General features: G+C 48.1%; 1 pseudogene; it reads right to left on the bottom strand.

The window, feature by feature from the left end:
• Window positions 1-17,311: 17,311 nt before the first annotated feature.
• Window positions 17,312-47,655, bottom strand: LOC147107362 (uncharacterized; annotated as a pseudogene).
• Window positions 47,656-72,089: the final 24,434 nt, after the last annotated feature.

Here is a 72,089-nt window from a genome sequence, read left to right on the forward strand (position 1 = left end):
ACCCTGTCATCCTGGTCCTCAGATTCGGAGGAAGAGCAGCACAACCAGGCACACCAGCAGCAGCAACAGGAGCGCCAACCTCCTCTTCACCCACCTGATGCTGCACAGGGCAGAAGGCGCCAGCGCAGGGAAGGACGTCGCCACAGGAGATACCCCCACCACAGGGTTTACAGGCCGAGGATGAGCTTCCTCAACTTGACTGAGCAGCAGTGCCAAAAGAGGCTGAGACTTTCACGAGAGGTAGTCGCTGACATCTGCACAATGCTGCACCAACACCTGGAGCCCAGAGGAGCGGGTGGACACCCCTTACCAGTGGCTGTCAAAGTCACCACCGCTCTCAATTATTTTGCTTCAGGGTCCTTCCAGGGATCAGCAGCAGACATCAGCGTCATCTCCCAGTCGGCCGCACACACTTGCATCACACAAGTTACTGATGCCCTCTTTGCAAAGGCGCACAATTACATCCACTTGTCCACGGATGAAGCAAGTGTAACCGCGCGTGCGGTTGGCTTTGCAAAGATGGCAGGCTTGCCAAGGGTGCAGGGCGTAGACTGCACACATGTGGCCATTAGGGCACCCCATCACAACCCAGCTGTATTTGACAACTGCAAGGGCTTCCACTCCCTTAACATCCAGCTGGTGTGTAACCACAGGAAGAACATTATGCATGCTTGCGCAAAGTTCCCTGGCAGTTGCCATGACTCATTCATCCTGCGGCAGTCTATTGTGCCTCAGCTCTTCAATCCGCCAGCCCAACTTTCCAGATGGCTACTTGGAGACAAGGGCTATCCCCTGAAAAAAGTGGCTAATGTCGCCGTTGAGGAGGCCATCAAACGAATCTGAGGAGCGCTACAATGCCAGCCACTTTTCCACCAGAGCCATCATCAAGCAAACCATCGGCTTGCTCAAAATGTGATTCAGATGCCTCGACAGATCAGGTGGAGCCCTACAGTGTGCACCAGCCAGGGTCTCCAGAATCATCGTGGTCTGCTGTGCACTGCACAACATCGCACAGCAACATGGCTTCCAGCTGCCTGAGGAACAAGTGGCTCAGTGCATAGCCTCCACAGATGAGGAGGAGGAGGATGAGGAGGAGGAAGACCTTGTAGAGGCGGATGCACCTGCTCCAGCAGCACGCGAGCACATTACTGCCCGTGATGCAAAGGATGCAGTAATCCTTGCCAGATTCGAAAGTAGATGAATCAAACACATGTGTCTGGCACCCTCTTATCACACCATACACAATGTACAAGAACCTGTGGGTTCCTATCACTCTGACAACCATCTTTACAAATGCAAGTCGCCCTGAGCCCTCAATGTGCAACTTTCATTTCCCAGAACACATAGGCCAGAACTTCAATTGTTTGCCATCACTTTTGTTTAATACACACACAAAAGGATGACAATGGCAAATATTAAACAGAACAAAAGACAACAGAACAGAACACCCAAGTGATTACCCTTGTTACTATTTGTGCTTTATTTTCCTCTTATGCTTGCTTCTACGTGGTGCTTCCCCTGCGGCTTCAGCAGATGTGGAGGCATCTTGCTCACTTTCATGCTGCTTCTGCTTCGACACCTTTGGCGGGCGTCTTCTGGGTTTGCGAGTCTGGGAGGGCTAGGCAACAGTCTGTTCCTCCTGCATCTGTGCAGGGGCTGAGACGCCCATCTCAGTTGGGTGAGGACTCTGGTGGAGCTCTGACCGAGGGCTCCGCAGTGGAATGGGAGTGTGAGCACTTGGAGAGGAGCCCCCACTTCCTTGTTGCCTGCCACCAACATCCCTTTCATGGGTCAGCCCCACTTCAGTGCTAGACAGCACCTTGCTGCACATCAGTGGGGCCATGAGGATCCGTATCTGCACTGGCCGTCCTCCTCAAAAGGACTTCCATGAAGCTCTGGTTTCTTTGCTCAATAGCTGCCCATTGTTCCTCCAGAGATGTCAATCTATTCTGAACATTCACCATGTTTTCCTGACTCTGACGACTTATTTCCTCCATGACATTAGCCAACCTTTCCTCTGACATAGCCATCCTTTCCACGGAGGTTGCCATCCTATCTGTGGTGGTGCGTTCATGCGCCATTGCCTCCACAAAGGCGCTGCTCATGTTGGACATGGACTCCTCCATTCTCTGCACACTCGCAGTTACCATGGATGCAAACCCTGTCAAAGACTCCTGCACTTGTTCCTGGAGTTCCAGCACCGCTCTCTTTCTGGATGGCCCCAGAGGCACAGGGTCGACAGGCAGCTGAGCAGAGCTGGGAGTGCCCTGCGGCCTCCAAAGAGGACTCTCCACTGCTGTCCCTGTCTCCACCATCTGCTGATGCTCACTTGTGTGCTGTGATACACCAGGTGGCAACACTACTCTGTTTCCCGAAGGTCCCACCGAGGTGTGCGTCTCTGCGCTGGTGCTGGGTGTGCTAAAGTCTGCTGATACTGCGCCTCAGAGGTTGCAGCATCCTCTGAGGAGTCTTCCTGCTCTTCCTCCCGGGCAGTGGGGAGGGGGGCTCTCGATGGTCCTGTGGGGGAGTAAAGGCATGAGTTAGACATGTGATATTAACGTCGCATGCACATGGAATTGTGCAGATGAACCAGGTAGCCGAGACGTACGGGAGGAAGCTGCAAGCAAGATAAAAGGGGAAATCTAGGTGAGCATTGCCAAGCCTAAACACCCACAAGATCACTTAGCTGTGTGAGGGGGTGCCTGTATGTTCCTACCAAACCAGAGGGGGTTTAGCGTTGGAAGGGTCCTGTGATAGTTTAGTTCACGGGAGGGTGTTTTTAGGCCGTGGTAAGTCAGCACAGCAGGGGCTTGTTGGACAAGTCAGGGTTGTACTGTTTTAAACTGTACTGTTGTGTTCACACCACTTGTACTGTATGCGAGTGGAGTAGTTTTTGTTAACCTTAATAAACACTGTACGGGTGAGCCCGAAAACACTGCCCATGTTCCAATCTGTCCTCAGTAATCCCTATCATCCAGAACTTGCAGTCAGGGGGTTTGCGTGCTCGCTACGGGCAGGACGAAACCACTTACAATAATTGGTGATTGCGGCAGGGGCCATAGGAAATTGGCCACCACAAAAACCGGTTACATTCCCTGTGCGTTATTAGATGTTGGCATTGCATAACAGTGATAGCGAGTGTGTGGGCTGCACAGTCAAATAGTGAAGTGATTCTGTATGTAGAGAGCGAGGGATGGTTAAGGGTGCAAGGGATATAAGGGTCAAGTGGGATGTGCAGGAGTAGGTTGACAATGCAGAGTGCTAGTGAGGAGAGGAGATGGGGAGCAGATTGAAGGTAAGTGTGATGTTATACTCACTTTTCCTGAGTGTACCAGGTCATTAAACCTTTTCCTGCACTGGACCCAGGAGCGAGCACACAAAGATCTGGTGCTCACCTCCTCAGCAATTTGCAGCCAGGCTGCTTTGCTTTGCTGAGGAGGCTTCCTCCGTCCAGATGATGGGAAGAGTACCTGCTTGCGCCCTCTCACTCCATCCACAAGATTATGGAGAGAGTCATCATCAAAGCGGGGAGGGGCCTTGGCTCTTGCAGAAATCATGGGTGCTATTGGCAAAACGAGAACCAGCAGAAAAGAATGAAAATGAAGCAATGCTGACTGGGCCCCTTAAATACAGCTGGCTGACAGATGTCAGCAGAGGCGAGCAGCAGATCCGAAACCACTAATTGGGCCGGGTAGCGCGCACGCAGAGATTCAATAGGCCACTTAACTCAAAATTGCAATTTCTGACTGGCTGAAAGCAGAGGCGGGACCGGAACCTGCCGACCACCTGACCCGCACCCAACCCGCCTCCAATGATAAAATCGCGGCCAGAGTTGCAAAACTTACGCCAATCCCACAACCTGGATGCAAGACTTTTAATTATATTGACGTACAATTAAAGGTTTTTAAATCTTAAGTATTTACATCTGAAGTCACAGAAATCTGGTTTGCAAATTTACATTGAATCTAATATTTTTGGTTTCAGTTGCTCTTTGCTGTGCAATTCACATTTGCAAATGGTTTTTCATAGTGTAGGTTGGTACAGGGCAGCAAAGAGCCAGAGAGTGGGTGGAAGGAGAAACATAACCGTTCAACATCTGCAGTATTTTGCTTTTGTTCAAACAAAAAAATTCACTTCTCTCTGGGCAAGCCTATTTTTAGTGTATAAATCAGTCATCAAACTCTCTCAAGACACATTTAACTCCGATAAGTAAATATCCATTTATGTTAGCTGCCTCCAGGCATAGCAGGCCTTTCCTGCAATGATCTTATCTGAGTGTCTGTTTACACAAGTTTTAAAACTTGTGGCATCCAACACATGATTTAGGTGCAACTCTGCAAAGATTTCTGAAAGAAATCAAGGTGACAATGAGCTTGTGACTTTATTCCAATCAAGAGCCAGGAAAATGCTTCCAGAGATGCAGATGCTAGTTCCCATCATATTTCAAATCCCTTTTATCTAATAAAGTATGTGTTGATATGGAGACATCGGGCAGGATTTTCATTTGGCCATGGAGGCGGGATTGGAGGCGTGTGGGGTTTAAAATCTCAAAATCGGGGGGCACAAACCCATCCCGCCCCCAACCCGTCTCCATGCCAGTTTCAAAGGAGGCGGATACCCGCCCTGTGCTGGGACCCGCCTCCCCGAGGCGGGAAGGGGATTAGTGCCAATTAACTGCCAGTTAACAGGCAGTTTTTAGCCTAATCCATATTTTTATTGCTGAAGTGTGGGATTCCCGACGGCTCCAAACCACGCCAAGTTAGTGAGGCGGGCCGTCGGGCTGAAGGGCTTGGAGGGTTCAAGATGTCCGGTGTTCAGGTGAGTGATGGGTGCATGAGTGAAGAGGTAAGTGTGTTTGGTGTGTGTAAAGTGTTTAAAGAAGTTTTACTTACCTTTACTTACCTTTACAGCCTTCCTTCCTTCAGGTCTCTGGAGTCCCTCATCTCACCGGCACAGAAAGCAGAATGACCGCGAGCTGTCAAAAGTTGCAGCATTCAGCTTTCTGTTCTGGAGAGATCTCTAAATCAGCCTGAGAGGAAGGAATTAACTTGGAGTACAGATTGTCAGTGTTTGACAGCTTCAAACAGCTGTCAAACGCTGATATTTCATCTGTCAAAAGCTGGGCGGGCTCAGCAAGGTCAATCAAGTGAAAATCGCATGGATTGGCCACATCTCGATGGAGGCGGGACTACAACCCCGAAAGTTGTAGTCCCGCCTCCTACACGCCTCCTCAATGAAAATCCAGCCCATCTACTCTGAGAAACTCTCTGGCGATCTACTGGTCTGCCCAGGGTGTTATCAGTAACAGTTTCGATGCTCAGGAATTGTGACTATTTGTCTTTCAAAAGACTTATATACAGATGCTTCCATGGCATTCCTGTCACAATCATTCAGCCTCCATTCTTGAGTCATAGGGAAGTAAACATCACAAGCTCTTTGAATGTAGCAGAGTTGTAACAGGCAGTGGCCCAGCTTGTTGGTGCTCTAACAGGCCACTCATTGGGAAATAGAATGCAGAATTGATGATGTGATTCTCCACACTGCAACATCTCAATGTACATTTTTCCACCAGTGAGGTTTAACTTCCCCTGGCAGGTTCACCTGTTAATGACAGCTTCTGTTGTGCACTATTTTAATGCAATTATGACTTGTTTACTTCAAAGGAATTATCGAACGGCGTTAAAACGACACACAAAAGAATTTTACAGTAACAGGTTAAATAGTGTGCTAATTAACCCCCAGAATAAAAGGAAAGTAAGAAAGAACTTGCATTTAAATAGCGATTTCATAACCTTAGGACATCCCAAAGCTCTTAACAGACAATGAAGTGCTTTTGAAGTGTAGTCACTGTTATAATGTAGCAAATACGGCAGCCAATTTACGCACAACAAGGTCCCTCAAACACCAATGTGATAATGATCAGAACATCTGTTTTTAAGTGTTGGTTGAGGGATAAATATTGGCCAGGACACTGGGGGGAAATCCCCTACTCTTCTTTGAAATAATGCCATGGGAATTTTACGTCCACCTGGTTTAACGTCTCATCCAAAAGACAGCACCTCCGACAGTGCGGCACTCCCTCGGTACTGCAATGAAGTGGCAGTCTAGATCAGGGGTTCTCAACCGGGGGTCCGCCAGTGGCTCCCTGTCTCCAGCGTGCAGACAAGTTAAAGTTGATTTAATGCCGATCCCCAAAGGTTACAGTATCCAGGGCACAGAGTAATGTTAAAAGACTACTGAGCACTTGGTTGGAGTATAAAACAAGGCTTTAATCAACTGTTTCACAACCATGAGATTTCTAGTTACATCACTAGTTCCTGGTTACAAAAACGTCCTGAACAAGCTGGGCCCACACCCGAGTATTTATACTTTCCTTGGACGGCGCCACCAGCTGGCCGCACAGTGTTATTTCATGAGTCATTTCTACATGAATGGTAAGATTCATGACATCCTTCCCGCCTGAAAGATTTGGAAGTCCGACGACTTCCTTCTAGCGGATTAGGCGGACCACAAATAGCCGCAGACTTTTAGATCTTTGCTTGTGGCTGGAAGGCACGTCTCCTCGGACCGTGTCTTGGTCTCTGGGTCGCTTGGTCCGTACTGGTAGATCGATAGGGCCCGTGTCACCTTGATCGACCTGAGGGAGACGGTGGAAGATCGTGACTCCGGGTGCGGGACCCCACAGGCGCAGAGCTGGCTTCATCCTGTTTGATAGCTGGGGATTGACCAGCGTCCTGGCTTCGGGTGGCCATCCCGTAGGGAGCGCTCGGCTCCTCGAGTTGATCCGGTGGGGTAGCCGGCAGATCCCTTGATGTCCCAGGTAGGGCGTCATCCTCAAAGGAGCGCAGAGTTTACTATGGGTCCCTCTATCAGTTGGGTCCGTGGGACCGTTTGAACAGGGAGCCAGATCTCGCACGGTGGACTCCCAGCCATCAGGGTACCGCACGTGCACTTATGTGGGATTAACGTCTGTTTGCTTCACCTCATCGACGTGGGGATCGTTTTTGGAAGATCGGACGAATCTTCGGAGCAGCACGGGGCCGGGAGCTGCCAAACATGACGGTAGGGACGTCCCATGAGTGGAGCGACGCTGGAACCTGAAGAATCGCTCGTGAAGCGTGACATTGGTCGATATAGAAAGAAGAGACCTGATGGAATGCAACACGTCAGGGAGCACAGTTTCCCACTGCTGGTCCGGTAGTTTGCGTGACCTCAGTGCAAGACGAACAGCGTTCCAAATGATAGCGTTGTATCTCTCAACCTGTCCATTACCGATGGGATGATACGGTGTCATTTTACTTGTGGCGATTCCCCATTGGGAAAGATAACTTTTGAGTTCGCTTAACATGAAGGAGGGACCCCGATCAGAGTGGATGAAATTGGCCGTACCGCAAAGGGAAAAGACTTGATTGAGGCATTTGATCACTGTGGAAGTAAGCATATTGGGACAGGGGAAAGCAAAGGGAAAGCGTGAATATTCGTCCACCATAGTCAGTAAGTAGATGTTCCGCATTGAGGAAGGCAATGGCCCTTTAAAGTCAATGCTGAGTCACTGCATAGGCTGCATAGCGTGTATGAACGAGCCATCCGATGGGTGGAAGAATTGCGGTTTTAATTCCACACAGATTCTACAGGTGGAGCAAGTTCTTTTCACATCTTCCGTAGAAAATGGGAGATTTTTAGATCGCACAAAGTGCAACATACGGGTAATGCCAGGATGGCATAAGTCAGTATGAAGATCCGCAAGAGTCGAAGTTGACATAGAAGAGCAGAATGCCTGTGTGAGGGTATCCGGGGCCACATTCTCTTTGCCGGGTCGATAATGTATGGTGTAGCCAAAGGCGGCCAATTCCATCCTCCAGAGTTGTATTTTGTTATTCTTGATCTTAATGCATTTCCAGTTATCCAGCATAAAGGCCACAGAGCGCTGATCGGTTATAAGCGTGAAATAGTGACGAGCGAGAAAATGACTCCATTTACCTACTGCTTCGATGATAGCCATAGCCTCCTTCTCGACAGGGGGATAATGGAGCTCGCTACCCTGCAAAGTTCTGGACAGAAATGCAACGGGTCCACCACCTTGATTCAAGGTAGTCGAGATCGCCACATCCGATGCATCGCACTCGACCACAAAAGGGAGATTTTCATCGATGGAACGAAGTGTGTTTTTCCAGTTGTCGCTTGAGGAGGTTGAAAGCTGAAATAGCCGTTGCCTCCAACGGAAATGACTTCGCGTGAAGCAGGGGCTGGATCTTGTCGGAGAAGTGGGGTATCCACTTCGCATAATAGGCGAATTAACTCCTCCTGGTACTGCTCAGCTGTAACAGCTTTAAGATTACAATCCTTGCTGAGCCTGCGAAGTTTCTGAAGGAATTTGTCAAGTGATTCCCCGGGTTGTTGTCAAGTTGTGGCCAGTAGATACCGAGCAAAATTTTTGTTTGGGGCCTTAACATATAGTTGCTGTAGTATTTGGATAGCGGCGTCATAGTCTACACAGTCTTCGATATAGTCAAACACATAATTGGCAAGCATTCATAACTTATTAGGAACATTCTCACCACACTCCTCAAGGAAGTTGCTGAAGGTGCGATACCAGCGTTTCCATACTTTAGCAGCTGTAAGTGAATTCGGGTCCAGGTCGAGACAGGTGGGTCTGAGTAGTTTCTCCATGATGGATCGATTACTTCGTCCGAGTTCCCTTCTACAGTTTGAGTCGTAGCTGGCTGTTCCCAAATCACTCCGAGCGTGGAGCAGGTCAGTTGATTAAATTGATGTAAAAAGACTACTAAGCACTTGGTTTGAGTATAAAACAAGGCTTTAATCAACTGTTTCACAACCATGAGATTCTAGTTACATCACTAGTTCCTGGTTACAGAAACGTCCTGAGCAAGCTGGGCCCACGCCCGAGTATTTATACTCCTTGGAAGGCGCCACCAGCTGGCCACACAGTGTTATTTCATGAGTCATTTCTCCATGAATGATAAGATTCATGACACAGAGTTTTACCTTTCACCCCAGAGTCCTCGATGAACACCAGCACAGTATCACTTTAATCCCCGGCCCCACACAAGAGGTTTGCACGGAAATCACCGCTTGGCCCCAGAGGCTCGCGGTCATCGGTCTGCGTGTTGTCAAGGAGATGGCGTCCAATCTCAGCGGGCACACTCCACTCCGCTCATTGGTAACGGACAAGACAAGTGAGAGCTTGTACGGCCGTCACGCCATCAATCTCATCAGCGCTCTATCAGCTCCAGTGACACTTTACCAACCTTAGTGACTGTCCACTAACTTCAGTATAACTCTACCAACCTCAGTGATAGTTACAGTGTTGTGTTACAGGGGTTCCGTGGAATTCTTGGAGGGGGGCCTCAGAAGCAAAAAGATTGAGAGCCCCTGGTCCAGATTATGTGCTCAAGTCTCTAGAATGGAACTGAAACCCCTAACCTTCTGAGCACTTTGCCAGAGAGAGGATGGTAGGGAGAATGTGAGAGCAAGTCCAATGGGCCATTCTCATAGTCCAAAAGTGCCAGTCCAAAATATAGCTACAATGCTATTGCTAAAAAATAAAAATTGCTCCACTCTCTCCATATGAACCATTTCAATGATTGATGCCATTTTTAATCAAGTAGAACGTGAGCATACTAAAGCATGAGATTGGAACAGGTCTCTGTAATGAAGCAGTGACATAAATCTGACAGTAAAATTATGTGTTCAGAATTGTAACCATCAGAAGAACCAAAGATGAATAAGGATTGTATTGTTTATGAGATATTTAGAAGTGTTGCACTGGTAGTTGAGGTTGGGAGCTTGCTGCTATCCATAATAACAGAATAAAGCAATGTCACTGCTTTGGTTATTTTTCACTATATCTTCAATTTGGCATGCTCTATTGGTGTATGTTGGACTAAACTATTTTGAATTGAGCACTATATTTCAATGTAGAATGTATTTGACGCATATTTGACGATAACAATTTTTTAAAAACTGATTTCCACTGAGATATTCCCAGATTTGTTTCAGCAGTGAATCAATAAAAAAAAAATTCTCACAAATTTGAGGAAGGAAAATTAGGTTTCCCATTGCTGTCGTGCCAACAATCAGTTCAGCAATGCATACGAATCACATCTATGGTGTTGAAAGAAAAAAAGAAACAGCTTGTATTTATGCAACGCCTTTCATGACCTCAGGACATCCTAAAGCGTTTTACAGCAAATTAAGTTTTTTTTTGCAGTGTAGTCACTGTTGTAATATAGGAAACGCATTATGTTAGTACGCACAGTGGGCAGAACTTCGGGTCCCCACGGGTGAGTACGCGCTGGGTACTCACACGTAGGCCCAACGAAAGTGTTGGTTTCGTGCATGCACTGCGCGTGCACGGGAAACCGGAACTTCCGTTCCCTTAAAGGAAGGGGTTCACAGGTCGAACGCGTGCGCCGGAGAGGCAGCGCGTACGCCTGGAACGTCCGTTTTTTTTGCAGGTTCTTCCGGGAGGGTAAATCTCCAGCATCTGCGCTTTTAAAAAGTAGTCGCAAGGCCTGCTTTTAACAAGGTAAGTGGTGAATTAAGTAAAATTAAAACATTTTTTCCACAGGTTTATTATTTTTAAATACTTTAAAGAAAGGTAAGTTTATTTTTAGCCCCGTTAGAAACTGTAATTAATTTTTTCAAAAATGTAAATTATTGTTTAAAATAGTTATTTTATGTAATTTATAGTTATTTTAAAAATGTGATATTTAAAAAAAAAATTATTTGAATTTTTAGTTATGTTTTGGGGCTGAACTCTATTCATAAATATGACAGGTCTTCCTGTCAAATCTATGAATAGAGATTCCCTGCTACTGTTGGCTCTCCATGGCCCACGTGATCCCAGGGGACGCTTCGAACTAACTGCGCCCCTGGGATACGCAAGCACTGCGCGCTGGCAGTTGGAGTAGGCCCAGGATCGGAATCCCATGCAGGCCCACAGCACAACGGCCGGCGCGCAAGGTAAGTGCAGATCGGAGGCTTGCACCCGCGGGAAGCCTCCGACCCAAATTTCTGGGCCAGTATGTGCTATGCGTGCCATGTTGACATCGCAAGTACAATGCATGCACATCTCCGTTGCTGATTTTCAGCAGGCAAAAGAACGAAGGCAGTACACTTGTATTTTCTTGTGTGGGAACCAGGAGATATTTTTAGGTACTGCTATGAGGACTGTACTCTTTGCAGAGCAGCAAATGTCAATTTTTGCATCCATAGTTAGGTATGGCACAAGGATAACACAGGGATGGCACAGTTGGCACACTGATGGTCCCCTCAAGACTGAGGTCATCAATCATAAGGCTGACGCAAGCCACCCACCAAGATATTGTTTACTGAACCTGATCACAACTGTTCCTGTGCATAATCTCCAACAATTTTTATTGTCCCATCTTCATAGTGTCAGGTAGGTGGCTGCAGGCACAACAACAAACACCGGGGCCCCGAAATTCCACGCCATTTCCAGCACTTCTTTGGTGCTGCAATGGAAATTTTTGAGTTCTGCTCCACTCTCCTCATGCCCTTGTCATGTCCCTGTCTGTGCATGTAGCCCTCTACCCCATCCCAACTTTAATTAAACAAAGGCCACGAAATTTGACTCCTTTGCGCCTGCCATTAGCGCCTCGGGGTTGGGGGGGGTGCGGCGCTAACAGGGCACAAAGGGCTTATCAACCAGGCTGGGGGCGCCTCCCGAGAAATTCGGCAGGACGCTACTGAGGCGCTGGCCAATAGTGCGTGCCCCCGCCGGTTACACCCCAGGCCGCTGTGCCGCCGGCAATGACATCATCACCTTAGCGCCCCGCAGTAGCGGGCGAGATGAAGTGGAGCGCCCGCGACAACGCTCCACTTCCTCGCCGGGCGCTAAATCTCCGGCGATAATTCGGTTACCCCCCCCAAACGGGACGTAACCGAATTTCGCCCCCAAAAAGTCTGTTACCCAGCATTTAGGATTTCATTTTTTTTAATAATGTATTTAAACTACAAACAAGCAATTGAAAAGCCTGGTAGATACAAAGGAACTATTTCAGCTGGTGGAGGAATCCAGAACAAGAGGGCATAATCTTAAAATGAGAGCTCGGCCATTTAGGAGTGAAATCAGGAAACACTTTTTCACACAAAGGTTAGTGAAAATCTGAGACTCGCTCCCCCAAAAAGCTGTGGCTGCTGGGGGTCAATTGAAGTTTTCATGATTGAAATTGATAGATATTTTGTTGGGTAAGGGTATCAAGAGATATGGAGCAGAGGTGGGTAAATGGAGTTGATGTACAGATCAGCCGTGATCTAACTGAATGGCAGAACAGGCTCGAGGCACTGAATGGCCTACTGCTGTTCCTATTTTCCTACCCCTATTGAATCCCTTTATCATTTTAAACAACTCGATGAGATCACTCCTCAACCTTTTAAACTCAAGGGAATACAAACCAAATTTATGCAACCTGTCCTCATAATTTAACCCTCTAAGCCGTGGTATCATTCTGGTGAATCTACGCTGTAACCTCTTCAAAAGGCCAATATACCCTTCCTGAGGTGTGCTACCCAGAACTGAACACAGTGCTCCAGCTGGTGTCTCACCAAGGCTCTGTACAACTGAAGCATCACTTCCTCACTTTTGAATTCTATTATCCTTGAGATAAAGCGCAAAGCTTCATTAGCCTTCTCGATTACTTTTTGTACCTGTGCACTCAATTTCATGTACTCAAGTAACCATGGGAGATACGTTTCATTAATGCCTTGCCAAAATCATAACTGAATGATAGTGATTTTAATAAGCATGAATGCTGCCTATGGACAGATGTTTTAACCAACATTGGGTAATTAAAAAAATTACAAACACAAAACAGCAAAACAATCTGCATTTAACATTAAGGAAATATGAGCAATAATTCACTTACATCATCCAGCTGGATTAAATTTCATTAGTCACAAACTACGTTTTGTAAATTAATTCTGTTTAAGATAGATGTTTGGAGAAGAAAAAGCAACAGGATGCAGCTCCTTATCTCAGTAGCATGAACTACTGCTTCTTTAAATGAGACAGTGTGTTAATTTATGTACCAAGCATTGTGGTTCACTGCTTTTTAATTTCATGGTGTTTAATCCCATATTAGGTGTTCTATTTTCAAGTTCCATACAATCAAAGATTAGTGTTACTAATCCAGCTCTGCATTTGTTAATGATGAAAAAGGATGCTGGGGGAAATACTGAGACAGTTTGCAAGTGGAGATTACAATACTAATAATATTAATCACAAACACTGACAGAAAGATTGAAATAATTATGCCAACGTCACAAGTTAATTTAAAACAAAGAGCGAAGCCATCGCGAGAATTAACAGGCTTGTCAACCTGTGCACATATATTTGCCTTTCATTTGATCAAATATAAAACTCGTATAATAATGTGAAAGAGAACTGTGAATAGCTCAGAGACACTTCAAGATGGATTTAAAACAAGAGAATGTCCCAGGAATCTAAGGCCGGATATTTCCCGTTGCCGTGCATGCGGGATTGGAGGCGGGTCGGGAGTGAAAGTTGAAATAAAGCGGAGTGGGTCGGGAACCCGCCGTCATCCCGCCTCCTCGCACCTTTTACTCGGGCGCATTTGCCAGCGCGGCCGCGACCCAAACAGCAGAGGGAGGCGGGCTAATTTAGATAATTATGAGGTTGTCGTCACAGCCTTAATCATCCTTTTAACCCTGCCTTTGGAATTTCACTACATGACCACAGGAATCACGCAGCTCGGGAACCACGTCCGTAAACCTGAGGCGGAACTTGAGTGGCCATTGATCCAGCTCATTAGTGCACAGCATGGAAAGCACAATAAAAACTCCCACCTGACACCTGGTCACTTTCCTAAGGCAGATGCTGTTCCTGAGTGCATGTCAGCACAGATTTAGGTTTCTAGACATTGGAACTATTTTAAGCAAATTCAGGAAACACTATCACCTCACTACTACCACCTATCACACCATTGGCAGATTGCGTCTCTCATCTCTACTTGACCTGCCATCTATTACATCAGCATGGGTGCCATTTATACTGTCTTACCTTGGTCCTCAGAACTGGTCCAGGATGAGCCCCAACACCAGCAGCACCAGGTTCACCAGCAGCACCAACAACAACACCACCAACTTTCTCCTCAACCATTTCATGTTCCATAGGACAGTGGGCATCAGCGCAGGGCTGCACTGCGCCGGAGGCGATACCCCCATCACAGGGGATACAGGCAGAGGTGTAAGAACACATGATTTGCTATAACTTTTGCTGTAACTTAACCAAACTTAAAAAGTTGACCACATTTGATGTACCATCATGCTTCATGAGGCCAAGGACTGGTTGCTGAGATGTTACAGTTGTAAGCTGTGAAAGCTGCCAATTGTCTTTCAACAGATAAGGAAAACAGACTATTGAGCTGTGGGATCAGTGCCAAAACAGAAACATCTTCAGACAATGGAATGTAACCAGCTTTGAAGCCACAGATGCTTAATGGACTATTGATAAGAGTAACTGAAAAACAACTAATGTCGTATAGTTAGGGACACGTACACAGTGGGAGGGTTGCCAAGTTTTGGGGTATAAAAGATGCTGTAAATTGATCACTCGCGGCTGCAGTCGAGGGCAGCTTGGTCAGTTCCCAGTTAAAGGCGTACGTCTAGTTATCACTGAATTGACCACTCACTGGTGTTAGTGCATATCTAGTGTGGGCTTATTATCACTTGATCTTAAGGTAAGGGAATAAATCTGTGTGTGCTTAGATATGATCGGGAGTATTATATGCAACAGTTTTGTGTGAACTTACTTGTAACCCCTTGCTGATTTTAAGTAAAGGAATTCATTTCTGAATCCTTGGCCGAGAAATTAGCTATAGCCCCGCCAGCTCGCTTGCGCCCAGAATTTACCGCTGGGCGCGGAGCCACTCACGCCTATCCGATATTCAGTTTCAGTGCCCCAAGTCGAGGACGGGTGCTGTTCCAGGGTGTGGCCGCCCCCGCTTGGGGCGCTGCAACTGAATATCGGCGCGCTAGTTGCCGCAGCGCCACCCGCAGCGGAGCGGCAGGCTGCGGTACTGCAGGCCTTTCTCCCTCTCTTAAGGGGGAGGTGCCTGCAACAGCCGGAGCCCCGATCGCGAGTGCCGGCAAAAGAGCCCGGCACAACGGAGAAGTGCCGGGCTCCCGGAAACCAGCCAGCAATGCCGCGGGGGGGGGGTGGAGGAGGCCGGGGAAGGAGGTGCGGGCAGGCGGCTGCTGAAAAAGCGGCCGGCCGCACCTCCACCTTAAAGCACCCCACTAAGGCTGCATTACGGACCCGGTCTCTGAACGTTGTTTGCGGCCACCACGGAAGAGGCGGCCGCAACTAAATATGGGGGTCGAGCCGGTATCGGGGCGGAACCGGGGCACTGCGCACACCAATGACGTCATCGGTGCCGGTGCAGCGCTACCAGCTACCGCCGCCATTCCCGCTGCGCTGAATATCAGCACAGCCTCCTCTTTTGGCGCAGAAGCCCTCTTTCGGCGGTACCTGGGCGCAAAGCTGGCGGGGCCTTACTGAATTTCTAGGCCCTTGAGTTTTGTGTTGTCTGTTTGACGGGTCTGAATTTTGAGGGGTGATTTTTGCATGTCTTATAGAGGATGAGCTTCCTCAACATGATGAAGCAGCAGTGCTTCAGGAGGCTCCGGCTATCGCGCCAGGTCATCACAGACATTTGTAGCTTGCTGGAAGAAGACCTGCTGCCCAGAGGACCTGGTGGACACGCCTTACCAGTGGCTGTCAAAGTCACCACTGCCCTTAACTTCTTCACCTCAGGCTCCTTCCAGGGATCTGCAGCAGACAATTGCAGCATCTCGCAGTCGGCCGCCCACAGATGCATCACACAGGTCACCGATGCCCTCTTTGACAAGTCAGCCAATGATATCAATTTTGCCACTGATGTCGCCGGTGTCACTCAGCGGGCACTCGGCTTTGCCACTCTGGCTGGCTTCCCATGGGTGCAGGGCGTCATCGACTGCACACATGTGGCCATCACGGCACCCCATCATCACCCATTCCCTCAATGTGCAGCTCGTCTGCAACCATTGGAAGATCATCATGCATGTGTGCGCCAAATTCCCTGGCAGCTGCCATGACGCTTTTGTCCTGCGCCAGTCCACCCTCCCTCAGCTCTTTGCACCTCCAAACATACTTACCGGCTGGCTGCTTGCAGACAAGGTCTATCCACTGAAGACGTGGCTCATGACACCCTTGAGGAGGCCAAGTACTGAGGCTGAGGAGAGATATAATGAAAGTCACATGTCCACCAGATGTGTCATAGAACAGACAATAGGCATGTTGAAAAAGTGCTTCAGATGCCTTGACAGATCTGGAGGAGCCTTTCAGTACGCACCAGCTAGGGTCTCCAGAATTGTCGTCATCTGCTGCGTACTGCACAACACAGCGCAGCAACGAGGTTTAGCGCTGCATGAGGAGCAAGGCTCTGAGTACACAGCCTCTCCAGAGGAGGAGGAGGAGGATCAGGAGGAAACTACAGTCCAGATGCCACCAGTAGCCAAGCACATTGCTGCCCAGGAGGCCAGCGATGGCCTCATCATGGCCAGATTTACTTAACTTCCTGCATTACACCCATATGGCTGTCACATGCTGTGACAGGTTCCCACCACCCCACAGCACTACCATAAAGCATCTCTACAATGAACAAGCCATCCCTTTTACACTGGCCACCATTGCTGGAGGTAGCGTTATGTCTCACCATTCACTCCAACTCACAAAGTCACTTCCAAAGTTGCAGGCAAAATTGGCCATGACTGGAACGTGATAAAAATAAATCGTTTTATCTGTGACATAAGAGTAACGGAAGCTTAACACAAACAGTTATTAAGACACCCATGTACTTACCCTTGTGCATCTACTTGTGTGTCATCTTTCTCTTACACGTGCTTCTACAAGGTGCAGCCCCTATGGCTTCAGCAGAGGTAGATGCAGCCTGCTCACTTCCCTGCTGCGACTGCACAGATGCTTTTGGCGGATGTCCTCTGGTTCTTGGAGCCTCTGATGGCCCCGCCAAAGTCTGCTCCTCCTGCAATTGTGCAGGGGCAGACTCGGCCATCGCGATCCCAAGAGGCATGTGGGGCTCTGACTGAGGGGGAGGCAATGGGGGAGAAGTGTGAGCGCTTTGAGAGGAGCCCCCACTTTCATGTCTTCTTTCACCGTCATCCCTCTCATGGGCCACCCGCACTTCCCTGCTAGCAAGGAGGTGGAGAGGACCTTGCTGCACAGCAGTGGGGCCATGAGGACTCAAGTCTATGTTGACATCCCTCCTAGAGAGGAGGTATATGAGCCTCTGCCATCTATGCTTCATAGAAAGCCATCTATTCTCCATAGATAGCGTGTGCTCCTGTGAGTGGCGCATTAGCTGTTCCACGCAGGTGGCCATCCTTTCCACGGAAGAGCCCACAGTCGCCATCACCTGTGAGATGGTGGTGCTCATGTTGGAGATGGACTCCTCCATTCTCTGCACATTTGCAGACATCACGGCCGCAAAACCGGTCAAAGCCTCCATCACTTCTTCCCACACCTCTAGGATCGCTCTCTTTCTGGATCGCCCTCGAGGCAGAATGTCTGCATGCAGCCGAGCAGAGCCGGGAGTATCCTGTGCCCTCCGGTGAGGAGTCCCCACTACTGTCCCTGTCTCCACCATCTCCTCTTGCTCACTTGTGACTTGTGAGACACCAGGTAACAACACTACTCTATCTCGCCTGGGAGCCACCGAGGTGTGTGTATCTGCGCTGGTGCTGGGTGCGCTTATGTCTGGTGATGGCGCACCCTCAAAGGCTGGAGGCTCCTCTGAGGAGCCATCTTCCTCTTCCTCCTGGACAGTGGGGGAGGGGGGCTCTTGGGACCTGTGGGAGAGTAAAGAGATGATTTAGAAATGTCATATCAAGAATGGGTAATGATACCATTATGCACATGATGAACATTCACTGGCTGCTGACATCAGTCCCCATATGAGTGACTGCTATATGCCATGTGGCTGTATGAGATGTCATTCTGTCACCAGGTTGCTGAGATGTCCCCCTCTCTCCGTCTCCCACCTCCAGCTGCTCTGCAACTCCTGGTATGTCCAGGGCGACCTCCTCTGCTGCAGTTAACATGGCCAATGATGGAGGGCCACCTCCAGTTCTCTCCCTCTCCCTCTTATAGTGGGCTCTCTTCTCCTGCAAGGGGGGAAAGAAGAGACGTTTGAGTGAGAGTGATGGAATGAGTGTAACGAATGGATGGGTTGCATCTGTAGATGGTGACTATGAGGGAGTGGGTTGCCAATGCCAAATGGCCTCCTTGTGTGGTGTTAGTTGGTATGATTGCATTAGGATGAGGGTGAGTGTGAGGGGTGGTTAGTCAGGTGTGCACGTGTGTATGTAGGTAGAGAGAGAGGGATGGGTGGACGTGCAATGTATGTTGGTGTGAGTAATGATGTGCAGGAGTAGGCTTGGTAAGGCAAAGTGATGGGGATGTGATGAGAGGCACAGCAGGATGAAGTTGAGTGTGGTCTTGCACTCATCTTTCCTGTTCTAATGAGATCATTGAAATGCTTCCGGCACTGTACCCAGGTTCTCCTCACAACGTCCCTGCTGTTGACCTCCTTTCCTGTCTCCAGCCAGGCTCGTTTGGTCTCCTGGGAAGGTCTCTTGCGCCCATCAGAGGGGAAGAGGACCTCCCTGCGTGCTCGGACTCCCTCCACAAGCATATGGAGGGAGTCACCTGAGGACCTGGGTGCAGCCCTCTGCCTCTGTGCAGTCATGTTTTCAAGGCTTAGAAAGAACCAAAAGCTCCAGCGCTGTGCCTGCACACTCCTAGATGAACCTTCAAATGCAATGTGGCCGAGGCTCCTTTAAATATCCCGGCTAGAAATGAGTCATCGATGACATCATCAGACCCACACCATTTAATAGGACCGGGTAATGCGCAGAGCTGCCTTAATAGGTCTCATTAAGGGAAAGTCGTTCTGGGGAGTGGCTTGAAATGAGGAACAGGGTCGCACACGACCCGCCCGTGTAAACAAAATTCCGGCCTAAGATACTATAAACTTCTTGCAAACTTCAGCACAGTTTTATTTCTTTAGCCAACTTTATTTTTTCCCTTCCCTTTCTATTACCTTCACTCAATGTGTTCATATAATTTGCAATTTATATGGTGCAACTTATAGACTAGAACAAAAGAGTTTTACAGCAGAGGAGACCATTCAGCCCAATATCCCCGTGCCAGTTCTTTGAAACAGCTATCCACTTAGTCGCACTTTGCCACCTTTTGCCCATACCATTTTAAACCTTTTTCAAAGATTTATCCACTTCCTTTTTAAAAACTATTATGGATCCTGCTTCCACCACCATTTATGGTAGAATTTTCCATATTCTAAAACCCTCTGTGTAAAAAAATGTTCTTCACTCATTTCATGCTGCCCTCTAGTTACAGTAGTAATAGTTTTTCCTGATGTAACTTATCAATATCCCTTAACTTTGTCTGTTCTAGTGAAAAATGCCCCAGGCTGCGAAGTTCAACCCCCGTAGCGCCGGTAGATTTGGCCGTTTAAAAAAAAAATGGCTTCCTCATCGCTTCCGCCGACTTCTGGCACGGCCTGCGCTGTTCGCCATCTTGGTGAGGGCGATAGCGTGGGCAGTACCTTTGTGCACCAGCAGTATACAGAGTAGGCAGATCGCAAAGTCAGTCAGCGTGTAATGCTGATTTGACACATGACCTGCCATTTGTGAAGTCGTTGCTCCATTCAACGGCTTCTCCTAAACACACACAGCTAAACGTGTGTTCAGCTGCATGAGGGACCCCCCATCAGCGCTACTTAAAGGGATCCATCCAACTTGCAGGTAAGTTGTGTATTGCTTTTGTACTGGCTGTTGCGGAGTTTGTAGGAGTACTGGGTTGCTGGAAGAGATTTCAAAAGTTGTTAACGTGTGCAAGGAGTGCTGCTGAATAGTGGGAAGGCAATGGCTGCTACTAGAAGGCCTCTGAGTACACCACTTGGTCCCAGTCATGGGGGCTCTAGTTGCAGTCCCTCTCGCGCTGCAGCATGACAGGGAGATGGAGCAGAGGCAGCAAAGAAGACAAACTGCTTGCAGAGGGAGGAGGAGGAGGCGGGCTCTCAGCAGGAGGCCGTACCCACCTAAGGTCTTCAGGGAGCACTTCTCCTACTTGCTCCGTTCTGTTTCAGCAAGGAGGTGGTGACAGAACTCTGCCACCTCTTGGAACCAGACCTGCAGCCTCAGAGTAGGGCGATGATGGCACTGCCAGTGGTCCTCAAGGTGACCGTGCTCCTGAATTTTTTCGCCAGTGGATCCTTCCAGGCTAGAACAGATGACATAGCAAACATCTTGAAGTTCGCCATCCATTGCTGCATCGGGAGGTCACAGAGGCTCTGTACACTAGGACAGGGGACGGCATTGTCTTCTCTCTAGCAGGAGACGCACAACACATGGCTTTGCCAGGATATCGGGCTTCCCCATGGTGCAGGAAGCCATCGACTGTACACGTGGCTTTGTCAGGATATTGGGCTTCCCCATGGTGCAGGGAGCCATCGACTGCACACATGGCTTTGCAGGCGCCGCATTTCTATGATGAGATGTTCCATAACCTCAAAGGTTTCCACTCACGTAATATGCAGTTGGTGTGCGACCACGCCCAGCACATCATGGCAGCTGTCATGATGCGTTCATCCTGCGCCAGTCCACTGTGCCAGCAATTTTCCAGCCACCACGTAGAACCTGAGGGCGGCTGCTAGGCAACAAGAGCTATCCGCTCTACACCTGGCTGATCAAATCAAATCAAATCAAATCAACTTTTATTGTCATTGTTAGTGCACAAGTGCAGTACAACGAGATGTAGGCTTGCGGCTCCCGAGAGTGTACAATTTGGATTAGGACACTTAAACATTTCAACATACATTTGTACATATATATTAGCATAAATATGACCATAATAAAGTGCATCGGCAGATGTGCAGGCTTTAGTGTTTATTTGTGGAGTTCAGTAGGATGACAGCCCTGGGAAAGAAGCTGTTCTTAAATCTGGTCGTACGGGTGCGAATGCATCTGTAGCGTCTTCCAGATGGTAGGAGGGCGAACAGACTGTGGCTGGGGTGGGTAGGGTCTTTGATGATGGTCCGTGCCCTCCGTAGGCAGCGTTTCTGATATATATGTTCTATGGTCGGTAGCCGGGTGCCGGTAATGCGTTGGGCAGTTTTGACTACCCGCTGCAGGGCTTTCCGGTCATGGGAGCTACAGCCGCCGTACCATACCGTGATACAGTTTGTCAGGATGCTCTCTATAGTGCAGCGGTAGAAGTTAGCGAGGATCGGGGGTGACAGATTACATCCCTTCAGCCTCCTCAAGAAATATAGGCGCTGCTGGGCCTTCTTCACCAGAGAGGAAGTGTTGAGGGACCAGGAGAGGTCTTCCGTGATGTGGACTCCGAGGAACTTAAAGCTGGCCACCCTTTCCACCTCCGCCCCATTGATGTGGATGGGGGTGTGACTTCCGCCTTTGGACTTCCTGAAGTCCACGATTATTTCCTTTGTTTTCTTGGTGTTAAGGGCCAGGTTGTTGTCGGCGCACCACTTCACGAGATGCTGGACCTCCTCCCTGTAGGCTGACTCATCATTGTTGGTGATCTGGCCTACTACTGTGGTGTCATCTGCAAACTTGATGATGGTGTTGGAACCATTAACAGCCACACAGTCGTGGGTGAAGAGGGAGTAGAGGAGGGGGCTCAGCACACATCCTTGTGGGGCCCCCATGTTCAGGGTCAGGGGGGGGGAGGTGTGGTTGCCTAATTTGACAGACTGGGGTCTGTTTGTTAGGAAGTCCAGGGTCCAGTTGCAGAGGGAAGTGTTCAGGCCAAGAGTTTGGAGTTTGGTGGCCAGCTTGTTGGGGACGATAGTGTTGAATGCTGAGCTGTAGTCTATAAACAACATTCTGATGTAGGTCTCCTTACCATCTAGGTGATTCAGTGCCGAGTGTAGAGCAGTAGTGATTGCATCCTCCGTTGATCTGTTTGCCCGATAGGCAAACTGGTGTTGGTCAAGGGAGGCAGGAACACTGGCCTCCCCTCCCTCCGCAACCCCACCACTCGTGGGCTGCATTCATATAATGAGAGCCATGCTGCCATGAGGAATGTCATCAAGCAGACCACCAGGGTGCTGAAGCAACAGTTCCACTGCCTTGACCACTCGGGAGGCGCCCTCCAGTACTCAACGGAGCAGTTGTCCCAATTCGTGGTGGTCCTCCACAACTTGGCCATCATGAGGGCGCAGTCCTTGCCACCACAGGTTCCACATCTACCCCAGAAGGAGGAGGAGGGGGACGAGGAAGAGGAAGAGGAGGAGGAAGGGAGGAGGCAGACTGCACAGCCACGTTCCGGACGGGTTGTCCGTGAGCACATCATCAGATTCTGGTTCCCTTGAATGAAACCCCAGATCCCCATTGCTCAACACTTCCCCACCTTACCATCCATAAGAACATAAGAAATAGGAGCAGGAGTCGGCCATTTGGCCCCTTGAGCCTGCTCCACCATTCAACAAGATCATGGCTGATCTTCTACCTCAACTCCACCTTCCCGCACTATCCCCATATCCCTTAATTCCCTTAGTTCCCTCTGTCACGGAACATTACAGCATCCTCTTGGCCACAATGCTGAATTGAAAGCCACCACAAAACAAACATTCCAAACCACATTTATAAATGATTCATTCCAATACTACATAACAAAGTCAACTAATTCTCTTAGTGCCTGTCTTCCGTGTGCCTTTGCCTGTCCTGGTGCTCCTACGAAGTGCTCCCCCAGTGGCTTCAGCATGGCCAGTGGAAGGCAGCTGACTTTCCATGGGCGAGGCTGCAGATGGCCTTGCAGGATGACCTCGTGCAGTTCTGGGCCTAGAAGGCCCGGCTGTAGACTGCACCAGCTCTGCATGGACGGCAGCAGTCTGGGCTGGCTGGCTGATAGGCAACAGCAAGGGCACTGTGGAGTGGCAGTAGTGGAAGTCGAAATGATGTCATCCTGAGAAAGGACAGCAGGTTCATGCTCCACGGAGCCACTGCCACTCCCCTCGGGCCAGCGCCTCAGCAATCAGAGTAATCTGTTGGAGCACAGATTGCTGGACTGATGTGACGCCCTGCAATCCCCTTTCCACACTGGTAAACGAAGCCATGATGGCAGCAGTCTGACCTTGCATGACTTCAGTCTGAGCTTCCACTGCAGCACTCAGATGTTGGGTGGCTTCCACTTGTGCTGCAATAGAAGCTGAGACATCGCCCATCAGACGCTGCATCATGGTTGGGTCCACAAGTGCATTAATGGAGTTGCCCATCATTTCCATCCCGGAAAATCTGGGCTCCAAGCTCTGCGCAAAGCGCTGTGCAAAGTTGGTGCCAGACTTCTCCATGCTCCTTGACAGTAACAACAGGCTCTCTGGCAGGCCTGCCAATGCACCAAGCATTTCTGTGTGCATGCCCATCACCCTTCTTCTGTAGGCCGCCCTATCAAAGTCCATATCTGAGTCCTGAGCAGCAGAACATGTGTGCGACCTTGCCCTCCAGGGAGCTGGCACCTGTGCTACCCTTTCCCCCTGCCCTGGCTGCAGCCCACTCGTGCCTGGTGACTCACCACATGCAGATCCCGCCTCTATACTTCCCTCTAAAGTACATGCAGTGCCAGTTTCTCTGCGAGCGTGAAATCAAATGACGGTGTCTCTTCTTCTCCATCACTCTCCTCTTGCACTTCCTGCACTGGCTGGCCAGGTTGGAGGTCTTCGGTATCTGAAAGGAGAAAGGCACAAGGGTAGGGTTGTGGTGAGGAGGGGAAGGGGGGAAAGAAAGAGGTGCATGCTTCCACCATCAGCAGCTTGTAAGTGAGAAGAGATTGTGGGAAGAGGGAGAAGTGGGACATGAGAAGGAGGATTAAGAATGAGCTTACCGTCTGACATAAGAAAACTACTAGGCACTTGGTCTAAGCGTTAAACAAAGCTTTAATCAACTGTTTTACAACATGGAGGTCTAGCTGTGTCCTTCACTAGTTCCTGTTAAGAATGTCCTGCGCAAGCTGGGCCCGTGCCCGAGTATTTATACTCTCCCTGGACAGCGCCACCCGCGGGCTGCTCAGTATTATTTCATAAGTCTTTCTTTCATGAATGACTGATTCATGTCACCGTCATCATCAGTGCTTTCAGCCACGCCGATTGCCACGGCCTCAGTGACGGCCCCGCTAATAATGTTGAGCACAGTCTCCTCAAGTTGGGTCAGGATATGCAGCCTTGCCCATCCCCACCGGTTACCTGCTGCTGCCTTCGGTTAGGAGCCACCTTGAGAAGAGAAAGGGAAGTGTGCCAGCGAGTGTGGTGCAATGTGTTTGGGAGATGTGCCTGTCATGGTGGAATAGCTGGCAGTGTGTGCAAGGTGTGAGATGTGGGTGTGAGGCTCGTAGCAGTGGTAAGTGTGTGTGGGTGAGGTGAACCTATGAATGTGAGGTATGAGTCGTGATTGATAGAAATTGTTGGTAGGTGAGTGACGGGGTGTGGTGCATTGAGTAGCGTGTGAGGCTAGTGGTGCAGATGGTGGGAGGTGGCTTTCGAAGATGCATTCACTGACCTTGGCCACTCGTGTGAGGTCATTGAACTTCTTTCGGCATTACATCTAGGTCCTCAGGGCACGACTGCTGGCAGTGACTGCTTGAGCTATCTGCTCCCACTGCCTTCTGACTGTTTGTCTGGAGGGCCTCCTGGCCCTCTATGGGTAGAGGACTTGCCTCCTCCTTTTGACCCCCTGCACTAAGGCCTCTAATGCTCTGATGGAGAACCTTGGTGCCCTTTCTCTGCCCAGTTGAGCCATTACTGAGTTACAATTGCCTTGACAAGCACTTCCAGCAGCTGCTGAATGCATAATGCACCTCACCTTTAAGAGGTGCCGAATGCCTTTAAAAGTGGAGGCTAGCTTTAAATAGGGATAGCATCGCATGAACTACAGCCACTCAGCAGCGCACTCAGCGCTGGGCTGCATGTATCCATCATGGTAATTAGTAGGCAGCACAAGGTCGCCAGCTGCCTGCATTACTTTCAACGGGCGTGTGCCGTTTGACATGAATCAGTCATTCATGATAGAAAGATGTAAGAAGTCACACAACACCAGGTTATAGTCCAACAGTTTTATTTGAAATCACAAGCTTTCGGAGCGCTGCTCCTTCCTCAGGTGAAGTGGAGAGATGCATAAAGACACAGCTTATATAGACAGAGAATAATGTCAGATGATTACAGGTAATCTTTCTAACTGCCATTTATCACACCTCGGCAGAGAGATAATCACAGCAATCAAAGGTGTGAATGGTGTCCAAACAGGTCAGTCAGGAAAACATTTCATCAAAGAACAATGAGGTGGGGTCACAAGGGGTCAAATGTTGCAGATGCTGGGGACTGTATGAAAAACAAAAAAGAGACAAAAACATTTTTTTTTGCTGGAAATCACAGCAGGTCCGGCCGCATCTGTGTAGAGAGAACAAGCCAACAACAACTCGAGTCTGGATGACCCTACATCAGGTGGGGTTACATGTAGCATGACATGAACCCAAGATCCCGGTTGAGGCCATCCTCATGAGTGCGGAACTTGGCTATCAGTTTCTGCTCTACGATTTTGCGTTGTCGTGTGTCTCGAAGGCCACCTTGGAGAATACTTACCCGAAGATTGGAGGCTGAATGTCCTTGACTGCTGAAGTGTTCCCCGACTGGGAGGGAACACTACTGCCTGGCGATTGTTGCGCCGTGTCCGTTCATCCATTGTCGCAGTGTCTGCATGGTCTCGCCATTGTACCATGCTCTGGGGCATCCTTTCCTGCAACGTATGAGGTAGACAACGTTGGCCGAGTCACATGAGTATGTACCATGTACTTGGTGGGTGGTGTCCTCATGTGTGATGATGGTATCTGTGTTGATGATCTGGCATGTCTTGCAGAGGTTGCCGTGGCAGGGTTGTGTGGTGTCGTGGTCGCTGTTCTCCTGAAAGCTGGGTAATTTGCTGCGAACGATGGTCTGTTTGAGGTTAGGCGGCTGTTTGAAGGTGAGTAGTGGAGGTTTGGGGATGGCCTTAGCGAGGTGTTTGTCGTCATCGATGACATGTTGAAGGCTGCGAAGAACATGGCGTAGTTTCTCCACTCCGGGGAAGTACTGGACGATGAAAGGTACTCTGTTGGTTGTGTCCCGTGTTTGTCTTCTGAGGAGGTCTATGCGATTTTTTGCTGTGGCCCGTCGGAACTGTCGATCAATGAGCCGAGCGTCATATCCTGTTCTTACGAGGGCGTCTTTCAGCGTCTGTAGGTGTCCATCGCGTTCCTCCTCGTCTGAGCAGATCCTGTGTATTCGCAGAGCTTGTCCATAGGGGATGGCTTCTTTAACGTGGTTAAGGTGGAAGCTGGAGCAGTGGAGCATCCTGAGGTTGTCCGTGGGCTTGCGGTAGAGTGAAGTGCTGAGGTGTCCGTCTTTGATGGAGATTCGTGTGTCCAAGAATGAAACCGGTTCTGAGGAGTAGTCCATGGTGAGTTTGATGGTGGGATGGAACTTGTTGATGTTATCGTGTAGTCTTTTCAGTGATTTTTCGCCGTGGGTCCATAGGAAGAAAATGTCGTCGATGTATCTGGTGTATAGCATTGGTTGGAGGTCCTGTGCAGCGAAGAAGTCTTGCTCGAACTTGTGCATGAAGATGTTGGCGTTTTGGGGTGCGAATTTGGTCCCCATGGCTGTTCCGTGTGTTTGGGTAAAGAACTGGTTGTCGAAGGTGAAGACATTGTGGTCAAGGATGAAGTGGATGAGTTGTAGGATGGCGTCTGGAGATTGGCTGTTGTTGGTGTTGAGCACTGAGGCTGTCGCAGCAATGCCGTCATCGTGGGGGATATTGGTGTAGAGTGCCGAGACGTCCATCGTGGCGAGGAGTGTTCCTGGTTCAACTGGTCCGTGGGTGCTGAGTTTCTGTAATAAGTCTGTAGTGTCACAACAGAAGCTGGGGGTTCCCTATATGATGGGTTTCAGGATGCCCTCGACGTATCCAGAGAGGTTCTCATACAGGGTTCCATTGCCTGATACGATAGGACATCCGGGTGTGTTGGCTTTGTGTATCTTTGGGAGGCAGTAGAAGTCTCCTACGCGGGAGTACGTGGGATGAGAGCGCATAGGATGCTTTGAAGGTCTGGATCGAAGGTCTTGATCAGTCTGTTGAGTTGGCAGGTGTGTTCTTTGGTCAGATCTGCGGGTAACTCTCTGTAGTGTTCCTGGTTGTCCAGTTGTCGGTATGCTTCTTTGCAATAGTCCGTTCTGTTCTGCTCCACTTCTCCAGCTTCCACCCTAACCACGTTAAAGAAGCCACCCCCTATGGACAAGCCCTGCGAATACACAGGATCTGCTCAGACGAGGAGGAACGCGATGGACACCTACAGACGCTGAAAGACGCCCTCATAAGAATGGGATATGACGCTCGACTCGTCGATCGACAGTTCCGATGGGTCACAGCAAAAAATCGCATAGACCTCCTCAGAAGACAAACACGGGGCACAACCAACAGAGTACCCTTCGTCGTCCAGTACTTCCCCGGAGCGGAGAAACTACGCCATGTTCTTCGCAGCCTTCAACATGTCATCGATGACGATGAACACCTCGCTAAGGCCATCCCCACGCCTCCACTACTCGCCTTCAAACAGCCGCCTAACCTCAAACAGACCATCGTTCGCAGCAAATTACCCAGCTTTCAGGAGAACAGTGACCACGACACCACACAACCCTGCCACGGCAACCTCTGCAAGACATGCCAGATCATCAACACAGATACCATCATCATACGTGAGGACACCACCCACCAGGTACATGGTACATACTCATGTGACTCGGTCAATGTTGTCTACCTCATACGTTGCAGGAAAGGATGCCCCGGAGCATGGTACATCGGCGAGACCATGCAGACACTGCGACAACGGATGAACGGACACCGCGCAACAACCGCCAGGCAGGAGTGTTCCCTCCCAGTCGGGGAATACTTCAGCAGTCAAGGACATTCAGCCTCCGATCTTCAGGTAAGCATTCTCCAAGGCGGCCTTCGAGACACATGACAACGCAAAATCGTAGAGCAGAAACTGATAGCCAAGTTCCGCACTCATGAGGACAGCCTCAACCGGGATCTTGGGTTCATGTCACGCTACATGTAACCCCACCTGACGTAGGGTCATCCAGACTCGAGTCGTCATTGGCTTGTTCTCTCTACACAGGTGCGGCCGGACCTGCAGTGATTTCCAGCAAAAAAAAATGTTTTTTTGTCTGTTTTTTGTTTTTCATACATCTGCAACATTTGACCCCATGTGACCCCACCTCATTGTTCTTTGATGTAATGTTTTCCTGACTGACCTGTTTGGACACCATTCACACCTTTGATTGCTGTGATTATCTCTCTGCCGAGGTGTGATAAATGGCAGTTAGAAAGATTGCCTGTAATCATCTGGCATTATTCTCTGACTATATAAGCTGTGTCTTTATGCATCTCTCCAATTCACCTGATGAAGGAGAAGCACTCCGAAAGCTTGTGATTTCAAATAAAACTGTTGGACTATAACCTGGTGTTGTGTGACTTCTTGCATTTGTCCAACCCAGTCCAACACCGGCATCTCCACACCATGAAAGAAAGACTTATGAAATAATACTGAGCGGCCTGCGGGTGGCGCTGTCCAGGGATGGGCCCAGCTTGCGCAGGACATTCTTAACAGGTACTAGTGAAGGACACAACTAGACCTCCATGTTATAAAACAGTTGATTAAAGCTTTGTTTAAAGCTTAGACCAAGTGCCTAGTAGTTTTCTTACATCACCGGTCTCGCATTGCAATCCCCGCGCCCGTTTAGGGCCAATCAAATTTTTTAGCCCCCAGTTTCCCATAAGTAAAGCCTTGCATCCCTGGATAGGGTTGCCAACTCTGGTTAGAAGCATTCCTGGAGGTTTGATCACGTGATATTCTGACCACGTGACATCCGATCACATGACTTCTACCAATGTTATTGCATTTACCTTATAAAGGCTGGGTCCCCTGTATCAGAGTATTTTTCTTGTGGTTTTGTGGCAGCAGATGTTGTGTGACAGGGCGGGGAAGAGGGGAATCTGAGGGTGAGGGAGCAATTCGCAGAGGGGAAACCAGAGGTGGGAGGAACTTTGATCCCACCAGTAACTAATGGTAAATCACTGAAATTGCACTGAAAACTAATAGTATCAGTGGTAACCTCAGATTCATAGAGTCATAATGGCACAGAAGGAGGTCATTCAGCCCATCGAGTCCATGCCGGCTCTCTGTAGTGCAATTCAGTCAGTCCCATTCCCCCACTCTACCCCCTTAGTCCTGCATGTTTATTTCCCTCAAGTGCCTATCCAGTCTCCCCTTGAAAACATTGAGTGTGTCCGCTTCCACCACTTCCAGTGAATTCCAGGTCCTCACCACTTGCTGCGTAAAAAAGTGTTTCCTCACATCCCCCTGGCATCCCTTGCCCAAAACCTTAAATCTGTGTCCCCTACTCCTTGTACCATCGACTAGTGGGAACAGCCTTTTCCCGTCTAGCCTATCCAAACCCGTCATAATCTTGTACACCTCTATCAAATCACCCCGCAACCTCCTGTGCTCTAATGAAAACAAATCCAGCTTCTCCAACATGTCCTTGTAGCTAAGATCTCCCATCCCAGGAACCATTCTGATAAATCTCCTCTGCACCCTCTCAAGTGCCTTCACATCCTTCCTAAAGTGTGGTGACCAGAACTGGACGCAATACTCCAGTTGTGGCCTAACCACTGCTTTATAAAGGTTCAGCATAACTTCTCTACTTTTGTACTCAATACCTCTATTTATGAAGCCCAAGATCCCATATGCTTTGCTAACCACTCTCTCAATATGTCCCGCCACCTTCAGGGACCTATGCACATTAACTCCCAGGTCCCTCTGTCCCTGCACACTCTTTAAAACTGTGCCATTAAGTGTATATTGCCTCTCCCTGTTCCTTCTGCCAAAATGCATCACCTCACACTTCTCCGTATTAAATTCCATCTGCCACTTGTCTGCCCATTCTGCTAGCCTTTCTATGTCCTGTTGCAGGCAATTGGTATTATCATCACTGTTTGCCACACCCCCAAGTTTGGTGTCATCGACAAATTTAGAAATTCTATTCTGTATTCCAATATCCAGGTCATTTATATATATCAAAAAAAGCAGTGGCCCCAGCACTGACCCTTGGGGAACACCACTGTCTACCATCCTCCAGTCTGAAAAACAGCCATTTACCACAACTCGCTGTTTTCTGTCCTTAAGCCAATTCCTTATCCAAGCTGCCACTGACCCATCTATTCCATGAGCCTCAATTTTGTTAACCAGCCTTCTATGTGATACTTTGTCAAACGCCTTCTGAAAATCCATGTAGACAACAACCATTGCATTCCCTTCATCAATGCTCCCTGTTACTTCATCAAAAAATTCAATTAGATTTGTCAAACACGATCTGCCTTTTACAAATCCGTGTTGGCTCTCCTTAATTAGCTTAAACCTCTCCAAGTGCCCGTTAATTTTTTCCTTGATTATTGTTTCTAAAACCTTATCCACCACTGATGTTAAACTGACCGGCCTGTAGTTACTAGGATTGTCCTTACACCCTTTCTTGAACAATGGTGTCACATTTGCCACTTTCCAATCCTCAGGCACCTCCCCGCATCTAGGGAAGATTGGAAAATTATGACAAGCCCTTCTGCTATCTCCTCCCCCAATTCCCTTAGCAACCCGGGATGCAAGCCTTCTGGACCAGGTGAGTTATCCACTCTAAGCATACCCAGCCTTTCTCGTAAATCCTGTCTATCAATTTTCACCCCTTCCATTGCTTCGACCTTTTCCACTTCTACTGATATTTTGTCAGCATCCACCTCCTTATTAAACACCAATACAAAGTACTCATTGAGTATTCTAGCCTTGCCCTGTGCCTCTGAGCATATATCACCTTCTTTGTCCCTAATAGGCCCCACCTCACCTCTTACTACCCATTTACTGTTTACATGCCGGTAGAAGATTTTTGGCTTCCCTTTTATGTTAAACGCCATTATACTCTCATATTCTCTCTTTGTCAATCTTATTTCAGCTTCACTTCCCCTCTCAACTTATTGTATTTGGTCTGGTTCTCCCCTGAAGAATTCACCTGACATTTATCATACACCCTCTTTTTCCCCTCAAAAGCAACAGTAATACAATAACTCACTGATATCTAACTGGCAGTAATAGGTGTAATGCCCCGATATCCTACTGGCAACTCGTAATAATCCTATAATCTGCTTATATTCACCCTGAAATGATAGCCAGAATCCCCCTGAACTGCACAAGACGCGGTCAGGCTCCCCATTAAATGACACATTTAACAGGCCCCATCTCTCTCCCTATCTCCTTGGACTCTGGTTTGGACTCCGGTTCCGTGCGATGGTGACAACTCTGAACTGGGCACCTCAATCAGAGCTGATCTGTACTTGGACTTCATACGCCCAAACCGGCCAGTACAAATAAAATGAAGTTTTAGCCTCTACCTCAATAGCTACAAGTGGTGAAGTATCCCATGGCCTAATAGCCCTCAGTTCAAGAACCGACCTCTTCCCTTCCACCTTGCTAATTGCAGTGCGAATACTTGGTTTCCAATTCCTAGCTTCCCATTCGCCCAACAGTGGAAATAATCTTTCACTATTTACCCAAAGTGAGGTCCCCAGGTATCACTCGCCCTTTACTGGTTGCTCTTCTCTCAGTGCCGCTCCCACTCACCACCTTGCTGCTGCTGCTTCAGCTCTGTGGGAAATGCTCGGCCCTACAACCACCCCATTCCTCAGTTTTCCTCTCCCCCTCTCCCACAGTCCCCAGTCTCCCTCTCCCCCATTCCCCAGTCTCCCCCCGAGCCCCCATGCCCCAGTCACCCTCTCCCCTGAGTCCCCATTCCCCAGTCTCCCTCTCCCCCGAGCCGCCATTCCCCAGTCTCCCTCTCCCCCGAGCCGCCATTCCCCAGTCTCCCTCGCCCCCATTCCCCAGTCTCCCTCGCCCCCATTCCCCAGTCTCCCTCTCCCCCGAGCCGCCATTCCCCAGTCTCCCTCTCCCCCGAGCAGCCATTCCCCAGTCTCCCTCTCCCCCGAGCCGCCATTCCCCAGTCTCCCTCTCCCCCCGAGCCCCCATTCCCCAGTCTCCATCTCACCCCCCGAGCCCCCATTCCCCAGTCTCCCTCTCCCCCGAGCCCCCATTCCCCAGTCTCCCTCTCCCCCGAGCCCCCATTCCCCAGTCTCCCTCTCCCCCGAGCCCCCATTCCCCAGTCTCCCTCTCCCCCGAGCCCCCATTCCCCAGTCTCCATCTCGCCCCCCGAGCCCCGTTCCCCAGTCTCCCTCTCCCCCTCTCCCCCATTCTCCAGTCTCCCTCTCTCCCCGAGCCCCCTTTCCCCAGTCTCTCCCTCTCCCCCGAGCCCCCATTCCACAGTCTCTCTCTCCCCCCGAGCCCCCAATCCCCAGGCTCCCTCTCCCCCGGAGCCCCCATTCCCCAGTCTCCCTCTCCCCCGAGCCCCCATTCCCCAGGCTCCGTCTCCCCTGAGCCCCCATTCCCCAGTCTCCCTCTCTCCCCGAGGCCCCAGACTCCCTCTCTCCCCGAGACCCCAGTCTCCCTCTCTCTCCGAGACCCCAGTCTCCCCCTCTCCCCAAGAACTCAGACTCCCTCTCACCCCGAGACCCCAATCTCCCTCTCTCCCCGAGACCCCAGTCTCCCTCTCCCCCGAGCCCCCATTCCCCAGTCTCCCTCTCCCCCCGAGCCCCCATTCCCCAGTCTCCCTCTCTCCCCAAGCCCCCATTCCCCAGTCTCCATCTCTCCCCCCGAGCCCCCATTCCCCAATCTCCTTCTCCCCCGAGCCCCCATTCCCCAATCTCCCTCTCCCCCATTCTCCAGACTCCCTCTCCCCCTCTCCTCCATTCTCCAGTCTCCCTCTCTCCCCGAGCCCCCTTTCCCCAGTCTCTCCCTCTCTCTCCGAGCCCCCATTCCACAGTCTCCCTCTCCCCCCAAGCCCCCATTCCCCAGTCTCCCTCTCCCCCGAGCCCCCATTCCACAGTCTCTCTCTCCCCCCGAGCCCCCATTCCCCAGGCTCCCTCTCCCCCAGAGCCCCCATTCCCCAGTCTCCCTCTCCCCCAAGCCCCCATTCCCCAGGCTCCCTCTCCCCTGAGCCCCCATTCCCCAGTCTCCCTCTCTCCCTGAGACCCCCAGACTCCCTCTCTCCCCGAGACCCCAGTCTCCCTCTCTCTCCGAGACTCCAGTCTCCCTCTCTCCCCGAGACCTCAGACTCCCTCTCACCCCAAGACCCCAATCTCCCTCTCTCCCCGAGACCCCAGTCTCCCTCTCCCCCGAGACCCCAGTCTCCCTCTCTCCCCGAGACCCCAGACACTCTCTCTCCCCGAGACCCCAGTCTCCCTCTCACCCGAGACCCCAGACACCCTCTCTCCCCGAGACCCCAGACTCCCTCTCTCCCCGAGACCCCAGTCTCCCTCTCACCCCGAGACCCCAGACACCCTCTCTCCCCGAGACCCCGTCTCCCTCTCTCCCCGAGACCCCAGTCTCCGTCTCTCCCCGAGACCCCAGTCTCCGTCTCTCCCCGAGACCCCAGTCTCCGTCTCTCCCCGAGACCCCAGTCTCCCTCTCTCTCCAAGACCCCAGTCTCCCTCTCCCCCGAGACCCCAGTCTCCCTCTCTCCCCGAGACCCCAGACACCCTCTCTCCCCGAGACCCCAGTCTCCCTCTCCCCCGAGACCCCAGTCTCCCTCTCTCCCCGAGACCCCAGATTCCCTCTCTCCCCGAGACCCAGTCTCCCTCTCTCCCTGAGACCCCAGATTCCCTCTTTCCCCGAGACCCAGTCTCCCTCTCTCCCCGAGACCCCAGTCTCCCTCTCTCCCCGAGACCCCAGTCTCCCTCTGTCCCCGAGACTCCAGTCTCCCTCTCTCCCTGAGACCCCAGTCTCCCTCTCTCCCCGAGACCCCAGTCTCCCTCTCTCCCCAAGACCTCAGATTCCCTCTCACCCCGAGACCCCAATCTCCCTCTCTCCCCGAGACCCCAGTCTCCCTCTCGCCCCCACCCACCTCACTCGAGCCCTCCGATTTCAGAGACCTCAAGATTTTTTAAAAATCCGATTTGAAAGACACCCCTGATTTCAGAGACCCACCTCCCCACAATTCCGAGTGTCCGGCCCCCTCCCGACTGCACTCCTTGCGGTCGTGGCTCTGTGTGGCAGTGGTCAGGTGATGTCACCGTGACGGAGGTTTCTCCAACGGCAGCCATTGTCCTCACGGGGGTGGGGAGTAATTTAACTCCCTGATCTCTACTGGAGACAGCACTCGGGGGAGGAATCCCCAATTCCAGGAGAGTTGGGAACCCCATCCCTGGAATATGTTAGTAAATCTCTTCTGTACCTTCTCCGTGGCCTTGCCATTCTTCCTAAAATAGGACACCCAAAACTGGACGCAATAACCTGACTGTGGCCTAGCCAATGATTTGCAGAGATTTATTTCTTTGCTTTTGTGTTTTATTTATAAAACCTTGGATCCCATATGAAGGAGCTTGCATTTATATAGCAGCTTTCATAACCTCAGGACATCCTAAAGTGCATCACAGCCAGCGAAGGTCTTTGGAAGTGTAGACACTGTTGTAATGCGAGGAAACACAGCAGAAATTAGATAATTAACCCGATAATCTGTTTTAGTGATGTTGGTTGATAGATAAATTTTGTGCAGGACAATGGGAAAAATCTCTTAACCATCTTTGGGATCTTTCACGTCCACCAGAGAGAGCATTCAGGGCCTCGGTTTAATGTCTCATCTGAAAAACAGCACTCCCAACAGTGCAGCACTCTCTCAGTACACCACTGAGGTGTCATCCTAGAGTAAGGTGTGAACCCACAACCTTCTGACTCAGAGGCAAGAGTGACACCACTGAGCCAAGGCTGACACTTCAACTTTTTTTTTAATAAAGCTTTATCAGGTCCTTCCACTTTTAATTCACAGATTTCTTAAGATATTTTTCAACGTATAAGCATTAAAACAATGTTATTTTATCTGACTGGCCTTCCTGCTCTTCTTCCCCAACAGAACCATTTATTCCCATAGGTGATTCTTGCCTTGTGGTGGAATTTTCCAGAACTGATTGAAACACTTCAGCTCCTTAAAGTAATCCTCACTTAAACTGGTTGACTAGAGTGTTTCTGGAGAGACCCAGTCAGAATTGGCCAAGTCCGAACACGACTATTCTGTTGCTATGTTGGTTGCCGGAGGAAGCCTGAGGTTTGACACTGCGAGAGGAGGGTTCCCTCTGTTTGCGAAGTGATGGCGATATCCTAAACACAGCAGCAAGCCTTCCCTTCAAAACTATCTCCAAGAAGACTGTAAGCAGAAACCAAAGGAATGGGTTTACTTTTTACTAGAAATAGCAATTGGGAAATCTTCCTGCTACTTTTACAACACTGTAAACACAGTGGCCAGTGGAAATCTTCCCCTTGTATCTGCTGTAGTACAAATTTTCATCATGGCATTGTTTTTTAAGTCAGAATTTAAAAAAAACTAGTGCAAAATTGTGTCTTATTGGTTTACTTGTTTTTTTTAAAAATCTCTCCTCCCCACATTGTCACCTGCATGAACTGTGATTCACCAGTTGAGAGAGCAGACACACACACACACATAACCCGCTACAGCTTCTGAAGTCTCTGCCGTTCCATAATTCAGCTAATAGGATTCAAGACAGGCAAGCTTCTCTGTGGCAGAAGGTGCTGCTCACTGTCGTGGCTGCTGAACTGACACAACCCATTATGCATATGTGGACTGTCACATTACCAACTTCAGGCATTGCATCCCCAGACATTAGAGGTGTAAAGTTAGTCTTCAGAAAATAGCGCTGAGCTGTCCAAACAATTTTTTGTTACACTCAGCAAGACAGCTTTAGCAATAATAAAGGATGCAGTGAGCCTGGATTTAAGGGATTCAACAACATAATAAAGCAAGGCAGTGCAGTTTGGATTTTTCAATGTAACTGCAACCGAGTAAATTTCACAATATAGTCGGAAATGTGAAAGGGGACACAATTCTAGTTTTGAATAAAAAGCAAAATACTTCAGACGCTGGAAATAAGAACATAAGAATTCGGAGCAGGAGTAGGCCATATGGGCCCTTCGAGCCTGCTCCGCCATTCAAGGCTGATCATCGACCTCAACTCCACTTTCCCGCCCGATCCCCATATCCCTTGATTCCCATAGAATACAAAAATCTATCGATCTCAGTCTTGAATATACTCAATGGTTCAGCATCCACAGCCCTTTGGGCAGAGAATTCCAAAGATTCACAAACCTCTGAGTGAAGAAATTCCTCTTCATCTCAGTTTTAAATGGCCAACCTCTTATCCTGAGACTATGCCCCCTAAGTCTAGACACTCCAGCCAGGGGAAACAACCTCTCAGCATCTACCCTGTCAATCCCCTTCAGAATCTTGTATGTTTCAATGAGATCACCTCTCATTCTTCTAAACTCCAGAGAGTATAGGCCCATTCTACACAATCTCTCCTCATAGGACAGCCCTCTCATCCCAGGAATCAATCTAGTGAACCTTCGTTGCACCACCTCTAAGGCAAGTATGTTCTTTCTCAGATAAGGAGATCAAAACTGTGCACCGTAATCCAGGTGTGGTCTCACCAAAGCCCTGTACAATTGTAGTAAGATTTCCTTACTCTTATACTCCAACCACCTTGCAATAAAGGCCAACATGACATTTGTCTTCCTAATTGCTTGTTGTACCTGCATGCTAACATTCTGTGTTTCCTGTACGAGGACACCCAAATCTCCCTGAACACCAACATTTAATAGTTCCTCACCATTTAAAAAATATTCTGTTTTTCTACTCTTCCTACCAAAGTGAATAACCTCACATTTCCCTACATTATAGTCCATCTGCCAGCTTATTTCCCATTCACTTAACCTGTTTATATCCCTTTGCAGGCTCTTTGTGTCCTCCTCACAGCTTACTTTTCCACCTAGCTTTGTATCATCAGCTAACTTAGATACATTGCAATCAGTCCCTTCATCTAAGTCATTAATACAGATTGTAAATAGCTGAGGCCCAAGCACTGATCCTTGCGGCACCCCACTAGCTGCAGCCTGCCAACCTGAAAATTACCTGTTTATCCCTACTCTCTGTTTTCTGTCCGTTAACCAATTCTCTATCCATATTACCCCCAACCCCATGAGCCCTTATCTTGCATAGCAACCTTATACTGTATGTGACACCTTATCGAATGCCTTTTGGAAATCCAAATATACTACATCCCCTGGTTCCCCTTTATCTACCCTGTTAGTTACATCCTCAAAAAACTCTAATAAAATTGTTAAACATGATTTCCCTTTCATAAAACCATGTTGACTCTGCCTAATCATATTATGATTTTCTAAGTACCCCATTACCACTTCCTTAATAATGGATTCCAGCATTTTCCCGATGACTGATGTTAGGCCAGCTGGTCTGTAGTTCCCTGTTCTCTCTCTCCCTCCTTTCTTGAATAGCGGGGTTACATTTGCTACCTTCTAATCTGCTAGGACCGTTCTAGAATCTAGGGAATTTTGGAAGCTTACAACCAATGCATCCACTATTCTATCCACTATCTGCAGCCATCTCTTTTAGAACCCTAGGATGTAGGCCATCAGGTCCAGTGGATTTGTCGGTTTTTAGTCCCATTCGTTTCTCAAGTACTTTCTACTACTGATAGTAATTATTTTAAGTTCTTCACTATTATTACCCCTTGGTTCCCCACTATTTTTGGTATGCTTTTTGTGTCTTCTACAGTGAAAATAGATACAAAATATTTGTTTAAAGTCTCTGCCATTTCCTTATTCCCCATTATAGTTTCACTTGTCTCAGCTCCTAAGGGACCAATGCTTACTTTTGCTCCAAGGGGCTGACTCTCGAGCTATCCTTTCCCCCTGGCCTTGCTGCAGCCCGCTCGTCCCCAGTGCATTACTCTGTGCAGATCTCGCGACTATACTAGCCTCTAAGGAACGCGTAGTGCCAGTATCTGAGCTGGTGCCTGCGGGTGAGACATGCAGTGACGCGGTGTATTCTTCGTCCTACTCTTCTCTGCCTCACTCTCTACGGTACCCTCAGGGACAGGCTGCTCGGTTGCATGCTGATTATCTGAAAGCATAAAGGCACATGAGTTGGGTTAAGATGAGGGGAGGGGGCAGGAAGGGAGAAAGGGATTAGCTGGAAAGTGTGAAAGGCTTGTGGGGTGAGGGGGAAGTGGGATGTGCGAAGAAGGAGTAGGGATGAACATACCGTTGTTGGCCCCAAGGGGGTCAACATCACCGGTGGCCATGGCGCCCACCACCCACACCCAATGATTTGCAGCACTCTTTCCTCCAGCTCAGACAGTGGTTGGGTGTCAGGTTGTCCCCCGCCTGTGAGCTCCTGCTCCCTCCTATTGTGAACAACCTTGGCCTGCAAGAGAAAGAAAAGTGTGTGAGTGAGTGTGGAGCAATGTGTTTGGGAGATGTGCCTGCCATAGTTGAATAGCTGTCTTTGTGTGAGGTGTGAGTATGAGTGTCGGTAGGTAGAGATTGTTGGTGGGTGAGTGCTGGGGGTGTGGTGCTTTGGGCAGTGTGTGAAGACTGTGGTACAGATGGTGGTATGTAGCATTTGTTGAAGCATTCACTCACCCTGACCACCCGAGTGAGGTCATTAAATTTCTTCCTGCACTGTGCGTGGGTCCTGGGGACCACAGTGCTGCCCGAGACCTGCTGGGCTACCTCCCTTCACGTGGCACGGTAGACTTGCGGCAAGGGCCTCCTGCCACTTGTCGGGTACAGCACCGCCCTCCATCTCTCCACGGCGAAGACCAACCCCTCCAATGTTTGGTGGTAGAATCTGCGAGCTCTCTCCCTGGGCCGTTGATCTACCTTAATAACACCTCCTGCAGTGGTCTGGTTCCTTCTCCTTGGCCTTCTGCTGCTTGCTGAGACAGCTGCAGAACCAGCAATGCTGAGAATGAGGTTCTGCAGCATAATTGAACCTCCCCTTTAAGAACTGGAAAGAGCCTGTGGCAATGATGGCTAACGATTAGACTACACCTGAAATTGCTTAATGCTTTGAGTCTAATGCCACTGAGCTAGGCTTGATTTAGCGCTCCCATCCTTTCTTTGAGTGATGACACTGAATTTTGCATGCAGCGAGATTCATTAGTGCCTGGCGCTAAATCTCAAACTTTTCCAAAGTTAGCGCCCGCCCCTGGGCTATAATGAATTTCTCCCCCAAAGAGTGTTAAGAATGTGAAACTTGATACTGCATGGATTGGTTGAGGCTAATCGCATCATTGCATTTAAGGGGAATCAAGGTAAGCACATGAGGGAGAAAGCAATCGAAGGATATGCTGATAGGGTTAGATGAAGAAGGATGGGAAGAGACTCTTGTGGAGCATAAACACCATGCTGTAGACTTTATGGGGGAGAAATTGTGCTATATAGCACCTGTTTTTTAGGTGCTACGTGGCCTCCTAATGCTCAAAAATGAGGTCCTCGATGCACACACACTTCTGATGGAAAATGCGCTGGACGCCATCTTGGTAAAGGGGTTTGTACGCGCTCACCTAATGACCGCTGGCAGTGGGGAGGAAGGTGAGTATTCCATTAAACTTATGACTTGAGCCTTGGAGATGGTGGAAATGCTTTGCGGAGTCAGGAGGTAAGTTACTCATTGCAGAGTACCCAGACTACACCTTGCTCATAGCTTCAGTGTTGATATGGCTGGTCCAGTTAAGCTTCTGGTCAATGATGATCCTCAAGATGTTGATAGTGGAATTCTGCAATGGTGGTGCTATTGAAGGGCAGGGGGAGGTGATTGAGCTTTGTCTTATTGATGATGGCCATTTCTTGGCACTTAGGTGGCACAAATGTTACTTTCCGCTTGTCAGCCTAAGCCTTGATGAGTTATGAATGGAGCTGAACACTAGAATCATCTGAAAACGGCCTCATCTTTGATGCTTGGATGAAGGGAAGCTAATTGATGAACTAGCTAAAGATGGTTGGGCCAAGAATAATGTCTTGAGTAATTTTGGCAGTGATGCCCTAGGGCTGTAATGATTGATCTGCAACACCAAAACTATCTTCCTGTATGTCGAATAAGACTCCAGCCAATTACCCCCATTGAACTCATTTATACTTGGGCTTTTTGGTGCCTCGCTTGATCAAATGCTACCTTGATGTTCAGGGCAACTACCGCCTCCTTTTCACTATGGGCGTACAATCCCTCTACACCTCCATCCCTCACCAGGATGGCTTGAGGATGCTCCGCTTCTTCCTTGAACAGAGGCCCAACCAGTCCCCATCTACCACCATCATCCTCCGCCTGGCTGAACTTGTTCTCACATTGAACAACTTCTCCTTTGACTCCACTCATTTCCTCCAAATCAAAGGTGTTGCTATGGGTACCCGCATGGGTCCTAGCTAGGCCTGCCTTTTCGTGGGATATGTGGAACGCTCTTTGTTCCAGTCCTACTCGGGTCCCCTCCCTCACCTCTTTTTCCGGTACATTGATGACGGTATCGGTGCCGTCTCCTGCTCTCGCCCTGAACTAGAAAATTTCATTCACTTTGCTTCCAATTTCCACCCTTCCCTCACCTTCACATGGTCCATCTCCGACTCTTCCCTTCCCTTCCTTGACTTCTTAATGTCTCTCAATGTCTCTTAATCTCTCCTGCTTTCTATCCTATCACTGACCTTCCCTTTTGTTCTTTCATCCCCTCCCCCTTTTCCCAGCCCCCTAAACCTGCTTTCCATTTCCTGCTTTTTTCCAGTTCTGACGAAAGGTCATTGACCTGAAACGTTGACTCTGTTTCTCTCTCCACGGATGCTGCCCTGGCCTGCTGAGTTTCTCCAGCGTTTTCTGTTGTTATTTCGGATTTCCAGCATCCGCAGTATTTTGCTATCGTACTCTTACTTCTCCTCTGGTATTTATCTCATGCAACCATGTCTGGATCAAGGTTGTAGTGAGGTCTGGAGCTGAACTTTTCTGAGGTAATCTGAAATGAGCATTGTTGAGCAGGTTACTGGTGAGTAGCTGTTACTTGATGGCACTATTGATGACTCCATCGCTTTACTGATGTTTAGGTAGATGCTGATAGGGTTGTAGTTGTCCAGATTAGATCTGCCTATAGTATGCAACTACAGGAAACTTTCGATTTACCGGCACCTAAATAACCGGAAATCTCGGTTAACCGGCAAAATTCAGGAATAGGTTCAGGTAAGTTTTACTTCATATTACTTGCCTTCCTCGATCTATTGCTGTGCAATTGGGTGTGGCTGCAGCTGTTGCTAAGCTACAGAGACACTTGGAACTTGTGGCCATTGTTCTGCACCTGTTGCTAAGCAACAGGGTTTGTTGCTTTATATGGAGCTCTCAGCTCTCCGTATCTTTTACTATAGCTCTCGGTTATCTGGAATTTTTGATGAACCGGCACCACGTTGGTCCCGTCGGTGCCGGATTAAAAAAAGTTTCCTGTAGATGAGAAACACTACTCAATAATCTGAATTGGAAATACTAGAATTTATTCTGGTACAGTTAGAGGTTTTTAAAAGATGCACAGTGAGGTTTCATAATAATGAACACCTCTTACTATGTCACAGCTGCATAGTTATCAATTCACCGTTACCTCACTTTGGGAACATTAAGGGCTTAACATAACACACATGTAATAATAGTAAGTTACTTTATTTAGTTACATGTATGAATTACTATAACAAAACAGCTTCAATGTGATCAGTCCATGGCTACAGCGGTGCTAGCTAGGATCAACCAAACATTCCATGAAATAATTTTAATTTCTGTAGTCAAAGAAGTATAATAATGAAGTTGTACAATTGTATATTTTAACTTTGTGAATTAATGGTACCCTCCTCCCACAGGGCATTTATAGTTGTATTTGTCCTGCTCAGTGCCCCCTCCATTGCCCTAAAGTAGAACATTGTGAGTTAAAAGATATAACAACCAAATACTATTACATTTGCTGATGAGTAAGCATTTTGTAAAATGATTCTGTGGCCTGCATCTACTGTTGAAGAGTGATCAATCCAGCTTTTGGTTCCGTGCTGATTCAGGATTCTTTGCTTTCTGCCTATGATGCAGATGTAGTTGATGTTCCTGGTGCACCTGGAGCTCATGCTTACTTTTCTTTGGAGAATGTTGTTCTGCTTCATTAGAGCTGCTTTCATCTCCTTCTTCCAGTTGTCTGTGATGTGACTGATGCTACTTCAGAGCAAGTCCAGTCTCTTTGAAGAGTTCTGAATGGTGTGTATTAAATGATTAGCCCGAGGCTTGTCTTGATGTTTAAACAGGTTTATTTACAAGAAGTAATGAACTATTTTGACTTTGCTTCTTACCCTCCACATGTACCTGCTTGAGTAAAAGATAGACAGTCCAGTCTTAGTCACATGCCTTAAATCTCTTAAAGTGGAAATGTTAGTCAGTATTTGACTCAACTTATCATCACTGTGCTACATGGCTCTGATAGAAGAGGACACGTCTTTGGCTCTGATTATGTAATCCTATATCTTTACATCAACAGAGCTGAGAGGTTATATTTCAGAATTGTCTGAAGAAGTAGCTAGCAGTAACGGGCTGGATTTTCATTCAGGAGTCGGGTTGGAGGCGGGACTCCAATTTTCGGGGTTGTAGTCCTGCCTCCATTGAGATGCGGCCAATCCACGTGATTTTAACTTGATTGACCTTGTTGAGACCGCCCAGCGGGCTCAGCAGGCCAATTAAGGGCCACCCGGCAACAGGTGGCGTCACAGACTGAAATTTCATCTGTCAAGACATTTTGACAGATGAAATATCAGCGTTTGAAAGCTCTTTGAAGCTGTCAAACACTGACAGTCTTACTTCTAACATGAGTCCTTCTCCACACATTCAGTTAGAAATCTCTCCTGCACAGAAAGCTGCAGGCTGTCACTTTTGACAGTTCGCAGCCATTCTGCTTTCTGTGCCGGCGAGATGAGGGACTCCCCGAACCTAAAGGAAGGAAGGCTGAAAAGGTAAGAAAAGGTAATTTAAACTTCTTTAATCACTTTAGACACACCAAACACACTTACCTTTGCACTCATGCACACATCACTCACCTGAACACCGACATCTCGACCCCTCCAAGCCCTTCAACCTGATGGCCCGACTCCTCCAACTTGGCGTGGGTTGGAGCTGTCGGGAATCCCACAGTTCAAGCTTCAAAATAAGGATTAGGCTAAAAACTGCCTGTTAACTACCTGTTAACAGGCAGTTAATTGGCACTAATCCCTTGCCGCCTTGGGGAGGCGGGTCCCAGTGCGGGGCGGGTACCCGCTTCCTTTGAAACTGGCATGGAGGTGGGTTGGGGGCGGGATGGGGTCGGGACCCCCGAATTCGGGACTTTAACCCCCCGCACGCCTCCAATCCCGACTCCACGGCACACTGAAAATCCTGCCCAATGTCTCAGGGTTCTGGCAGAACCTGCCCTCATTATATTGCACTGTGGATTCCACCGCAGGATTAGCAATAGAGAAACAACTAAACGTCTCCAATCTAGTGCATGGTTTAGACTACAATTTGCAACTTCTCCTCTGACCATCATATCTTCCCCAAATGACTGTAGCAGCTAACACAGCCCAGCAAATGCAAAATTGCTCTGTTGCTTCTGTGTGGATAGGCTGCCTACTGGTGGCCAGAGAACATTGGCAGCCTTTGCCACTGATGAAGGTTATAGTGCTTTCGAGGACTACCTTGGGTGCTACCTTGGGAGCTGTATAGTTTGGGTGGACCTTGGACTCTCAGGTACTGTTTTCTTCTTCTTAGGCAGTCCCTCGGAACCGAGGATGACTTGCTTCCACATTAAAAATGAGTTCACAGGTGACTGATTAGTCCAATGCGGGACCTACAGTCTCTGTCACAGGTGGGGCAGACGGTGGTTGAAGGGACGGGTGGGTGGGATGCTTGGGTTGACGTGCGCTCCTTGCGCTGCCTGCGCTTGGCTTCCGCTTGCTCCCGGCGAAGAGACTCGAGGTGTTCGGCGCCTTCCCGGATGCTTCTCCTCCATTTTGTGCGGTCTTGGGCCAGGGATTCCCAGGTGTCGGTGGGGATGTTACACTTTTTCAAGGAGGCTTTTGAGGGTGTCCTTGAAGCGTTTCCTCTGCCCACCTGGGGCTCTCTTGCCGTGCCGGAGCTCTAAGTAGAGCGCTTGTTTTGGGAGTCTCGTATCGGGCATGCAGACAATGTGACCCATCCATCAGAGCTGATTGAGCGTGGTCAAAGCTTTGATGCTGGGAATGTTGGCCTGAGCAAGAACACTGACGTTGGTGCGTCTATCCTCCCATTGGATTTGCAGGATCTTGTGGAGGCAGCATTGGTGGTACCTCTCCAGTGCTTTGAGGTGCCTGCTGTACCTGGTCCATGTCTCTGAGGCATACAGCAGGGCGGGTATCACTGCTGCTCTGTAGACCATGAGCTTAGTGCCGGGTTTGAGGTCCTGGTCTTCAAACACTCTTCCTCAGGTGACCGAAGGCTGCACTGGCACACTGAAGGCGATGTTGGACTTCGTCATCGACGTCTGCCCTTGTTGACAGTAGGCTCCCGAGGTATGGAAAGTGGTCCACGTTGTCCAAGGTCTTGTCGTGGATTTTGATAATCGGGGGGCAGTACTGTGTGGCGGGGGCAAGTTGGTAGAGGACCTTTGTCTTACGGATGTTTAGTGTAAGGCCCATGCTCTCGTACGCTTCGGAGAAGGTGTTGATGATGGTTTGGAGTTCGACCTCCGAGTGAGCACAGACGCAAGCGTCATCTGCATACTGTAATTCGATGACAGAGGATGGGACGACGTTGGATCTGGACTGGAGGCGACGGAGGTTGAACAGTTTCACGTTTGTTCTGTAAATTAGCTCCACTCCAGTGGGGAGCTTACTGAGGTTGAGATGAAGCATTGCAGCAAGGAAGATTAAGAGCTTCTGCAACACGTTATCATTAGAGTTGAATCTGCTGATGGCGACAGCAGGACAAATGAAATACTACATTATGCTGTATAAGGGTAACTTAAACTAAATGTCTACTTTATGTCATTGCTTGTTTTCTATCCTGCTTTAATTTCTATGATCCCGAACACCTTAGATAAGGATCCTTTGAAGTTGCTTGTCAGTGGCTTCTGTATTTAACCCTTATGCAGTTATTATAATGTTAGGTATTATCATCATATATTGGTATAAAAATATCAAGTTCAAGCATTTCTCCCATATCTCAGAAAAATATTCAGAATTAGTGATTTACGTTTTTATCTTCATGGAAACAAAGCAGTTCAAACTGTTAAATTATTAAGCTGAAGCTTCACAAGCAGTACAGCAGTATGGACCCAGGTGTTGAAACGGATTCTTTTGGTCCTCAACCTGGTTCAGTACAAACACTGAGTCGAATACTGGTGGAGTTCAACAGTTTTTATTCCGTCATCCCGGGAGACTTACTCTGATACAGCACAGTCCTGACTCCAGAAGAGTCCTGACAGGTTAAACCAGAGCAAGCAATCTTTCATACAGTGTGCCACATTATTATACTTAAATTTGAGAAGACATTAACACATCGTACAGTCTGCACCAATCCCGAGCTGTACACGTATACATTTAATTTGATTTCCTGGCCTGGCAGTATGAAACAAAGAAGTCACATTTCACTGAATGGTTTATAGTTAAGTAAATATGCTGGTAATGGTTTCACGATCACCTAATCAATATGGTAATGCGTTTGCAATCATGGTAATGTGTTTTCTGATCGCCTATTGTCTGTATAACCTCTGCACTCCGCCCTACACTGTTTCCACCAGCAAGGTGTGACATCGTGGGTGCCAGCCATATTAGCAGCCACAGATCAGTTTAGCTTCTTTTATTTTACTTCCTGCTGCCTTCACAGTTTCTTGAGTTAACATGATCATTTCTTACAATATGCAAGTGACTCAGCGATGTCGACATTTCACCACCATTTTATGCTGACAGGATCCTCCATTTTAGATTTTGTTACCATATTTTGCATTCTATATCCTCATTCCCCCCTTTTATCATTCCATGATAACCATCTAAGGTACCCAGTGATTCTGGGCTTCATCCTACTGGTCCATCTCTATCTTATTGAGTCTATTATACTCCTCCTCCATTAATTCCTTCTCAAATTTAATTTCTTCTTCTGATGGTTTCCTTTGTACCAATTGACTTGGAATTACAGTTGCTCCTAATCTATTGCAGCAACACTTAATCAGCGTGAAAACTAGAAAAATGCACATAATTACGGCAAGTACCACCACTAGCCCATGTAGCAGAGTTTGTCCCATTGATCCTAGCCATCCTCCAATGATCCAATCAAACCAGTCATCCCCTGGCTTAGGTTTCTTATACTGACTTACTGCATCCCGGATATGTTTGACAATGTTTGTTATGTTTTCCGAGCTATCAGGGATATAAGTACAGCACTCACTTCCTATCAAGGCACAGGTTCCTCCTTGTGCTGCAAGGAGGTAATCTAAGGCCATTCAATTCTGGAGGGTTACTGTTCTAATGGCTATCATTTCGGCACTCATGTCTGCTATAGCTTCCTCAGTGTCATTGGCAACTATCTCTAGTAGCCTTGCCAGATTCCTTGTTTCATCCATCAAGCTCATTATTCCATAGGGAGGGTTTATAACGCCGAAAAATCGATTAAAAGCTCCTAGCTCTCTTTTGGTCACGTGTTTCTTAAATTCGTGGTGTTCCCCAATCTTATTCAAGTGGTGAATAAAAGGTACTGCATAACCTAAGTAACACGAACCCGTCCAATCCCGGGGTAACCATGGATAGGCTTGGTGACCACATATAAAATAGGTCCCATTATATGCGATTAAATTGTCGTCTAATGCCTCACGAATCCTCCATCCCCATCTGATTTCCATTCCTTCCCATGGTCCCCCACTTGTCCTATTGGGGGTTCCGGTATGATCTAATTGGAAGAAACCTTGGCCACAGCCTCTGGTGCGAATACATTTTGTTACATTAGCATTTTGGAAACATTTACTGCGTCCTACTTCTGTACCTCCGGGCACACTCTTCGTTAAACATATTGGCCCCTTCGGCCTACCAACTCCTGAAGTATTAGTAAGGACTAAGGCTGGAGGCTGGCTGTTCCGATTATAATTAGGCTGGTACCACCCTTGGGAAGTGGTTAGGTCGTAACCTGCCGACTTCCATTTGTCCCCGTCGCCCTCCTCGTTGTATGAATCTTTATAAACGCCGCTGGCGTTCTGGCGCATGACCCACTCCGCCATCTCTGTGGCATTGAACGGGATGGGTCTCAAGGGAATCCCTCTTTTACTATGGATAGGAATGTGACTGCAAACCCAACAGCTTGTTAAGTTATAGCTTTTGGCGTATTCATATGACATGTGCAGAAAGGTGTTGGTAAGTAATTCATGTTTCTTCCGTGATTTGTCCGTATCGCCTTGAGTCAGGCACAATAGTCCAAAAAGTCCAATAACAACGAGCAGCAACTTCATGGTTTCAGTCTTCAGTGGGCGCTCCGCCTGTGGTGGTGTTTTCTTCTTTGTAGCACTCGGCTCCGACCCGCCTGGGATGCTGTTTTCTCCCGGCTCCGAAACTTGATGCTAAGCAGATGGTCCCCTAGCGGTTGTTAATCTATGAAATAAAAGGCTTACACACAATCAAAATTAAAACTTAAAATATTAAAACTTAAAATTAAAAATTAAAATCGTATAATAAGTATAATAAGAGTAGGATTTCAGCAGGCCAGAACAATCCAAACACAACACCAGACCTCGTAAAAGCTGCAGTCACCTCTATCAAGGCCGAGCACGAGTTCTGTAGTCTCCTATCAATGGCTGATCAATCAAAATAAAATTAATGATTGTTTGTAAAATCTACTATATACTGTACTGATTTACTACTGATTATCTCCCCCGCTTTTGATTGGTTTCTCCAATCAATTTACAGTGGTGGAAATGCACCCATGCGCATCTTCCCTCGACCTTAGCTGCAGTCGGGGTTGTTAGTAAGACCTGATATGGACCTTCCCACCTTGGATCTAGACTTTTACGAGTCCAGTTGTTAACCATCACATACGAACCTGGTTCAATTTTTAGAGAACCAGATAAGTCAGGAAGTTCACCATATGCAGCACGGACCTGTGAATGCAGCCCGTGCAAAACCTTAGTAAGAGCCAAGACATAGGTCGTCATTTCTTCAGTCATATGGTGAAAATGCACCGTTGTAGCAGCATTTTGGTTCCTGGGAGTCTTGAGTGGTCTACCATAGATAATCTCAGCAGGTGTAAGTCGTGCTTTACCCGCTGGTGTGGTGCGGATCTGAAAGAGAGCCACAGGAAGCAATTTCAACCAAGTGGAGCCGGTTTCGGCTACCAGTTTAGCAAGTTTGTTCTTCAGAGTCTGATTGGTTCTTTCGACAAGTCCTGCAGCCTGTGGTCGATAAGCACAATGCAATTGCTGATGAATGTTCAACTGGGTACAAAGTTTCTTGTTCACTTCGGCAGTGAAGTGAGGACCGTTGTCAGAACTTAACCGAGTTGGAATACCATACCGAGGTATGATCTCTCTCAGCAATACCTTAACAACAGTAGAGGCTTTATTGTCTGTGGTTGGATATGCCTCGATCCATTTACTAAATACATCTACAATGACAAGTACGTATTTGTAACACTGACATCTTTCCAACTCAATGTAGTCCATTTGCAGGGTCTCAAAGGGACCCTCAGGTAAAGGGGTTTTTCCCCATTCGCAAGGCACTCCCTTTCCAGGGTTGTGTTGTTGACAAATCAGGCATCGATCGCTAATGTTCTGTGCTATTGCTTGAAGCCTTGGATGCCACCAAGTGCTTAGAAGCAAATCACCAACTGCTCTGGCACCACAATGAGTTGCAAAGTGTACACATTCAATAACCCATAAAGCTAGCTCATCAGACATGCAAGTCTGTTCCGCGGGAGTAGCCCAGAGTTTTGATAAAGGGTTATATACACATCTCAATTCTCTCCACAAATGCTTATCACTACCAGGAGCGTCCTCCTGCAACTTAATCACCTCTTGGATGGTTGGCATTAGTTTTTCCGAGGTAGACTGATTCTTTTTGGAATTTTTAGTCTGCCTCATCATTCGGGGCACAATCATTTGGTGACTCCTAGAAGCATTTTTGGCTGCCTCATTGGCGCGGCGGTTTCCTATATCTACCGGGTTTTGGCCAGTGGTATGGGCAGAGCATTTAATCACAGCTATCTGTTTGGGGAGTAAAAGGGCTTGCAAGAGATCTGAGACTAACTGACGGTGAGAGATCGGGCTGCCCGAAGAGGTCAGAAAACCTCTATTTTTCCACAATTGTCCAAAGTCGTGAACTACTCCAAAGGCATATCTAGAGTCTGTATGTACATTGATTTTTAATCCTTCTCCCAAAGTACAAGCTCATATGAGTGCAAACAGTTCGGCTTGTTGGGCAGAAAAAGGGGATTCAAAGGCTGCTGATTCTAAGGTGACACCTTCCTGATTTACAATTGCATAACCAGAAATTCGTTTTCCCATCTCATCAACTGAAGAACTGCCGTCCGTATACATGGTAATATCGGGATCTGCAATAAGAGTGTCAGACAGATCAGGTCGGACTGAGGTATCATCCTTAATGAGGTTTAAGCAATCATGGCTTGGTTCATCACTCTCGGAGGGCGGATATGCAAGGAAACTGGCAGGGTTGATAGTGCTACAGTGTTTAAATGCTAGCCGAGGATTGTTCAGTAAGTATATTTCATACTTATTTTGCCTGGCGGTAGTCAGGTGTTGGGTCTGCAATTGCCCCAATAACGCAGTGACTGAGTGAGAGCTATACACGGTAATGTCCTGCTGAAGTGTCATATTAGCAGCTGACTGTAGACTGTTGTAGATGGCTGTAAGGATCTGGGTGCAATAGGGATGTCCTAAGGCTACCGGATCCAGTTTTGATGAATAATAAGCTACCGATCGATGCTTATCTCCATGCTTCTGAGTCAGAACTGCTGTTGAGCAATCGTTCATTACTGTGCAATATAACTGGAATGGCCTATCATACAGGGGTCGTCCCAGGGCTGGTGCTTGGACCAGATCCTGTTTTAATTCCTCAAATGCCTGCTGTGCCTCTAGTTCCAGCTCAAACTCTCCCTCTTTAGCCGTGTAGGGAGTCAGATGTTTGGTTAATACTGCAATATTAGGTATCCACTGTCGACAATAATTAACCATTCCCAGCCACTGCCTGACTTGTTTGGCCGTTTTAGGGGTTGGCGTCTCGCATATTGGCTGTATTCTGCTAGTTTCCAAACTGCGGTTTTCGGCTGATAACATAACTCCAAGAAATTTAACTGTCTTCTGAGCCACCAATACTTTCGCTGGAGATACCACATATCCTAATTCTGAGAGATAGTTCAACAACTGAATAGTGTCCTCTCTGTTACTTAGCTCATCAGGGCTAGCAATGAGAAGGTCATCCACATACTGGATCAGATTGGAGCCACAATTTAATGTCAGTGTCTGTAATTGCTGTTGAAGGCACCGCGAAAACAGGGTAGGTGAATTCACAAAGCCCTGGGGTAATCGAGTCCACGTATACTGCTGACCGTTGTAAGTGAAGGCAAAAAGGTATTGGCTAGTAGTGGCCAATGGCAGGGAGAAAAAGGCGTGCTGGAGATCGACTACCGCAAAAACTGTAGCATCAGCAGGTATCGAGGCCAAGATGTGTGCTGGATTAGGTACTAGCGTATGAAGTGGCTGAACAATCGCATTTATTGCTCGTAAATCCTGCACTAGGCGGAACTGATCAGGCTTACCAGGCTTCGGAACAGCCAGGATGGGTGTATTACAACTGGATTGGCAAGTTACCAAAATCCCCTGCTCCAACAATCCCTTAATGAGTCTGTCTATACTCGGAAGAGCTTGGTGTTTCAAAGGGTATTGTCGTACCGTCGGCAAGGTCACATTTTCCTTCACTGGGATCTCAATGGGTTTTATGCCGGTTAGACCTACATGCGTTGGGTCTTCTGCCCATACCTGTGGATTCACATACTCCAGTATGTCTTTCCCTACATGACGGTGCACCACAGTCAGGCTAGGCTCAGGGTTTTGGTAAAATTGGACCATCAGACCTCCGGGTAACTGTTGCGGTTGGTGACATTCAGGGTTTGCCTGATCTATCGCTCGTTTTACCATGGGCCCCAAATCTTTGGCATGGAAAGGCTGGTTAACTTCCCGCGTGATATGAGGGGCCACTGTCGAAGGCTGCTTCCACAAGTGTAAGGGAACCTGCACAAACTCTGCTTTTCCCTCAGGTCCAGTTACTACAGCCTTGAGGTAGATTGTCCATTCGGTACCTTCCTGATCTTTAAAATACTCCTCAAGGGTCCTATCCTTTCCACTTCGATCATATGCCAGTGTCACATGATAGGAGGATGCATTGAGGTCGAGCGACCACCATTGAGGTGTAGTCGAAACATAACATTGCCTTTTATTTGCCCAATGTCCTATTGCTATTCCTTCATCACCACAATCAAGTTTGAGTTGGAATGCACATAGTAAGTCTCTGGCCATCAAATTGCAGTCCAAGCCGGTAGTTATTACAAATTGGTGGGTTGCAGATTGATTTTTGTAGGTCACCTGAACTGGTTCTGACATAGCATACTTGGTCATTTGACCTTGGAAGCCTGATAATTCCTGGGTCTTGTTGGATCGGGGAAGTTTAAGGTCCAATTGGACAGAGGACATGGCGGCTCCAGTGTCTACTAAAAAGGGATACCATTGATCCTGGATTTGCAACATTAATAAGGGTTCTCGGTCCGAATGTAAAGTGCTGACCACTAGATTAGCTAGTCAATTCTGTGGGAATGGATTGTTCTGGGAGAAATTGGTATATCCTCCCCTGCCTCCTCTAGGTCCTCCTTTGTTTCCTCTCCATCTTCCCATGCCTCTCCTAGGTGGGTCTCGATAGGCTAAGGATTGGCAGTCTCTGACCCAGTGGCCATCCTCTCCACAGTTATAACACTGCCCTTGTCTTGGACCTTGGTATCCCCGTCCTTGTCCTCTACCCCTTCCTCTACCTCCGTAATTCTGTTGTGGAGGGGCGTAGGGTAGGCCGTATGCAGGAGCATCGGGGCCGTTTGGATGAGTGTAATATCCATAATTCTGAGAGTCTACCCATCCAGGGGTACAGTATTGAGGTTCCATCTGATACCCTGTCCTGTCTATCGTGTGTGGTTGAATTGGGACTTCCTTCACGACATATTCTGTTTTTATTGTCTTCTGGGGTTGGTTCTCCAAACCTTTACTCTCTTTCCAATAATATTTTATGGCTCTAGTAATTTGAGCTGGGCTATTTTCTGCCCAGTTCATATTATTGGTTTTAATTGCGGTTGCTACCGCAGCCGGAAGGCAGTTCATCAGAATGGCGCAGAATTGGGGTGAATTGGCTCCTCCTTGATAATTGGTGTCCCCCGACTGTCCCTGATAAACCTCACAGAATCTCTCCAAAAATTCCTCAGGTCCCTCATCTTTCTTTGGCTTAGTATCTAGGACATTGGATATGTTAATAGGCTTCTGAAGTGTTTGACTAGCAGAATAACAGCCATGCTTATGGCTATCATTGTCATTCCCCATGGCCACATTTAGGGCTGCCAGATTAGCATGTCGCAAGTGAGTTAAGAATCAAGTATGTTCCAAGGGGGTCAGTACTTGTTGGATTAAAGCCCATAAATCTCGGGATTCAGCGTTGTACACTTGAATGGTGGTTCGTAAAAAGTCCACAAACTTTTGAGGCGCTTTGTGGCGATCCGGCGCATTAGTTAGGATAGACATTAATTCATTAGGCTTCCATGGGAAGAATACATCTATGGTGGGGTTAGCTGCGGCATTAGCCTGATCCGGGTTTGGCATCTTTCTCACTGGAAGGTTCCTGGGTGGGTTACCGGAATGATTTTTTGATTCTGACTCATGATCCTCAGGAGGTGATAAATCATCCTCCGAATCGGTAAAGTCACTACATGACTCAGTGTCGCTTTCCTGAGTGGATTTATGTTGAACTAACTGTCTGACTCTTCTTATTTCCCCGTTTCTCTTCTTCCTTCTTTTTCTTTTTCTTATCACTCCGGGTAGGAGTATAATTTGGCACAGGGTTTGTCTGTCCTGCCATTTGTAACGGGTCCGACTACTTATGGGATCAGTAACGCCTGTGGCACTATCGGGTAAGGTGGTTGGGGGTATTCCTGGAGTGAATGGGGGACTGGTTGCGGAGAGGGTTGCTGGAGGGGTAGTATTAGGCATCGCTAGTGAGGCCGACGTTGGAAGGGAGGGGTAAATATTGATGTACTGGGGTAGCTGAGGAGGTGGCACATTAGGAGTTCTGTACATCCAATTGTCTAAGTCCTCATCTGTTCCGTCTCCCTCTTTCAACCTAAGGCCAACCATTGAACTACGTAGTTCATTTTTATCCTTTTTATCTGGCGCCTTTTCAGATTTTGACCTTTTCTCATGTGCACATTCTTTCTTAAGTATTTCAATGGGTTTAGGATTTCCTCCTTCGGTTAACTTTATTCCTAATTTAACAGCATTTTCTTGCCAGCTGGCTAATAGGGAACTGTCTTTAATTTCTTGGCAGTACTGTCGCCAGAGTCCAATTAGTTTTTTAGTGTTGCTTCCCATGTTCTTTTTCCAAATCATTTCTTGAGCTTGTTTAACCGTTTCTAAACTTTTGGGACCCCCTAGTGGCCATTGTTCGCTGCCTAATTTTTTATTTAAACCCCCTGAGAGTAGTCTCAATTGTTGGGCTTTATCCGGATATTTGTCACATAATGTTTGTAGGGCACTGCCCTCGTCACTTGTTGTGTCTAGGTAATTACCCATGGTTCTCTTACACTAAGGGCTCCCTTTCAGGATTCGAGTTACGTTTTTAAAAGTGTCTCGTATATTTCACGGATACCGGCACACAAAACTAAACACCACAATACAATAACTACAATACTTAGACCAAACAAAAACACAGTGAGTCGTCTATATTCATCAAATAGTAATTTTAGCCTCTGTCACCGTCTGGTACAGGTATTCTTAGCCTAATTATTCAAACCGTAAATTTAGCCTCTGTCACCGCCTGGTACAGGTATTCTTAAACTCTAATTATTCAACTTATACGACCCTTATCTTGCACTCCCCGAGTACAAGTTGCTCGAGCTCTAGAGTCCCCAACACTCTCTTTTTACTTCCTTTCAAGTATTCTTTTTCTCTTTCTCTAAAATCACTACTTATCTACTTTTTAGTCCAATCGGAGCCTGAGCGGACCAAGTGAAATACGAGGCCGGCGCGTTACCCGACTTGGATACTTATTTCCTAAGTTTACACAGTATTCGCCAGATTGACCCAGATCTCGTCGGGACACCACGCAAGAATTAGCGAGTGGCAAAACTTTTATCGGACTTACAGATCAGAGGAAAACCGAGGTGGTAAATTTAAACATACTCACTCCGGGGCCCATTTCCTCCTCTCGCGTCCAAAACTAGTTCGGCTCTTAATTTCGCGAATTCTCGGTGATCGTCCGTTGAGATCCCACTTCTGACACCAAATGTTGAAACGGATTCTTTTGGTCCTCAATCTGGTTCAGTACAAACACTGAGTCGAATACTGGTGGAGTTCAACAGTTTTTATTCCGTCATCCCGGGAGACTTACTCTGATACAGCACAGTCCTGACTCCAGAAGAGTCCCGGCAGGTTAAACCAGAGCAAGCAATCTTTCATACAGTGTGCCACATTATTATACTTAAATTTGAGAAGACATTAACACATCGTACAGTCTGCACCAATCCCGAGCTGTACACGTATACATTTAATTTGATTTCCTGGCCTGGCAGTATGAAACAAAGAAGTCACATTTCACTGAATGGTTTATAGTTAAGTAAATATGCTGGTAATGGTTTCACGATCACCTAATCATTATGGTAATGCGTTTGCAATCATGGTAATGTGTTTTCTGATCGCCTATTGTCTGTATAACCTCTGCACTCCGCCCTACACTGTTTCCACCAGCAAGGTGTGACATCGTGGGTGCCAGCCATATTAGCAGCCACAGATCAGTTTAGCTTCTTTTATTTTACTTCCTGCTGCCTTCACAGTTTCTTGAGTTAACATGATCATTTCTTACAATATGCAAGTGACTCAGCGATGTCGACATTTCACCACCATTTTATGCTGACAGGATCCTCCATTTTAGATTTTGTTACCATATTTTGCATTCTATATCCTCACAGGGAACTTCAATAAAATCTTTAAAGCTGGTTTTTTTTTCAGAATGTTCTTCTGTGGATAGTCTTGCGTCCCTGTGATTCCTAAAAAGCTAACTACCTAAAAATTCTAGCTGAGTAAAGAGATTTTTGACAGTTCACTCAGTGGGGTAGATCTTGGCGTTGTGTAATAGTGTTAAATTGGCGATAGCAAGTTGACAGCCTGTGTCAGCTGTGGCTCAGTGGGTAGCACTCACCTCTGAATCAGAAGGTTGCAGGTTCAAGTCCCACTCCAGAGACTTGAACACATAAATCTAAGTTGACACTCTAATGCAGTGCTGAGGGAGAGCTGCACAGTCAGAGGTGCCGTCTTTTGGATGAGATGCTAAACCGAGGGCCCGGCTGCTCTCTCAGGTGGACGTGAAAAATCCCATGGCACTATTTCGAAGAAGAGCAGGGGAGCTACTCCCGGTGTCCTGGCCAATATTTATCACTAAAACAGTTTACCTTGTCATTATCACATTGCTGTTTGTGGGAGCTTGCTGTGTGCAAATTGGCTGCTGCGTTTCCCACATTACAACAGTGACTACACTTCATTGGCTGTAAAGTGCTTTGAGATGTCCAGTGGTTGGGAAAGGCGCTGTGGAAATGTAAGCCTTTCTTTTACATCAGTATGTAATTATATTGTATGTAAAGTGCCTTGCGACGTTTTTACTATGTTAAAGGCGCTATATAAATGCAAGTTGTTGTCTCAATCAACCAACTGATTCAAATAACTTTCAAAATCTTGAAAATTATCATCACTCACTACCATTCCCAAACAACCTTTGCACAGCAGAGCTTCCTGGCACAAGCCACCTCTTATAAATGCCCTCAGACTAAGACCAGAATTTTTGGTTCAGGTATTTTTATTAAAGCCTTTTATCACTGAGGAAAACTATGATGATTCTGTGAGCAGTGAGATTGTGCCCCTTTTATAGGCACAAAGATGCAGGTTTTCAAACTTATTCAAAACCAGAAATAAAAGCAGAAAATGTTGGAAACACTCGGCGGGTCAGGCCGCATCTGTGGAGAGAGAAACAGAGTTAACGTTTCAGGTCGATGGCCTTTTGTCAGAACTGGAAAAAGTTAGATATGTAACAGATTTTAAGCAAGTGCAGGGGTGGGGAAAGGTTGGAGGGCCATTTCCGCTGCCTCCAGCGTGATCCCACCACCAAACTCATCTTCCCCTCCCCTTTCAGCATTCCGAGGGACTGCTCCCTCCGCAATACTCTGGTCCACTCCTTAATCACCCCCAATCCCCTTCGCCCGGCACCTTCCTGTGCAAGCGCAAGAGATGCAACACCTAATTTTTTACCTCCTCCCTTCCCACTTTCCAGGACCCCAAACACTCTTTCCAGGTGAAAGAGCGATTTACTTGTACTTCTTGCAATTTAGTAGACTGTATTCACTGCTCACGATGTGGTCTCCTCTACATTAGTGGGACCAAACGCAGATGGGCGACCGCTTTACGGAACACCTCCATTCAGTCCGTAAGTGTAGACCCCGAGCTTCCGGTCGTCTGTCACTTTAATTCTCCACTCCACTCCCACTCTGACCTCACCGTCCTCAGCCTTACATTGTTCCAACGAAGCTCAACATAAGCTCGAGAAACAGCACCTCATCTTTCGATTCGGCACTTTACAGCCTTCTGGACACAACATCAAGTTCAAAAATTTCAGACCATAACCTCGGCCCCTATTTTTTTAGATGTAAGAAGTCACACAACACCAGGTTATAGTCCAACAGCTTTATTTGAAATCACAAGCTTTCGGAGCGCTGCTCCTTCGTCAGGTGAAGTTAGCTGGCAGCTGTTGGTGATTCTGTTATTCCCATTTACCCCTCTTCTTGCAGAATGGATCGTAATCTGGCTACAGAACAGAAAACAGAGTGCAGAGGTAAAGGGTAGCTACTCAGACTGGCAGAAAGTGGTAAGTGGTGTTCCACAAGGATCAGTGCTGGGACCATTGCTGTTCACAATTTACATAAATGATTTGGACTGTGGAATCGGAAGTACAATTTCAAAATTTGCAGACGACACCAAATTGGGGGTATAATTAATACTGAGGAGGACTGCGACAAAATACAAGAAGACATTGGCCCAGAAATTCGGCTCTCCCCGGGTGAGTACGCACGGGGTACTCACCCGTAGGCCCAATGGAAATGCCGGTTTCGTGCATGCACTGCGCATGCGCGGGAAACCGGCACTTCCGTTCCCCTGAAAGAAGGGGTTCAGAGGTGGAACGCATGCGCCGGAGAGGCAGCGCGTGCGCATCGAGCTTACGTTTTTTTTCCAGGTTTTTTCCGGGAGGGTAAGTCTCCAGCAGTTACACTTTTAAAAAGCAGTCACAAGGCCTGCTTTTTACAAGGTAAGTGGTGAATTAATTAAAATTAAAACATTTTTTCCACAGGTTTATTATTTTTAAATACTTTAAAGAAAGGTAAGTTTATTTTTAGCCCTGTTAGAAAATGTAATTAATTTTTTCAAAAATTTAAATTATTGTTTAAAATACTGTAGTTATATTTTATATAATTTATAGTTATTTTAAAAATGTGATGTTTTTTAAAATTTATTTGAAGTTTTAGTGATGTTTTGGGGCTTATAGTATTTATAGGTTTGACAGCTCTTCCTGTCAAACTTATGAATGAAGCATTCCCTGCTACCATTGGCTCTCCATGGCCCACGTGATCCCAGGGGATGCATCGAATTAACTGCGCCCCTGGGATACGCAAGCACTGTGCGCCGGCAGTTGGAGCACGCCCAGGATTGGAATCCCATGCAGGCCCACAGCTCAACGGCCGGCGCGCTAGGTAAGTGCAGGTTGGAGGCTAGCACCCGCGGGAAGCCTCCGACCCGAATTTCTGGGCCATTAATAAACTTGCACAATGAGTGTGTAATTCACAAATTAATTTCAATATAGATTAGTCTGAGGTGTTACATTTTGGTAGGAAAAATAAGGAAGCCACATATTGCTTGGAAAATAAGAGTCTAAATGGAGTAGAGAGGTAAAGGGATCTAGGGGTACAGATGCACATATCACTAAATGTAATGACGCAAGTTAGTAGGACCATAAAAAAAAAAACAAGCACTGGGATTCATTTCTAAAGGGATAGAATTGAAAATAGAGAAGTTATGTTAAACTTATATCAAACCGTGGTTAGACCACATTTAGAGTACTGTGCACAGTTCTGGTCTCCATATTCTAAAAACAATATAGAGACACTGGAGAAGGTGGAAAAAAGATTCACAAGGATGATACCAGAACTGAGAGGACATACTTATCAGGAAAGGATGTACAGGCTGGGTCTCTTTTCTCTAAGAAAGTGGAAGGCTGATAGAGGTCTTGAAAATTATGAAGGGGTTTAATAAGATAGATGTAGAGAAGATGTTTCCACTTGTGGGGAGGCCAAGACTAGGGGCCACAAATATAAAACAGTCAGCAATAAATCCAATAGGGAATTCAGGAGAAACTTCTTTACTCAAAGGGGGAGAAATTCAGTTGGTTAGCGCTGCCCGTTAGTGCCTGCTGGTGGTGCTAATGGGGTGCTAATGAAGTAGCACCAGGGCGAAGCAAATCCAGCGGTGCACGCCGAATCCAGTCGCCCCTTAGTGCCGCCTCTAACAGTTAGTGCCTGGGGCTTTAGCGCCAGGCAGATCATGACGTCAGTGAGTGTGCAAGGCTCACTGAGCGCACGATCTACCAAATTGATTCTCGCCCCCCTGCCTTAGAGCCTCGCCCTGACGACAACAGGAAGAGGAGGCGTGAAGTAGGCGGATGGCAGCTCCAAGGGCGATATTTAAAGGGATCAGTCGCTGCTGTCAGGTTGGTGCTGTTTCGCTACTTCCTTGTCAGTTTACAATTGTGCAATGGTTTAATTCAATCATTTAAAGGTTCTTTAGTATCAGGAGTGTTGTGGCTACTAAAAATTTGTTACATTTATTCTGACGAAATTTCAAAGTGCTACACATCATTACTTTAATGGGGGCTGTACTGGCAGTCGACCTCGCCCTCCAGGATCTACGGCGGAGGGAGCAGAGGCAGCGAGAAAGATTGCAAGATGTGGCCAGAGGGAGGAGGAGGGCCATCAGGGCTCTCAATAGCAGGCCTTACCCTCCGAGGGTATTCCGAGAGCACTTCTCCTACCTCCAATTAAGCGAGGAGCAGTGTATTAGAATGCTCCACTTCACCAAGGAGGTGGTCACAGAACTCTGCCACTTCCTGCAACCAGACCTCGAGCCTCAGATCAGGTCGACCATGGCTCTCTCAGTGGTAATCAAGGTCACCATTGCCCTCAACTTCTTCTCCAGCGGTTCCTTCCAGTCTACAACAGGAGACATAGCAAACATCTCGCAGTTTTGCCATCCATCGCTGCATCCGGGAGGTCACAGAGACTCTCTACAGTAGGAGAAGGGACTACATTTCCTTCCCCATCACCAGAGAGAAGCAGGACGAACATGCATGTGGCTTTGCCAGGATAGCGGGCTTCCCCATGGTGCAGGGCGCCATTGACTGCACCCACGTGGCACTGCATAACAATCCTGAGGTCTTCTATAGCCACAAAGGCTACCACTCACTTAATGTGTAGTTGGTGTGCGACCACAGACAGTGAATCCTCAATGTGAATGCCCGCTATCCTGGCAGCAGCCACGATGCCTTCATCCTGCTCCAGACCAGTGTGCCAGCACTCTTCCAGCCACCACATCAAGCTAGCGGCTGGCTGGTCGGACACAAGGGCTATCCGCTCTCCACCTGGCTCATGACTCCCCTTCGCAACCCCAAAACTCCTGCCCAGCACTCATATAATGAGAGCCATGCTGCCACCAGGAACATCATCGAGCAGACCATCGGCCTGCTGAAGCAACAGTTCCGCTGCAATGACTGCTCGGGAATAGCCCTGCAGTACTCAGCTGAACGGGTGTCCCATTTCGTGGTGGTCTGCTGCATGCTCCACAACTTGGCCATCGTGAGGGATTGCGGAATCACCTCAGGAGGAGGAAGAGGGAGAGGAGGAGGAGGATGAAGACGAGGAGGAAGAGGAAGACTAGAAGGAGGAGGAGGAGGAACAGGAGCAAGGGAGGAGGCAGCCACTCAATCGGCCTTCTGGAAGGGCAGTCCGTGACTGTGGTTCCAATAAATTAAACCCCAGATCCCCGTTGCTCACCACATCCCCATCATTCCATCCTTGTCGCAGGACATATCACAGCGCAAACCTGAAATGAGAGCCACCACAAAATCATTCAAAGCCAATTAATAAATTTATCAATAATCAGTGAACGCATATTTACAACAACAATATTTGCTATTCACCCTTGTGCAATCCCTTAGTGCCCCTCGTTACTGTGCCTTTGCCTACTCTAGTGCTCCTACAAAGTGTTGGCCCTGTGGCTGCAGCACAGTGGGCCTAAGGCTGCAGAGTGTCCATGTGGGAGACTTCAGATGGCCTTGCAGGATGCCCTCAACCTGCTCTGGGCCTAGGAGACCCAGCTGTAGACTTCACCACCTCAGCATAGGCAGCAGCAGACTGGGCTGGCTGGATGACAGGCAGCGACAAGGGCAATGGCGGAGTGCCAGTGGTGGGAGCAGGAATGCTGTCATCCTGAGAGAGGACAGCAGGTTCTTGCTCCTCTGACCCACTGCCACTCCCCTGGGGCAGCACCTCAGCATCCCTAGCAATCTGCTGGAGCACAGATTGGTGGCCTGCTGCAACACCGTGAAAGCCTCGTTCAATGGTGGTAGACCCAGCCACGATGGCAGCAGTCAGAACTTGCGTGGCATCAAGCTGAGACTGCATGAGAGCAGTCTGAGAATCGATGGCACCAAGCATAGACTGCATTACAGCACTAAGACGTAGCGTGGCTTCCACCTGTGCTGCAATGGAAGCTGCAACATTGTCCATCAAACGCGCCATGAAGTCTGGGTTGCCACCTACTCTCTGGGAGTCCACCATCCTTTGCAGATTGCCAAGGATGGGCTCCATGATGTGCGCAGAGCTCTGCGCAATGTTGGTGGCAGACTCCTCCACCCTCCTTACCATTGCCGAGAGGCTCTCGGGCACCCTTGCCATCGCACCTATCATCTCCATGTGCATGCCCATCACCCTTCTTCTAAAGGCCTCCCCATCGAGGTCCTCATCTGAGTCCAGTGCAGAGTTCAGGTCGATGAAGTTTTGGTAGAACTGGAAAAAGGAAGAGATATAACTAGTGTTAAGCAATTACAGAGGCAGGGAAAGGGGGGAGGGGAGGAAAGAACAAAAGGGAAGATCTGTGATAGGGTGGAAGGCAGGAGAGATTAAAAGACAAAAGGAATGATTGTACATCAACCTGACATGTTTCTCATGCCACAAACACTGTCTGGCCTGCTGAGTATTTCCAGCAGTTTCTGTTTTTATTTTAAATTACTGTATATATTTTTTTAACTCTTCTAATGGCATATCCCCCTTGTTAGTCTCCCTGGTAAAAACTGAGGCAAAGTCATATAATCATAGAATCATAGAATGGTTACAGCACAGAAGGAGGCCATTTGGCCCATCGAGCCCATGCCGGCTCTCTGCAAGTGCACTTCAGCTAGTCCCACTCCCCCGCCCTTTCCCCGTGACCCTGCAAATCATTTTCCTTCAGGTACTTACCCAATTCCCTTTTGAAAGCTACAATTGAGTCTGCCTCCACCACCCTTTCAGGCAGTGCATTCCAGATCCTAACCACTCGTTGCATAAAAAAGTTTTTCCTCATGTCACCTTTGATTCTTTTGCCAATCACCTTAAATCTGTGTCCTCTGGTTCTCGACCCTTCCACCAATGGGAACAGTTTCTCTCTGTCTACTCTGTCTAGACCCCTCATGATTTTGAATATCTCCATCAAACCTCCTCTCAACCTTCTCTGCTCTACGGAGAACAACCCCAGCTTCTCCAGTCTATCCACGTAACTGAACTCCCTCATCCCTGGAATCATTCTCGTAAATCATTTCTGCACCCTCTCTAAGGCCTTCACATCCTTCCTAAAGTGCGGTGCCCAGAATTGGACACAATTCTCCAGTTGAGGCCGAACCAGTGTTTTATAAAGGTTCATCATAATTTCCTTGCTTTTGTACTCTTTGCCTCCATTTATGAAGCCCAGGATCCCGTATGCTTTCTCAACCTGCCCTGCCTCCTTTAACGATTTGTGCACATGTACCCCCAGGTCTCTCTGTTCATGCACCCCCTTTAGAATTGTACCCTTTAGTTTATATTGCCTCTCCTTGTTCTTCCAACCAAAATGTAACAATTTGCTCTTTTCTGCGTTAAATTTCATCTGCCATGTGTCCGCCCAGCCTGTCTCTGACCTCTTGAAGTCTATCACTATCCTCCTAACTGTTCACTATACTTCCAAGTTTTGTGTCATCTGCATATTTTGAAATTGTGCCCTGTACTCCCAAGTCCAAGTCATTAATATATATCAAGAAAAGCAGTGGTTCTAGTACTGACCCCTGGGGAACACCACTGTATACCTTCCTCCAGTCCGAATAACAACTGTTCACCACTACTCTCTGTTTCCTGCCATTTAGCCAATTTCATATCCACTGTCCCTTTTATTCCATGGGCTTCAATTTTGCTGGCAAGCCTATTATGTGGCACTTTATCAAACGCCTTTTGGAAGTCCATATATACTACGTCAACTGCATTGCCCTCATCAACCCTCTCTGTTACCTCACCCAAAAACTCGATCAAGTTACTTAAACATGATTTGCCTTTAACAAATCTGTGCTGGCTTTCCTTAATTAATCCACACTTGTCCAAGTGACTGTTAACGTTGTCCCTGATTACCGTTTCCAAAAGCTTCCCCACTACCGAGGTTAAACTGACCGGCCTGTAGATGCTGGGTTTATCCTTGCACCCTTTTTTGAACATTTGCAATTCTCCAGTCCTCTGGCACCAACCCCATATCTAAGGAGTACCTCCATGATTTCCTCCTTAACCTCCCTCAGTATCCTAGGATACATCCCATCCGGTCCTGGTGACTTATCAACTTTAAGTTCAGACAGCCTTTCTAGTACTTCCTCTTTATCAATTTTTATCCCATCCAGTATCGCCACTACCTCCTCTTTCACAATGACTTTGGCAGCATCTTCTTCCTTGGTGAAGACAGATAAAAAGTATTTATTTAATACCTCAGCCATGCCCTCTGCCTCCATGCGTAGGTTTCCTTTTTGGTTCCTAATCGACCCCACCCCTCCTCTTACTACCTGTTTATATGCCTATAGAAAACTTGTAAATTCCCTTTTATGTTAACTGCCAATCTATTCTCATGCTCTCTCTTTGTCCCTCTTATTTTCTTTTTCACTTGCCCTCTGAACTTTCTATATTCAGCCTGATTCTCACTTGTATTCGCAACCTGACATCTGTCATACGTGCTCTTTTTCTGCTTCATCTTACTCTCTAGCTCTTTCGTCATCCAGGAAGCTCTGGCTTTAGTTGCTCTACCTTTCCCCCTAGTGGGAATGTACCTCATCTGTACCTGAACTGTGGTATCTTGAGGTGGCCATAGATGGTTTAATCAACACTTGCACATAAAAGCTTCTGCCATGAGGCAGCAAAAACAAACAGTACAACCAGTACAGATCAGACTTAACTCAGGGGAGCAATTGCCACAGCACCACCTGGTGGATCAGGTTACTCATAACCTCCCAGGTTACTACACTCCTCCCCCCTTAAGATTGCCGTATGTAATTCTTAAACAATAACCCTTACTAGGTACTACGTTTTAATTAACCAGTATGCTCTAACCATGGTTAACCCCTGACTAATTTAACAGGTTTGTATAAGTCTTTCTGGTTGCTTGCGAATCCTTTGTGAACGTCTTAATTCCACTTGTGGTGGATTCTCAGATTCATTCGCACTTGAGATTGGAGTAGTCTCTGATGTTGGTTTTTACTCTGTCCCGCTGTGGCCTGGCAGTACCAGTGTCCACTGGCACCTTATAAGCCATGCTGGGTCCTGGAACAGCCTCCTCTACTGCCCTTTGTTCCATCTGAGGCAGTTCCCCCTGCTGCCGGCTGAAAAGCTGATCCACATGCCGACAAACCCCTCGACCATCCCCTAGTAACACGGAGTATGACACAGGTCCTGTAATGTCCTGGATTAGTCCTGGTATCCATTTCGGTCCATAACCGAAGTTCCGGGTGTACACAGAGTCCCCTATGGCGAAATGGCAAGCTTTAGTATGTTTGTCATGGTACGCTTTTTGGTTTGTTTGTTTTGTCTCAACCTTGCTTTTGAGATCTGGGTGTATCAGGTCTAACGTGCACCGCAACTTTCTCCCCATCATCAACTCAGCCGGAGAAAGCCCCGTGGTAGCTTGGGGTGTTATACGATAACTAAACAAGGCTCTATTGAGCTTGGTCTCCAGGGTGTCACCTGAGCTCTTCCTCATGAGCTCCTTAAAAGTCTGCACGGCTTGCTCGGCTAACCCATTTGAGGCTGGATGATATGGAGCCGAGGTGACATGTGTGATTCCATTCCTTACCATGAATTCTTTGCTCCCTTCACTAACAAAACACTGTGCATTGTCGGATACAATCATTTCTGGAATACCATGCGTGCTGAAGCTGTTCCTGAGACAATTCAGCGTGGCATCAGTCGTTGCAGAGCTCACTGGATAAACGTCGATCCACTTTGAGTGAGCGTCAACCAGCACCAAAAACATTTTGCCCATAAAATGTCCCGCATAGTCTATGTGAATTCTCCTCCAGGGTTTGCTGGGCCACGCCCAGGGATGGAGTGGTGCCCCAGCAGGTGCTTTCCTCTGTTCCTGACATATAGTGCATGACTTTACCTTTGACTCAATTTCAGCATCCAAGTTAGGCCACCACAGGTAGCTCCTAGCCAGTCCTTTCATTCTAGTCATTCCTGGGTGCGATTGATGCAACTGTTCCATCAAAGTAGAGCGTCCCCGCTCTGGGACTATGATGCGTGCTCCCCATAGCACACATCCATCTTGGACACTGAGCTCGTGCTGTCTCTGTCTGTACGGCGCGAACTCCGGTCCCTCATGGTGATCTGGCCAGCCTTTCAACACATACTCACGGACCCTTGACAGAACGGGGTCCTTGGCTGTCCAGCCCTGGACTTGTGCTGAAGCCATCAGGGGACTGATCTCCTGATCCAGCATCAGGACATGCTCCTCAGGGGAAGTACTGCGAGGAGATTTTGAGAGGGGCAGGCGGCTGAGAGCATCCGCATTCCCGTTTTCCTTGCCGGCTCTGTACGTGATCACATATTCATAGGCTCTTAGTATTACTGCCCATCTCATTATTCTCTGTGATGCCATTTGAGGCACCGCTTTCATCTCATTCAGTAAGCTAATAAGAGGCTTGTGGTCAGTACTGATTACAAACTTCCTCCCATATATGTACTTATGGAATTTCTTTACTCCAAATATAATGGCCAACCCCTCTTTATCAAGCTGTGAATAGTTCTTTTCCACAGCTGTGAGCGTGCGTGAAACAAACCCGATGGGCCTTTCCGCTCCATCTGGCATGCGGTGGGCCAACACTGCCCCCACTCCATAGGGTGATGCGTCACAGGACATTATCAGCTCCTTCTTCTCGTCGTAATGCACTAACACCCTGCTGGACTGAAGTAGTTCCTTTGACTGCTGAAACGCTTTTGCATGCTCTGGCCCCCAACGCCATGGCTCCTCCTTTCTCAGCAGTTTGTGCAGGGCTGCCAGCAGCATCGATAAGTTTGGAAGAAACCGGTTATAATAATTCAGGAGCCCTAGATAGGCTTTCAGTTCAGTCACTGAGGTGGGTGCCGGTGCATCCTGCACTGCCCGCACTTTCCCTGGTAATGGATGGAGGCCTGTGGCATCCACCCGATGTCCCAGGAATGTAACTTCCTTCTCCATGAAACTACACTTACTCCGTTTCGGGCGTAGCCCCGCCTCTTCCAGCTGCTGTAGCACTTTGTCCAGTGTTTTTAAGTGATCCTGATCATCACTTCCTGTTAGCAGAATATCATCTAAGTACACGGCCACCTTTGGAATGCCCTGCAGAATGTCCTCCATAGTCCATTGGAATATTGCTGAGCTAGAACTGACACCAAATGGTAACCTGGCATACGTGAACAGCCCCTTGTGCGTGTTCATCGTGACAAACTTTTTTGATTCTTCATCTAGCAATATCTGCTGATACGCATGTCTCATGTCCAGTTTACTGAATCTTTCTCCCCCAGCGAGCGATGTTAACATGTCCTCCATTCTCGGAATGGGGTACTGTTCCAGTGATGATACTCTGTTCACTGTTAACTTATAGTCACCACACACCCTTACGTTACCGTCGGGCTTCAATACTATTGGTGCCGCCCAGTCTGAAAATTTCACTGGTTCTATTACTTTGTCCCTTAGCAGGCGATCTAGTTCCGCCTCAACCTTGGTTTTCATTGCAAAAGGTACCGACCTTGGTTTAAAGAAACGAGGCGTGGCATCACTGGCTACATGAATCTTGGCTGTGGCTCCCCTTAAGGTGCCCAGTTCGTCCTTGAACACTAACTCATGCTTCATCAGCACTTCTTGCAGTGCCTCTGTACTGTCCTCCATTTTATTCATTGCCTGCCAGTACACACTCAACTCACTGATCCACCCTCGCCCTAACAGGTTTGGCCATATGTGGTATCTTGAGGTGGCCATAGATGGAGACGGACACCGGTTAACTCCTTAACATGGTTTAATCAACACTTGCACATAAAAGCTTCTGCCACGAGGCACTAAAAACAAAGAGTACAACCAGTACAGATCAGACTTAACTCAGGAGAGCAATTGCCACAGCACCACCTGGTGGATCAGGTTACTCATAACCTCTCAGGTTACTACATGAACGATCTCCTCTTTAAAGGCAGCAATTTGTTCAATTACAGTTTTGCCTGCCAATCTTTGCTTCCAATTTACCCGGGCCAGATCCGTTCTCAACCCACTGAAATTTGCCTTCCTCCAATTAAGTATTTTTACTCTAGATTGTTCCCTGCCCTTTTCCATAGCTAATCTAAACCTTATGATACTGTGATCACTGTTCCCTAAATGTTCGCTACTGATACTTGCTCCACTTGACCCACCTCATTCCCCAGAACCAGATCCAGGAATGCCTCCTTCCTCGTTGGGCCAGAAATGTACTGATCAAGAAAGTTCTCCTGAACACACTTCAGAACTTCTCCCCCATCTCTGTCCTTTACACTATTATTATCCCAGTCTATATTAGAATAATTGAAGTCCCCCATTATCACTGCTCTATAGTTCTTGCACCTCTCAGTAATTTCCCTGCAAATTTGCTCCTCTATATCCTTCCCACTAGTTGGTGGCCTATAGAATACACCTAGTAATGTAATTTTGTTTTGTTTTGTTTATGGGATGTGGGTGTTGCTGGCAAGGCCAGCATTTATTGCCCATCCCTAACTTCCCTTGAGAAGGTGGTGGTGAGCTGCCTTCTTGAACCGCTGCAGTCCGCGTGGTGAAGGTACTCCCACAGTGCTGTTAGGGAGGGAGTTCCAGGATTTTGACCCAGCAACAATGAAGGATTGGCGATATACTTCTAAGTCAGGATGGTGTGTGACTTGGAGGGGTACTTGGAGGTGGTGGTGTTCCCATGCCCCTGCTGCATGCCCCTGCTGCCCTTGTCCTTTTAGGTGGAAGAGGTCACGAGTTTCAGAGGTGCTGCCGAAGAAGCCTTGGCAAGTTGCTGCAGTGCATGGTACGCTGGTGGTGGAGGGAGTGAATGTTTAAGGTGGTGGATGGGGTGCCAATCAAGCGGGCTGCTTTGTCATGGATGGTGTAGAGCTTCTTGAGTGTTGTTGGAGCTGCACTCATCCAGGCAAGTGGAGAGTATTCCATCACACTCCTTACTTGTGCTTTGTGGATGGTGGAAAGGCTTTGGAGAGTCACGAGGTGAGACACTCGCTGCAGAATACCCAGCCTCTGACCTGCTCTTGTTGCCAAATTATTTATGTGGCTGGTCCAGTTAAGTTTCTGGTCAATGGTGACCCCCAGGATGTTGATGGTGGGGGATTCGGTGATGGTAATGCCGTTGAATGTCAAGGGGCAGTGTTTAGACTCTCGCTAGTTGGAGATAGTCATTGCCTGGCACTTGTGTGGCGCGAATGTTACCTGCCACTTATCAGCCCAAGCCTGAATGTCGTCCAGGTCTTGCTGCATGCAGGCATGGACTGCTTCATTATCTGAGGAGTTGTGAATAGCGCTGAACACTGTGCAGTCATCAGCAAACATCCCCACTTCTGACCTTATGATGGAGGGAAGGTCATTGATGAAACAGCTGAAGATGGTTGGGCCTAGGATGCTGCCCTGAGGAACTCCTGCAGCGATGTCCTGGGGATGTGATGACCAACCACCACAACCACCTTCCTTTGTGCTCGGTATGACTCCAGCCAGTGGAGAGTTTTCCCCCCCGATTCCCATTGACTTCAATTTTACTAGGGCTCCTTGATGCCACACTCGGTCAAATGCTGCCTTGATGTCAAGGGAAGTCACTCTCACCTCGCCTCTGGAATTCAGCTTTTTTGTCCCTGTTTGGACCAAGGCTGTAATGAGGTCAGGAGCTGAGTGGTCTTGACGGAACCCAAACTGGGCATCAGTGAGCAGGTTATTGGTGAGTAAGTGCTGCTTGATAGCACTGTCGATGACACCTTCCATCACTTTGCTGATGATTGAGAGTAGACTGATGGGGCGGTAATTGGCCAGATTGGATTTGTCCTGCTTTTTGTGGACAGCACACACCTGTGCAGTTTTCCACATTGTCGGATAGATGCCAGTGTTATAGCTGTACTGGAACAGCTTGGCTAAAGGCGTGACTAGTAGTTCTGGAGCACAAGCCTTCAGCACTGATAGCCGGGATGTTGTTGGGGCCCATAGTCTTTGCTGTATCCAGTGCGCTCAGCCGTTTCTTGATATCACGTGGAGTGAATCGAATTGGCTGATGACCGGCTTCTGTAATGGTGGGGACCTCAGAAGGAGGCCGATATGGATCATCCACTCTGCACTTCTGGCTGAAGATGGTTGCAAACGCTTCAGCCTTGTCTTTTGCACTCACGTGCTGGGCTCCACCATCATTGAGGATGGGGATATTCATGGAGCCTCCTTCTCCCGTTAGTTGTTTAATGGTCCACCACCATTCATGACTGGATGTGGCAGGACTGCAGAGCTTTGATCTGATCTGTTGATTGTGGGATCGCTTAGCTCTGTCTATAGCATGCTGCTTCCACTTTTTAGCATGCATGTAGTCCTGTGTTGCAGGTTTTTAAGGTATGCCTGGTGCTGCTCCTGGCATGCTCTTCTACCCTCCTTGTTGAACCAGCGTTGGTCCCCTGGCTTGGTGGTAATGGTAGAGTGAAGGATATGTCGGCCCATGAGGTTACAGATTGTGGTGGAATACAATTCTGCTGCTGCCCCACAGCGCCTCATCGATGCCCAGTTTTGAGCTGCTAGATCTGTTCTGAATCTATCCCATTTAGCACAGTGATAGTGCCACACAACACGATGGAGGGTTTCCTTGGTGTGAAGACGGCACCTCGTCTCCACAATGACTGTGCGGTGGTCACTGCAACCAATACTGTCATGGACACATGCATCTGCGACAGGTAGATTGGTGAGGATGAGTTCAAGTAGGGTTTTCCCTCGTGTTGGTTCTCTCACCATCTGTCGCAGGCCCAGACTGGCAGCTATGTCCTTCAGGACTAGGCCAGTAGCGGTGCTACCGAGCCACCCTTGGTGATGGGCTTTGAAGTCCCCCATCCAGAGTACATTCTGTGTCCTTGCTACTCTCAGTGCCTCTTCAACATGGAGGAGTACTGATTCATCAGCTGAGGGAGGGCAGTAGGTAGTAATCAGCAGGAGGCTTCCTTGCCCATTGCTTGACATGAAGCGTCATGGGGTCTGGAGTCAATGTTGAGGACTCCCAGGGCCACTCCTTCCTGATTGTATACCACACTGCTGCCACCCCAGGTGGATCTATCCTTCCCGTAGGGCAGGACGTACCCAGGAACTGTGATGGAGGAGTTTGGGATATTGGCTGAAACATATGGGCCTAGAAATTCAGTATAGCCACGTTTGGGGTGCTACAGCCGGGCGACTGCTAAAGTTTGCGCCCGGCGCAAGTTCGCGCCACCTTTGCCGATATTCAGTGGCATCGCCCCAAGAGGCTGCTGCTGCGCTAAAACAGGCGATGCACGACTATCATTAGGCGCTAAGCTGGCAGCCCGGGGTGATACCCCCGAGGGCAGGCGCAGCGCAGGTGCGGTGAGATGCTGATTGACGGCAGACACTCTGGCGCCGGTCAGCTCTTAAAGGGGGAGGGTGAATTTGTTTGCCTGCCACGCCCTGCACACTGCAGCCCTGAAGCAAGGCCTGACCACTTCTGCTTCATCTGTGCAACGCCCAGGACTATGGAGAAGGCCAGGGTTTGCACCCATTGCAGCCCCCATTATATGTTTGCAATCAATGATATGACACTGAAGTTAAAGACAAGTGGAAAGCTGTGGGCTGAAGCCACGAGTACCTGTGCGAGTGTTGAGCCAAACCAGAAAGCTCTCTACCTTTGTCTCTCTGCAAAGATCCGTCTCTCACAAAGAAGGAGTGTTGCAAAATGGCTGCCTTTTCTACTGCAGGAGGAGTGCCCTTTAATTTGCGCCCCCTGCGCCGACTGAGAACCGTTCCCCTCTACCAGTCGCTAGGGGCGCCAGGCGCACAATAGGCCGGCGCCACTGAATTTCCAGGTTGGGGCGAACAAAGGGCGTTGCACGATGAAATGACGTCAGGATCTGCGCGTGCAGCTGAGCGCGCGCAAAGGCTTTGCGCCACCGCTAAATCTTTACTGAAGTTGGGGAGAGGCGCAGATCGCGCTGCGCCCGGCCGCTAGCCACCTAGCGCCCAACATCTCCTCCTCCTAAGGCGCTAGCGGCTGGCGCAAACAACTGAATTTCTAGGCCATGATTCCTTGAGTATGACTATGCCATGCTGTTGCTTGACAAGTCTGTGGGACAGCTCCCCCAATTCTGGCACAAATCCCCAGACTAGGTGTGCCATTGCCATGTCCATAGCCAGTGCTGAGGTCCATCTGGTTTCATTCTTATTATTGTGTTTCGTAACAGTTTGTTACAACTGAGAGGGCAGTTAAGAGTCAACCATATTGCTGTGGGTCTGGAGTCACATATAGGCCAGACCAAGTAAGGATGGCAGAGTGGGCATTTGTGAACCAGATGGGTTTTTACAACAATCCAGTAGTTTCCATGGTCACCATCACTGACACTAGCTTTTTAATTCCAGATTTATTTAATTAACTGAATTTAAATTCCCCAGCTGCCGTGGTGGGATTTGAACTCACGTCACTGGATCATTAATCCAGGCCTCTGGATTACTAGCCCAGTGACCTTACCACTATGCCACCTCTATTATTTCTTAATTGGAGCCAGATAGATTTTGTCTTTGACCCCTCCAGGGCATTTTCTCTCTCCAGCACTGTGACATTTGTAGGTAGGTGAATCCGCACCTTCCCTCTTAGAATCTAATTGCAGAATCCGACCTGAACCCGTCCGGGTGGGGTAAAATGGTCAAGGCTCACAACTCAGTACAACTCAGTATTCTTTTAACTGTTTATTGTACTACGGATAACATAC

Source organism: Somniosus microcephalus, chromosome 14, assembly GCF_052327205.1.
Source record: "Somniosus microcephalus isolate GS21.2 chromosome 14, FLI_Smic_1.0, whole genome shotgun sequence".
Taxonomy (NCBI): Eukaryota; Metazoa; Chordata; class Chondrichthyes; order Squaliformes; family Somniosidae; genus Somniosus; species Somniosus microcephalus.